This window comes from Zingiber officinale, chromosome 6B (assembly GCF_018446385.1).
Source record: "Zingiber officinale cultivar Zhangliang chromosome 6B, Zo_v1.1, whole genome shotgun sequence".
Classification (NCBI taxonomy): domain Eukaryota; kingdom Viridiplantae; phylum Streptophyta; class Magnoliopsida; order Zingiberales; family Zingiberaceae; genus Zingiber; species Zingiber officinale.
Genome location: NC_055996.1, coordinates 104,233,799 through 104,305,887, shown reverse-complemented (window position 1 = coordinate 104,305,887; position 72,089 = coordinate 104,233,799). Strand labels below are relative to the sequence as shown.

The 72,089-nt window shown below is 36.4% G+C and overlaps 3 protein-coding genes across 5 annotated transcripts; 1 reads left to right on the top strand and 2 right to left on the bottom strand.

Annotated features, from left to right (window-relative positions):
• Nucleotides 1-3,800: 3,800 nt before the first annotated feature.
• LOC121988628 (ADP-ribosylation factor GTPase-activating protein AGD5-like) lies at nt 3,801-11,184 on the bottom strand. Of its 3 annotated transcripts, none has more exons than XM_042542157.1 (11): nt 10,990-11,184; nt 9,572-9,630; nt 8,328-8,418; nt 8,010-8,064; nt 7,591-7,681; nt 7,292-7,472; nt 6,043-6,247; nt 5,427-5,788; nt 4,893-5,147; nt 4,745-4,803; nt 3,801-4,124 (listed from the first exon to the last, which is right to left on the bottom strand). In XM_042542157.1, exons 1-11 carry the CDS (start codon nt 11,038-11,040, stop codon nt 3,983-3,985), a joined length of 1,551 nt encoding a protein of 516 aa, XP_042398091.1. In that variant the 5' UTR covers nt 11,041-11,184; the 3' UTR covers nt 3,801-3,982. The 3 variants fall into 3 exon arrangements, with proteins under 3 accessions (XP_042398091.1, XP_042398092.1, XP_042398093.1); XM_042542158.1 differs by having other exon boundaries at nt 4,745-4,800; XM_042542159.1 differs by lacking the exons at nt 9,572-9,630; nt 10,990-11,184 and having other exon boundaries at nt 8,002-8,064; nt 8,328-8,407.
• A 21,791-nt stretch (nt 11,185-32,975) lies between these two features.
• LOC121991317 (NKAP family protein-like) lies at nt 32,976-33,436 on the top strand. Its single transcript, XM_042545329.1, has 2 exons — nt 32,976-33,055; nt 33,118-33,436. The coding sequence occupies exons 1-2, from the start codon at nt 32,976-32,978 to the stop codon at nt 33,434-33,436; spliced, it is 399 nt and encodes a 132-aa protein (XP_042401263.1).
• A 242-nt stretch (nt 33,437-33,678) lies between these two features.
• Nucleotides 33,679-50,737, bottom strand: LOC121988627 (isoleucine--tRNA ligase, cytoplasmic-like). The gene is made up of 27 exons (XM_042542156.1): nt 50,055-50,737; nt 49,817-49,960; nt 47,363-47,595; nt 46,368-46,530; nt 43,644-43,757; nt 42,992-43,089; nt 42,262-42,340; nt 42,013-42,171; nt 41,841-41,930; nt 41,143-41,276; nt 39,387-39,546; nt 39,193-39,276; nt 38,882-39,094; nt 38,666-38,791; nt 37,625-37,762; nt 37,420-37,523; nt 37,279-37,342; nt 36,663-36,751; nt 36,442-36,583; nt 36,058-36,121; nt 35,916-35,983; nt 35,174-35,296; nt 35,019-35,084; nt 34,563-34,586; nt 34,316-34,421; nt 34,147-34,238; nt 33,679-34,062 (listed from the first exon to the last, which is right to left on the bottom strand). The coding sequence occupies exons 1-27, from the start codon at nt 50,652-50,654 to the stop codon at nt 33,952-33,954; spliced, it is 3,588 nt and encodes a 1,195-aa protein (XP_042398090.1). The 5' UTR covers nt 50,655-50,737; the 3' UTR covers nt 33,679-33,951.
• Nucleotides 50,738-72,089: the final 21,352 nt, after the last annotated feature.

The following is a 72,089-nucleotide window of genomic DNA, read 5'->3' as shown; positions in this document are numbered from 1 at the left end:
CAGCTTGGTCAACCAGGTCAACCTTGACCTGAGGGATGTTGCACCAACAAGAAAGACTCGGCACTTTACTCCATCTGTATACTGATGGAGCGTAGCTGTGTTATCGAACTTACCCAGATGATCATCCGGGTCTGTTGTTCCATTGTACTCGCCGATCGTCGGAGCCACGTAGTGCTTGGACAGAGGGTCTCGTAGAATAGCCTCCGAAAATTGGCGATTGATCCGTTCGGGAGATGAGTCCGCTCGGGGAGCTTTCCCTTTTCTGTCATCCCGCCTTGACATTTCGTCTGAAGAAGATCCTCTATCTCTTCGAGCTGGTACAGCTTCAGGGGTGCGAAATAAGGCCCGGTGGAATGCGACGGTGGCTGGAGGTGCTTCCGCTCGGCCACCCGACGCAGATGTTGCTTGTTGCTCCGGCCGTTCGACTGCTGCTTTCTGTTTTTGTTCCACAAGTTTGGCGGCCCTTATCTCGACTAGAGCTTCAAGTTCTTCCGTCGAAAGCGCCACCGTGTGTTGTCGTCCAGCTTCGTCCATCGTTCTTGTTCGGATGCAGGTGCTTTCCCACAGACGGCGGCAATTTGATCCTGTCCGAACCAGAAGTCAACAGACGCTGGGCACGTAGCGCTCTTCGGCTCGCTGATGTAGATCTCCCACTGGTGGTGCGACGCTCCGGCTAGCCTGCACAGAAGTCGAGCCGGGAAGGGGTTCCCGGCGGCGACTCTCCGACGCTCAAGTCAGGTAAGCTACGATGAACAAAGTGGCTTCCAAAGTCTCCGAATACGTACCTCCCCGGCGAACCTGAGGTTCTTTATATAGAGCTTGTGAAGGGTTTGGGCACGCGTACCTAGGTGCATACGTGTCCTCTGTCCTTTCCCAGGTATGCGGCTGTCAGAAAGCTTACCTGACCCATATCGCTATAGTCAGAGCATGCCCTCGATGGGATAGCAGAATCCCCTGTCACAAGATTTGGAGCATGGCACACACGTGAAACCTACCGGTTGTCAGAGAAGAAATCCTCGGGTCTTTTCCCTTGTTCCAAACTTGTCGTCCGAGTGGACATCTCCCTCAACATCCGACCGGACATCCGCAGTGGTTTACTTGTGCTTTGTGGAGACTAATAAACAGGGGTGCTTTATGACTGTGGTCGGTCAAAAGGTCAGCTCGGTCCATGACCTTTTTAACTGAGCGTCGGAACCCCGATTTGACAGGGTGCCTTCCAACCATAAGTGCGAGCCGGCCAGACCCATCCGGGCATCCGATTCCATCGGCCCGGCCGGCAATCCGGTCGGACCGGCCGTCTATGGTCGTCCGTCCGGTCGGACCACACTCCTCCCGGATGGGTGGCTACTCCGGTGACTTCCACTTGGCGTTGACATTGCAAGAGGGGGGGGGCCCGCTCTTACCACCGGATCAAATGTATTAGAAATTTATATAAGGAAATGTTAATTTTTTTTAATTGATTTTTTTAATTTATTAAAAAAATTTTTTTAAAAAAAACAAAGCATCTCCTGCGCGACGCGCACAGTCGCGCACTGTGTGCGTTGCGCACGAGATGAGTATTCTCTCTCTATATATATATATAAATAGATTAAGCATTTATATAGTCTCCTACTAATATTAAAAAAAAATAGTAAGTTGATTTTAGAAAAAAAAATTCTTTAATATATATATATATATATTATTTAATCGGATATTCAGGTCGAGTATCGGATATTGATAATCCCTCCATACCCTCCTCCATTCGGATCGAATGTCAAATCCTCCATCAAATTCGGATGAAATTATTATCCCTATTCCCTCCTATGCCCTTAGCCCTTTCCACATCAACATACTTTACACTGGAGAAGATTTTTAAAAATTTAGTGGAAAAAAATATCAGATGGAGAAAATCACCTCTTGCCGTCATTGAGGAGGACAATACTTCTCTCCAGGGCCGTCTCAAGATTCCTTGAGGCCCTAGGCCAAAAAATTAAAAACAAATTTTTTTAATATATTTTTAATTTTCTTTAACATTTTTCATTTAGATTTGGGACCGAAAATAATAATTTAAAAAAATATTTTTAAAATTAGTTATTAAAAAGAATTAAATATTATTTTTTAAAAAAACTAATTTTTGATATAAAATTTAATTTTCTAACGGGTATTTTAATAATAATTTTATTTTTTATTAATAAAATTATTAAATTATTTAATCTTTTTAGTTAGAATATCAAATAGACTTTATTAATTTTAATTTTAAAAAATTTATTTTTGCTAATGCATTTTACTTTGTATTTTATGATAAAAAAATCTCTAATTCATATTATTATCGAGAAATAAAAAGAAAGAGCGAGGAAGAAATATTATCGACAAAGGAAGAGAAAGATGTTCTCTCCGAGTATCATCGGTGAGGAAGGATAAACATACAAAATCGTTGATGAAAAAAAGAAAAGAGCACAATACACGAGAGAACTATTAGGATTTTTAAGAAATATTGAGGAGAAAAAAATTCATTAGGTTTTATAAGAATAGTATTACTAATTATAAAATAAAATGGGAATCGGAGTAATAATAAAAAAAGAAAGAAATATGTCAATTTAAAAATGAATTATATTTAAGGCAGAATAAAATCTCATATAAAATTATGATAGATAATTAATGAGAAAATAAAGATAACTATGAATTAATTGATAAGATGTCATTATTAAATTAACCTTACATTTATAATTAATTAAAATTAATGATGTTAATTTATTTTTTTTAATATCTTTAATTAATTAATCAATAGATCTTAATAAAATTAGGGTCTACATATAGCCCTTAATGACTTACGCCTTAGACATAGCCTTTAATGACTTATGCCTTGAGCCGGGCCGGGCCTGCTTCTCTCCCTCCTCTCTGTGAATAAACGAACCAACTATCCCTTTGATGTGATTTACCTGGACGCTTTATAGGGAAAAGAATGGATATCACTTGCCCACTCCCTCGGCAACGTGGGCAACGTGTGACACTCACCTGGCACACGTCCAACAAGGCGGCCGCCGTCCGAATGATCAATGCAATGCCGGCGGCTCATCCTTCAGCTTCTCGTCCTTCAGTTTGAGGGCGGCCAGCATTTCCTCAAGCATGCTGCGGGCGGCGGTGGGGAGTGGCGGCAAAGCTGAAGACATGTCGCCGCGCCGCAAAGGGGACAAAACCCTAAATTTCGCGATCAGAAACAGCACCTCCTTGCAATCGATGATACCCTTATAAGCCAACAAGCTCGATTCCCGGAACCAAAATGAAGGTGAGCGACGGAAGCAGATTCATCCATGATCCAACAAGCACCCTCCTTTGTTGGTTCAGAAACCCGATCCAGGGTTTCACTCCAAAGAAATCTTGATAAAAATCGGAACTTTGGCGCGTCTTCTTGCGTCACGCAAAAGGCAGAAAGCTCCCGCAGAGGTTGCAGCTTTTCATCAACTTCACCAAATCACCGGAAAACAGAAGAGCAAACGGATTTCCAAAAAAACTTAGGGTTCTTGCTTCCTGAGCTGCGTCCGCCACAAAGAGGAAGTTTTTAAGAAGACAATGTCGATCTAAACACAGGAGAAAAGGAAAAAAAAAAAAACACAAACAAACAAACAAGAAGTGTCCCACTTCTTAAATTTGACATCCTACCTAATAAAACAATTCTTACACTGCACCGGTGCACTTTAAATTCGAATACGAGCTAACCGCTATAGCTCCGAATAAAACTATTTTAAATATGATTTTATTTGGTCATTGGAGAAAAAAATAATAAAAATTATCACATAACTATTTTGCTTTCATTTGGAGTGTTAATTTAATAATTTACTAAATTTATTTTATAATTAAATTTGTTCGATTTATTATCCTTCAAATATCTTTACACAGAAATGATCATCAAACTGAACAAAGAAAGGAGGCTGAGTCAAGGTAACAAGGAACGTATCGAAAGGAGATGACTGCAAGAGACCAAAATTGACGTTCGATATTCAGCTCAGCGTTTCGAGAACATTCCTTGAGTCAATGATGAGAAATCATAGTCGTTGGACGATTGACCAGAACTCATGGATGATGATGAAGCAGCATGAACTGGGTTTACGCCATCAGTTGATCTGGATAGTTCAAGAGCACTTAGACTGCATGGCAAAAAGTTTGGAATTAAAATGGCAGGTCTGCAATCAGGCGAGAAAGACAGCAAATTGAACATGGAACTCAAGTAAAATATGCATACCACATGCACAAGGGGATTTTTGTGCTAGAAAATCAAATATATCGACTAAGCAATATATAAACATCAGTTTTTAATAGATTTAACTAACATTTTCTTTGATCTTAATTCCTGTACCTCTCAACTCTTCTTAAGTTTTACGTGAGTTCTAAAAGAATCACAGTAAGAATATTATGTCAGGATTCTTGCAACAATAAAGCAAAGCATTTGATATGATCACATCGCTATATGTTATCATCAAGTTTCAATGACCATTTTTTGAAAACCAGTTTTTTTGGAATGGTTCAATGGTCTTTGTCACTTTCTCCTAAATCCTAATGCAATTGAATTGCCAATATACTATTCTATTCTTTTCCCTAGTGAATTGATCATCCATCTTTCTACAAGACATTTTCTGTGCCATTCTCCCAGCACAATGAGAAAGGATGCATGACTGAAAAAGTGAAGGTTCAAATGTTGGATTTCCTTGAACTTGATTTCAACTCCATTAAGATTTTATATCTAAAATCAGGCTTGAGGAATGCATACCTTGAAGCACGAACATGACCGACGTTCTCAGATAAAGTGTGTGAGATATTTCCCATCTGCTATTTCACAAGGGGAAGTCATCTTTCTAATCTAAGATATATATATATATATATATATATATATAACCAGATTAGACAGTTGGGCTTACTTGACCAAAGTTATTGGGATACTGACTGCCAAAAGGTACATTCCCTGGAAGCTGGTAGGTGAAGTTACCCCAACTTTGTGACGCAATGTTTCCTTTCATTGAGTTTGAATCACTCGTGTTGAGTTGATGAGTTCCGAAAGCAGATACAGTGGAAGGTGAATTGTCAGGTTTGTTGGCAGTCATGGCATGAGCCTGCTGATGGGCAAGGAATGCCAGCTGCTGTTGATGAAGTGCAAATGGAGACACCATATTTGACTGCAAATCGTCAAATTACAGATGTTAAAGAAATCAATAATCTCCCTTATTGAATTTTATTACCAAGTAATAACTATGTAGAGGAAGCAATTGCTTATTATATGCAACCAAGTGAAAAAACAATGCCAATAAATTAAATTATCATTCTGCAAAAACTACGAGAGCACATGATCCATTAACAATTAGTGTTGAAGCAATAAAATGTTTAAAAAAATAAGAGAGAGAGCTTAAGAATTCATGAGAACTTTTAGTTCATACAAAAAATAACATAGATTTTACCGTGTCAAAGAGGCTCATGATTTCATTTTTTAAATCTGGCTGAGTTTTCTTTTCTGCTGAAGGTTGCAATGAAGATGTTGGATCCTTAAATAGATCTTCAACTATAGATTTAGTTTCAGTATTGACATTAGTCTGACTATTTGTTTGTAATGGAGGTTCAAACAATGATTTTGAAACATTAAATAGATCCTCAGCTCCAGATGTTTCATTTTTGACAACTGGCTGAGTTTTCATTTGTGTTGAAGGTTGCGACACAGATACCGAATCCTTAAATAAATTCTCGACTTCAGATTTAATATTACTCTTGTCTTCAGCAGATTCAGTGGTGCTCTTATTGTCCAAAGAATTGGTTAGTTCTGCAGCTGCAAATTGCGAATGAGGAAGTGAGATCAACATGTCAATAATCAGTTAACAATATATAAATCTAATCCACAAAATAAAGTTTGCAGAAGACATCACAAAGAGTAAACTATAAAAACAAAAGAATCAGCATCAGTACTTGATGATGTGAATGTTTACCTAATGAGTTCCCTAAAGATTGAAAATTTTTAGACAATGGAGAGCAGAATAAAATTCTCATTTCTTTTCAATATTAGCAGAATATCAGAAAACATACACTGAAAATTTGCCCATGAATTGTCATCGACTGGAGACAATTCTTCTCCAATTTCATTTGGACCATCCAGAGAAAGCATGTCCAGTAGATCAGATGTAGAATTGACTTTTGGTGGTGTTGTTGTTATGGCATTAACCACAGCAACAGCTACCTCTGGAGGATATACCTGAGCTGTGCTTGTTTCCGCATTTAATGTGTAGGAAACCTGTTAAGTAATCTGGATATGAGAAACTTTTCTTACTACTATCAAATAAATAGAACTTAAGCGAGACAAGGAACAAGTTACGAATAGAATTACAAATGATCCAGAATTCATGAGAAAGCATTGTGCATTTGTTTCACAAAGTTATGCTAATTTTGAGATCCATCTTGTGTAACATGTCATGAGCTTCTGAATGCAAAATGGAGGCATGCAAATCCACTTTCTTAGTATCTGGGACCTCTAAGCAAAGAAAGTGATTTTCTTAGTATCTGGGACCTCTAAGCTTTCCAAGGAATTACGACATTCTCAACATCAAGAAAATGTGGAAAGGATTATCTCCAAGAAAGACGGATGGCAAAGAGAAACTATAGCTCAGTTATGATGAACATTTTTTATGAAAAGGGAAAAGATAATCAATCAGCCCAGAGTTTGGGATATTAGAGACTGGCATTTATTAGGGTGATATACAATATTTGAATATTAATAGTGATATAGATTTGTATAGAGTTCAAAGGAGGGATAAAATAAATATAACTAACACTAAATAGATGAGATTGACACAAATTGATGATGATGATGATAGTGGTGGTGGTTATAGCTTGTAAATAGTTCAATAAAGGGAGAAGATCTATCAAGAAATGGCGACTAACAAGGCTTCATCAGCATTTCTCATCAATTATGGGAAAATCTAGAGTCTTACAATGTAAAATTATATTCCTTGCTTAATTTTCAAAGATATATATCACTTTTTCACTTATTGGATCATGATTATCAAAGACAACAGTTTGTTGCTAGAAGTTGTATGGGCTAATTTCCACAAAAATCAAAACTATATCTTTGATGATGATTTAGTTCCATTAGCTGGTATAATCATAACCATAGACCGTGGTTATACTCCTATAGTTGCATGAATTCTCAGTCACGAACTGTATAAGATTCACTTAAAACTTCATTGATCTTTTAGACCAAACTTTGGTAGTAAAATAATGGAGACAAAGATACAGTACAATATCAGCTTTGCAGAAGTGGACGAAGTAAGAACATTACTGGACTAGGTAGCTTAGGAACCACGAGATTATCTTTTTTTATAGTTGGATTATCCTTCTTCTCTGAAGCTTTGTGATTGCTGGAATTCTCATGTTCATCTGCATGGCCAGTCTTAGCTTCTTGCTGCTTTGAAGGCGTTGTAAATCTTTTATCCCGAGGTACCCATCGTTTCTCTTCATATCTGGAAATTCAGTCCATTTAATTGTCAACTTAAACATGGTATGTGATTTCTATATACGAGGAATATAGAACACAACACAAGAATAAAGGAGTAAAAGAAAGATGATAAGTTCTGATACTTTGCACGAATGAAGTTTTCGATCCCAACTCTGTCATAATTAGGAGGCAATTCTGATTCCCAGTAGCTATTTGCCTTTTGATTGCCCATCGCTGTCCGTCCACAAGAATCAGAAACTTAAAAACCACAATCACTTTCATACTATAAATAAAAGTTCATTTTACTCAACTTTGGCAGGAGTGACCAGGATACAATTAAAGATATATGTAAAAAAAGGACAGCCCGGTGCACGAAGCTCCCGCCATGCGGAGTCCCGAGGAAGGATCCATTGTACGCAGCCTTACCCTGCCTTTTGCAAGAGGCTGTTTCCAGGATTCGAACCCGTGACCTTTTCGTCACATGGCAACAACTTTACCATTGCGCCAATGCTCCCCTTCAATTAAAGATATATGTAATGAAGCAAAAAAAAGACCTGCTCACTTTGGATAAAAGCAACTTGCTCTGGAAGCCATGTGTCCAATGCCGCAGATCTTACCTGTGGTGCAGTAAGAATTAATAAACTACAGTCAAAATTTGAACCAACTCTTGTTCCTAGATTTTCAGTAATGTTTATATATATATATATATCACAGTGTAGTAGTTAATGACATTAAAATATCTCAAATTGAAACTTGCTAATGGAGAATGAATGGAAATTGAAGTTCAAGTTAATTGATAATTTGAAGTTGCTAAGAAAATGTGAATACATTGACAATGAATATTCAAGTATGTTTGATGGCATAAGAAATGAACTTCGACCTTTGATATATGCACTCCTAAACTTCTATGAATTCCAGAGCATTGCATGCATAAGAAAATTCCCAGATTCACACTTGCCCATCGTGGACCTCTGAAAATTAACCACCAATATGTTAAAAATAAATGCTTAAATATAATATCAACAAAAATGAAGGTCAAAAGTTATGCTGTAGGATAAAGATATATACAGCAAGCAAGAAGGCTTAGATTTTGAAGAAAAGAAATTCGGAACTCTAAAAAAAAGTCAAATTTAAACCGAGGCTTCAGAATGCAGCAATAATGGTCATTTTTAGCAGGGGCCTAACCAGAAGTCCTGGAAACACTTCCCAGTTTCACCTCTGGATTATCTTATGGGAGAAATAATTAAGACAAGAAAATCCACACTATTCATGATAGAATAGAATAAATTCTTGGTGCCATCAAATGCATTACACTGACACAAGAGTGTTCTATCATTTCAGAAAATAAACTTTAGACAGGAATAAATTTAGTCTAAAATTGCAGTTGAAGTGTGGGCAAGAAGAAAGAAATTAAGTAGCACGAAGTTGGATGGAGAAAATTGCACACATTATCTTACTTTAAACTATGTGGATACAGCCCGTCGTAAAATTAGAACATCTCTAATGTAAGAATTTGTGTTATGCAACCATAGTGTCATCACAAAGCAACGAATAATGCAATTTGCAGATACAAGGAGGAATCAAATGGTAAACATAATGCTGATGGAAATTTATACGATTCAGTAGAGCTAATTATGAGGGCGTCGACAAGCAATAGCAAACCTCAAATATAAATAAACCATTATAACAAAATGTTCTCATCAAACCAGCAACCCTTTATCAAGGAGAACAACCAGGTGTTGTGGTCAAACTTCTGTTCTTATTTTCAAAATCATCTTGCAAACTAATACTCATTGACAAAAAATTTTAAAATGAAAGTACTACTAGTTATGCTTTAAACAAATGGGAGAACACCACTAAGTGTCATATCAACAGTTAAATATATACCCGGAAAGAATTGAAAACTAGTAAGAAGCTAACAATCACAAAACTAAAGCACTTTTAAGCATAAGACCAGAAAAGAACCATGTGAAAAATTCTAGATTCTGTACAAACAATATGCTGGTTTTATTTGCAAAATCCAATGCAAAGAGAAATAATCATTGCCATGAAAAGAAACACCAGAAATGACTGCACCAACAAGGATGTTATACAACATCTATCATAAGTAGCTTCAAAGCTTACTTCGACTTGCAATCAGCGCATTCTTTATTCTCTGAAAACTTGAGCAATCCTTCCAATATCTGCAAATAAATAAAACAGATACATAATTTTGCTTAGATAATCACAACAGGAAATGAAATAAGTTATATGAAAATATTTCTTTAAAAAAAAAGAGAATAAATCAAGGTGGAAAGAGAAGAAATCAGCTGAACTATTTGTGACCAAGTAAGCAACCAGGACAAGAAAATTATAAGGAGCACATAGTGGCCAAATTGCTCAAATAAATGAATTCCAGTGAATGGCAAGAAAAAATCTGCTAATGGCCTTAATGATGGAATGGAAAAAAAGAAAGTTCAGTGGCAATAGGACTGAAGATGAATTATACAGGAAAGAAGAAAAATAGCGTAAAGCTAAGCTATTTTATTACTCAAATTGTGGGGTCATAATGTCAAGTTAGCGGCCCTTCTAATTACTATATATCAATATGACTGGAAAAGGAAGGACAGAGTTCAGGGCTAGATATTAACAGTATGAATAAGATTTGACCTTATGTCCTCAAAGATGTGTCTGATAAATATATTTCAGCTAAAGCAAATAAACATAATTTACTTTGGAAGAGAAAATATCAAACAACACAAAATGAAGCAGTTAAAAAATTCGTCACACAAAGTAATTAGTTGAAGACTCATATGAGAATTAGAAGTTGGAGCATAACTGTGCCACGATCTATTTTGCATTCACTTTTAACATGGTCCTGAGATTGTGCCGTGTGTTGTCTTTGGACTTACAGTCAGAAACAAAAGGTCATCGACTATGTTGCTCAAAACTCAGAAGATCATGGACTAATCACAATATTTAAGAGAAGCACAAACTAGCAGCGCCAGATTAGTATGAGAATTCATAAATGCTGAGAAGCTTCACCAGGATAACATATTGGTAATATACATGGATATCTCCCAACAGAGTATATATTAATGAGCTAGCTCATGACCTAAAATTAAAAATTATGAATAACAAAATATGCTGATTATCCTATACCGATATCCGTAATCAGACTAAACTTCCAAATTCCTGAAGAAAACGAAGTCAATGTAAAAGATCTGAGCTGGGTAGATCCAGCCAACCCCTAGCTCTAATAGAAAAAAGACTGCGTTTTTCCCGTGTCTGGTCGAGGACGATCGATTGAAATTTACCGACGATCGACAACGGCAAACTAAAGTTTCAGATCCGCAATAATGAAACCACGATCCAACAGATGGCCGAAGATCACACACCAATAAAAAAATACCAAAAAGGATGGATCAGAATCGAAATGGATAGATTGCAATTTCTACATGCCCAAACACTGATCATCGAACCGACAGACAAACAAGCGCTACAAAAATTGAAATCTTTCTGTGCTAATAAGATAACAAAGGTTGAAATAAGGCAGGACGAACCTTTCTATGCTTCTCGTTGAGCTCCTTGGAGACGGTCGCCTTCTCGTTCATCTCGGCGCCTTTCTCAAACGATTCAGGAGGAAGAGAGCGAGCGAGAGACGAGAAGAGCCAGAAACCGAACTAATACTTTCGCTTCAGAGAGTTAATTTTACGCACTGTGCCTTCTCTACGTATTACTGGTTCCACCGCTGGTCCCATGATGGAAGGATGTAGAAATGGGTACGTGTTGGTGGATTCGTCTTAGGAGAGCCCATTGGGCCTTCATTGAAGGCCTTGAAGCAGCCCATCTACATTCCTTCAACTGTATAATTATTTATTAATAATATTAACTTACTTAAATTTTTATTATAATTTTATTTATTTACATTCTATTCAAATATATAACAAAAATATGCTACTTTATCATTTTTAATTGTTTATAATATATTAAAATTAAATATTAATATGCTTTTGATTAATAGATTAATATTTTAATTAAATTACGAGACAATAATGTACTTTTAGTTCTTTTATGTAGTATAGTAAATTGTTCCAGGAAAATCTTACCATTAAATAATTTTCAGCTCTCACTCAATGAAACCTTTAATGGTTTTTTAACTTTGTAATGAATAAAAAAAGTGAATTCATAGTGAAATTGACAATTGAATCAATTATGCCTTTTTTTTAATAAATGACTATTAAAATCAATTTACAAAAGATGAATGATTTCAATTTATTACTTATAGGAAACTTAATTCACGATAATGACTGACAAAGATAGTTTATAGTCAAGCATAAAGTAAGTTGGGGTGAGCAACATCGGTAATGAAAACTAAATTCCAATTGGTGAATCACCTAAGATGAGCAATCTGTTAATAACTAAATCGATCGAATCAATTAAATCGAAACAGAACTTTTTTTTAATTAATTGAACTGAACGAATTTCTTTTTACAAAAATTGAACTAAAAATTGATTAATTTGGTAAAAAAATGAAATAATATTAATGATGTACAAATCGAGTATGCTCTTAACTTCAACAATTAGTTTCTTTATTGATCAAAAGAGGTTGTAATGTGCTTCCAACTGTCTCCAATTTCAATCAGCTAGGTGCTTGTCTTAGTTAAAAGATCAACAGAGGATGAAATAGAATTAGAAAAAAATAAATATAAATAATATCTAATAAATCATAGTAAATCAAAATCCCTGATTTATAGTTAAATAATTCTAAATCAAATCATTCTTGATTTTAAGTTGATTGTGTGGGATTATTCATATAGTGAGTTAATTATGTGGAATTATCCTTAACACCCCCTTCCCCACGCCACAAGCCAGATAGTGAGGCATACATCGTAAGCTTGTCCCAAAGTAGAGCAAAACGATATGAAGACAAACCCTTGGTGAGAATATCAGCAACCTGACCCTGAGAAGAGAGATATTGAATAACAAGAGCTTTATGAGCAACCCGTTCTCGAACAAAATAAAAATTAATCTCAATGTGTTTGGTACGAGTATGAAAAACATGCTTTGCAAAGAGGAAAATCTCACCAATGTTGCCGCACCATAAGACTAGGAGTTGTTCCATAGGAACACACATCTCTCCTAGAAGTGACAGAAGCCAACAAAGTTTGACAGTTGTATGAGCTAGACCTCGATATTTAGTTTCAGTACTTGAACGGGCAATAACTTATTGCTTCTTTGAGTTCCACGAGATAAGATTATCTCTAAGGAAAATACAATAACTAGTGGTGCAATGGCGATCATGAAGACAATCGGCCCAGTCAGCATCGGAGTAGGTTGATAATTTGAGAGATAACGAAAGATGGATGACAGGTCCATGATGTGAAGTGTGGTGAAGATAGCGAGTATACGCTTAATGGTGGCCTAATGAGAGGTAGTAGGTGACTGCATGAATTGGCACGTGCGATTGTCTACAAAGGCCAGCTCAAGGCGCGTAAGAGTCAAGTACTGTAAGGCCTTGATAATGCTCTGGTAAGTGAATGGGTTAGAAAATGGATCACCATCATGGCGTGAGACAGACAATCCAGAACCAACTAGGGTGTGTAAAGGTATGGATTGACGCATGTTGGCTCAAGTCAAAATATCATCAATATACTTGAATTGGTAGAGAAATAACCCCTGATGTGTACAAATGACTTCCACTCCCAGAAAATTATGTATTTACCCTAGATCTTTGAGAAAAAAATTAGTACCAAGTGTGGCGATGATGGTAAAGATGTATTTTGGGGAGTTTCTAGTAAAGAGAATGTCATCCACATAGATTAAGATAAATAGAAACATGGGTTGAGTGGAATAAGAAGAGCGACGTATTTGATTTGCATTCAATAAACCCTAGTGAGAGTAATGAAGTACGTAGCATGGCATGTCATTTCTGAGGTGCTTATTTGAGGCCATAAATTGAGTTGTACAACTTACAGACATGAGTTAAGAAGTTTAGGTGGACAAACCTAGGTTGATGAGACATATAGACATCCTCGTGAAGAGTGTCATGTAAAAAGGCATTACTGACATCAAGTTAGTGGATAGGATCGTTCTTAGATATGGTAAGTGTGAGAATAGTCCAAATAGTAGTGGTTTGACCACGAGACTAAATGTCTCAACATAGTCAATATCGGGTTGTTAATGAAATTCCTTAGCAACCAATCGAGCTTTGTGTCTCTCAATAGAACTATCAACCTTGCATTTCAGTTTAAACACTTATTTAAAGCCAACAACATTGTTCATAATAGGGTGTGGTATGAGAAACCAGGTGTCATTGTGGATAAGAGCATTGAATTCAACATTTATGACTGCTTGCCAGGTGAGTTCTTTGCTAGCAAGAGTGTAGCAAGTGGGTTCTTGAGATCTAGTGGAGAATGTTGTGTGGGCACTCGGTATGGAGACCTAGTTTTAGCTCTGGTGGCTATTGGATGTGAAGAGCATGCAGGGGCTCTGAGAGGTCCATTGTCGACGGGAACAAAGACAAGAGTTGAAGGAGTCGACTAACCAGTCAGGGGTTCAATGTTATTCATATGTTGGGGGGATGTATCTGATATGCCTGATGTGACTGAGCTATCAACTATAGGAGTCGATATACACTTGTCAAGAGTAGAAAGTGCAAATAACATAGATGATGTAACCTGGGGAAGGTGAAGTGAGCTAAATTGGAGTTCAACGAATTGTTGAAAAGGGGAAAAAATATTCATTGTGAGAAGTCCTGTAGCCAATAGAAATACATTTACTCGACCGAAATTCTAGTTTATAATGATTGTAGGGCCTAGTCAATAGAAAATAGGCATAACCAAAAACTTTGAGTAACGATAGGCAAGAGATGGGGAAAGAGTACCTCAAACAGAAAATGTTGAGCCAGTATGTACCAAAGCATTTAATTAACAAGATACACAACTATAAAAAAAGCATCATCCCATTAGGTCAGAGGCATAGAGGCATGCACTAGTAGAGCTAGTACAATTTCAGTGATACAATGAATCTTCCGTTCAATAATACCATTATGTTCACTAGAATGAGGGCAAGAGAGATGGTTTTGAATGCAATAAGATTTAGTAATTGTATGAGCCGTGCAATATTCGCCTCCCCAGTCTTTTGTAGGGCTTTAATTTTCCTATTGAATTATAGTTCAACTGAGGCTTTAAAATGAATAAGCATGTTAAGCACATCAAATTTATGTTTGAGAGGATAAATCCAAGTGTATCAGTTATAATCATCAACAAACGGTACAAAGTATCAAAAATCATGAGAAGAAAACATAGGAGATGTCCCATACATCAAAATATATTAAATTGAGAGGAACATCAGTTATAGATTGAGATAACGGGAAGGGCAATTTATGTGTCTTTCCAAATTGACAAGCTTCACAAAAAATTGATAGTTTTATTTTCTAGAACAAGTAGCTAAAAATGAGAAATAATAGAAGATGTTGTTACTGAAGATGGATGCTCAAGTCTGTGATGCTAGGTATTAGTTTGCACATGTTCCCCAACAACAGAAGTTTGGTTGATAATAGGACTTACGATCTATTTTATGTACTATATGTTGGCGCACAGCGGACCGGCAAGCGGGCGCAGCGTCTGAAAAAAAAATCTTTCCCTATTTTTTCAACTCATATCAGTAGTAATATCACAATTTAATAAATTGGAATAAACAACTATTTAAAAATAAAAGAGGCAAACAGATTTGACTTGGTTACAACTTAAGCGGTTGATAATCCAAGGCGATTACAAAGTTCTACTAGAAATATCTTCTTCGTGTAGGCGAAGAAGCCTCTTACACTCTTTGAAAAGCTCAGAAATCTCTAGGAAATGATTACAGTAGTTGTTCTATATTTCCTAGGTGCAGGGGTCTTTTTATAGCCCCTAGAAAATCTCATCCGAAGCTTGAGGGCACCTCCAAAGAGCTTGGAAGGCGCCTCCAGCAAGGCAGCAGCGGATAAAGGTTTATCCGCTGCTAACGACCACTTTGGCCAGGTTGAGGGTACCCTCCATAGGCATGGAGGGCGCCTCCCATGCTTATGGAGAGCGCCCTCCGCTTGAAGATGGTGGAGGCGCATGTGGCGCCTCGGAGGCGCCTTCAACCTCTGTCAAGGGCACCTCTAGCAAGTGTGCTCAGCTCCTTTCGCTCTTCTGCTGATCCGATCACCTGGGTGATTGCGACCAACCGAAATAGGGCTCACCCGAATCTAATTTTCAGCATTCTCCTCAAACAGGCTTCCGCTCCGGTTTCTCATCCCTCGAACATTACATATGTTCTTCTCGTCCACCGGTGTACTCTTTCGTAGCCCTTTCGTCCCTCGGATGCATCAAACCCGTCGGCTCCCTTCCCGTGTCATCCCTTTTGCTAGCTGCATCTCCCGCTCGACTTCCTGTGCTCCTAAGCTCCTACACACTTAGACACAGTGATCAAAACCAAACAAGACCTGACCTAACTTTGTTGAACACATCAAAACAATCATAGAGTCCAACAATCTCCCCCTTTTTAATGTGCATCAATCCAAGTTCAAGTTAGGGTAATAACAAACAAGTAGTAATAAAAGAAATTACAAAAAAATATTTTAAGTATAAAGTTTGCAATAAAAGAAATTGCAACACTAAGTATGAAATAAACTAATTTATCAAAACATAGACTTATAAAATAGAGTTAGCAAAAATTCGCAAAAATTCAGAATTAAAATCCTAATTCCCCTTACTCCTCCTAAACTTGTACCTATTCCTCCCCCTTCGATCACATCAAAAAATAGGATAAAAATATGGAAATTTAAGTTTTAGAAAAAAACTTAATTTAATAAAACAAGTAAAAGAAATTTAAAACAATTTCTAAGTTATAGAGTTTTCCAAGAATTGGCAAACATTGAAAGCATTATCTTAATTAATTTCACAAGCTTATTAATTTATCAATTAAATATTTAATTTAATAATCGGCTTCCAAGCTGTGGCGAGGCAATAGACTTTCTTGGTTATTGGATCATCAACCACTTCTAGACAAAACCTTTTAAAAAAATTTAAACATTTAACTTTTCTGAAAGCCTTAGAAACAAAATATTTTAATCTAAGTATGATTTTGGAATCAAATATAGGTTCCTTCCTACTGGATTAATTAAAAATTTGGGGGTAGATGATTTTTTGGAACTCTCCTTATTTGTCTCTGGTGATGTTTAATATACTAATTTAGTCTACCATAAATTCTAAGTTTTGATTTATGAAAGTTATTTGGTTTCAAGCATGCATGGTCATTTTCTAATTTTTTAATTTCTATTTTTAATTTTTCATTTTCTAATTTTAGATTATCATACAATTTTAGAGGACATGTCTTTGCTAAATTCAATTTTAACTCAACATTTTCCTTTTCTAATTTCACTAGATCTTTAGTAAGAATTTTAATAAAATTAAAGGACTACTTAGGAGATAGAGCACATACCTCACTTACCTCAATTTCTGATGCTCCCCCTTCATCGTTGCTTTCTTCCGATGATCCTCCTCCTTCATCTATGCTCATCTCTGAGCTGGTCTCATCTTCTTTTTGATGGATTGTCGTTAGGGCTAGTCCGACGTATGTTTCGAGTTCAGATTCAGAGGATGATGACTCGTCCCACGTGACTTTGAGATTATGTTTGGGCCGAGCTGGCTTCTTAGTCTTTTCCTTATCTTTGTTCTTCAGTTTCAGGCAATCATCTTTGATGTACCCCTCTTTGTTACAATTGCAGCATCAGACGGTCCTTCTATTTTGAAGATGCTTTCTCATCTGCGATTTAAATTTATTAGATTTAATAAATTTATTGAACTTTCTTACGTATAAGAGCCGCTTCGACTTCATCGATGGATGCTTCGGAGCCTTGATCTTCCGTCTTTGCTTTTAGGACAACATTGAGATTTGTCTTTTCTATTTCTTTAGGAATTATAATTCTAGATTCGTGAAGTTCAAAAATGGAAAACAAATTCTCTAGCGTACTTACCTCAAGATCCTTAGAGATGTAGTATCATCAACTAAGGATGCTCATTCTGAAGTTCTCGGGAAGGCATTGAGCGCATACCAGATTGAATCTCTGTTTGTTACTGATTCTCCGAGATTGTTTAACTGAGTAATTAGTTCCTTGATTCGTGCTTAGAGTTGCACTACATTTTCTCCATTGTTCATCCTCAAGTTCGTTAGTTAGGTTCGGAGAATGTCTCACCTTGCTAACTTTGCTTCTGAGGTGCCTTCATGAAGTTCTAGAAACTTCTCCCAGAGATCTTTGGCGGAGTCGCAATTGCCAATTCGATTGACTTCCTGGGGCAGAAGAACGTTGAGCAGATGGAATTCTGCTTTATCGTTCGTCACAGAGTCGGCTTGTTCCTTTTTCGTCCATTGATATTCTTCTTTGTCTTTTGGAACTGTAAAACCATATTTCATTATTAATAGAATTTTGAAATCTATTTTGAAGAATCCCTCTATCCGACATTTCCATTGTGCGAAGTCTCCCTCAAACTTTAGTGGGTGAATGCTTGTACTGGCCATCATCTTGATCTTGATGCTTCAGTCGGCGGTTAGTCCTTCTGAAGCGGTTGGGCTCTGATACCACTTGTTGGCGCACAGCAGAGCCGACAAGAGGGCGCAGCGTCTGAAAAAAACCTTTCTCTATTTTTCCAACTCATATCAGTAGCAATATCACAATTGTAATAAACTGAAATGAATAACTATTTAAAAATAAAAGAGGTAAACACATTTAACTTGGTTACAACGTAGGTATGTTGGGATGTATACTATAAACCTAGCTTTTGTATGAACATCTGTCTTGAAATATTTTGAAATGAGAATCATTTTGGTCAAATATTTGTATTTTATATTTATATATATGTCAATGCAGTTGCCTATTTAATTTATATTGTAGATAACATGGTGTGTGGTGCCACACAAAAGATCATGTTATCGGTTCCTTATAAATTATAAATAGTGGCTCACAACCAAGATGGATTGGGATAAACCATTAAAACGGTTGTAGTGTAATTTGATATTAGTCTGTCTTAACTATAAAATTACACTAGTACACTATGTGTGTATTGAGCAGGACCATTTGAAGTTGTTTGATTTGTACTGAGTACTACATAAAAGAATAGAACCTCTGTTATTATGGATGTGCATCCTCTTAAGTCGAGTGCGCCTTCCATAGGCATGGAGGGTGTCTCCCATGGTTATGGAGGGCGCCCTCCATAAGCATGGAGGGTGCCCTCCGCCTGAAGATGGCAGAGGCGCATGTGGCGCCTCGGAGGCGCCTTCAACCTTTATTGAGGGCACCTCCAGTAGGTGTGCTCACTCATTTCGCTCTCCTACTGCTCCGATCGCCTGGGTGATTGCGGCCAACTGAAAATAGGGCTCACCCGAACCCAATTTCTGGAATTCTCCTCGAGCAGGCTTCTACTCCGGCTTCTCATTCCTCGAACATCGCGTACGTTCTTCTCGTCACCGGTGTACTCTTTCGCAGCCCTTTCGTCCCTCGAATGCACCGAGCCCGTCGGCTCTCTTCCCGTATCATCCTTCTCGCTAGTTGCGTCTTCCGCTCGACTTCCTGTGCTCCTAAACTCTTGCACCCTTAGACACAGGGATCAAAACTAAACATGACCTAACCTAACTTGGTTGAACACATCAAAATAATCACGGGGTCCAACAATATATGCCTTCTTTAATTGTACCTCAGAGTAGTTCCATCTTCGTAATATAATCCTTAACAACGCTGAATGTCAAGTGAAATTCAAAATAAACATTATTATTGATTGTAAAATGAGTAACACTAAGTAAATTTTTGGTATTAGCAAGAACATGCAGAATATTACATAATTGCAATACTCTGTCATTGCTGAAAATTGTAGAATTCCCCATGTTAGATATCGGAATAGTCTTTCCATTTCCAATAATAATATTTTTCATACCTTGATAAGGTGAGTGGATCTAAAGGTTCACAAGATAGCTGTAAGATGATATGTAGCACTTGAATTTGGATGTCAGATAAGATTAGAGATCATTTTCATTCAACTATTAGTGTCATTGGTGATATTGATAGATTCTAGTTTTGGTCAAAACGCCTATGACAATTGATCGTAGAATGTCTAATATCATAACAAATTTGACACTAATGGTTAGATATGTAGTTTGAAGCTACATGGTCAAATATATCGCATAGTTGGCATTTAGGATGACGATTACCTCCATTACGACCTCCTCGATAACCACATTGATTGTGGGCTACACTGTTTTGAAAATGATTTGGGTCTGAAGAATTCATTCCAACATGACTCATATTCTGGATTGCTGGATTATAACTCATGTGAGGCCCATTAGGGCTAGTTTTAGTGAGAGAGCTTCCTCCCAAAGGAGATGGTTGGTACAGGAGAAGTCCAGTGGAGGAGAAACGCGAGGTTGGTGTGTTGTGTCGGTGGGTTTGACCGATGGCAAGAAGAGTCGACGGGTGGCATTGGATGGAAAGATTGGTTGTTAGTGGGAAGATGCCCTAGTGGAGTTGCTCAAGTCATTGCTTGTGCGTAAGGATCATGTCAGAGAGATCATCAGTGGTAATGACTTCGGGTCTCATTGTAATGGAAACAATAAGGGCTTCGTATTCAGACCCTAAGCCACTGAGAATGTAATGGAGGATGTCTGAATAGAAAACTTTGTGTCTGGCAATGACAAGTCCATCAGTAATGGTTTTGATTTCTTGAAGGTAATCTGTCATCGTTGAGTCTCCCTTTTCATTGTTTGTAACTGCAACTATAGTTGCATAAGTCTTGCTTTAGATTCTGAGGCGAACCTTCTTTCGAGTGTAGTCCATAGGCTACAGAAGTTGTAAAGCATCTCCAACAACCTGTGCCAAAATTGGCTCAGTAAGGATTGACATCAACCACAAGAGAAGGAGTTGATCCAATTTTTCCCAAGCGGCAAAAGTGGGGTTTGGTTCAATGGTCACATTACTACAGTCATCAATTTAGGTGATTGTCTTAGGTGAGCAAGATCTTCACTGAAAATGAAATAAAAGAGATCATTCCCTTTAGGTATATGAGTGATATGTGATTGCCAGAAAATGAAATTCCTCTGGTTTAACTTGATCGGAATAAGTTGTGAGAGTTGGGCAGAGTGGCAGCAGTTGTTTGTTCAGCTTAAGGCTTTTATACCAAGTTAAAAGATCAGTAGAGGATGAAATAGAATTGGTGTTTTGTATTTCTTGATATTTCATTTTTGTACATTGGCAATGTTTATAGAGAAAGAAAATGAATATAAATAGTATCTTCAAATCACGCCAAATCAAAATATCTGATTTTATCTAGATAATATCAAATCAAATCATCCCTGATTTTAAACTGATTATGTGGGATTATCCACATATTGAACTGATTGTGTGGAATTATCCTTAACATCCTTAACAATCTTAGATCATGCTCACAAAATAACTCATGTTAAAGCAACAATTACTTCATCCTGCGCATGATCTCCTTGTTGCTTAAAAAATATTGATTTGAAAATGAACAAGTTCTATATTATCATCTATTCTTTTTTACAATGCTCCTATCTACTATTTCAACTTAAGCATAAAATTGCTAATACATCACACATGATCTCCCTTAGTTTGCAAGCATTGGATTGAAAGATTATGATGAATTTTTATATTCTCAAAATCATAATAATTTCATTGAGATATAAAACTTTTAAGAAAATGGAATGCTAGTATTGATGATGTTATCTTAGAGAAAGCTCTAGAAAATACCAAGTATGTCTTACTATGTCTTTTTTTCATATCTAAAAATAAAATATATGATACAATTGGAGATTCTAAAGTTTTATATTTTGGTGAATGAAGAGAAAGATGTATCTAACAAAGAACAAATGACTATAATTTTGAGATTTGTTAATGTCCATGGTTTTTTACGAGAGATTATGTTTATGACACCACAGGTTCACAATTGCAACACTTAAGAAATATATGATGTCCTCACTAGATAAAATCTAAAAATTCATAATATGCAAGATCAAGGGTATGAGAGTACTAGCAACATGTATGGTGCTTTTAATGGATTACAAACTCTATTTCTTAAAGATTATCCCTATGCGTATTATGTGTATTGTTTTGCCCACCAAATTCAGCTAGTGTTAGTTGCAGCTACTAAAAAGGAGATCTCTGTATGACTTTTCTTTTCGAATATGACCACTATGTCAATCTTGTGACATCTTTTTCCAAACACAATACCGAGTTATAATCTGCTCAAGTTAATGAAATTGCACATTCTGTTGTTGCTAGTGAACGTGAGACTAGACAAGTTATTAATTAGATTAGTACTTGCATTGAGCAGGAACTACTCATTGGAGCTCCCAATTTAATTCTATTTGCAACTTAATAGATATGTATGGTGGAATTATTAATGTGCTTGAAAGCATTATCACTAATGGTCCTCCATTTCGATGCGTGGGCAAGCTAGTGGTTTTTTAATAGTGATGAAGTCTTTTGATTGTATTTTTATTTTGCATTTGATTAGTAAAATTATGGGGATCACAAATTTATTTTGTCAAGCCTTGGAACAAATATCTCTTAATATTATAAATGCAATGGATTTGGTTTCTATGACTAAAACACTTTTCCTTGACATTAAGAAATGATAGTTTTGATATTCTTCTTTTGTGTGTCAAATCATTTTCGCACAAGATTAGATATTGATATACCGGGGATGAATGCTCGTTATAATCATTCTAATTATTCATGTCAACAAAAGGATATCATCATAGTTGAACATCACTTTCATTATGAAATATTTAATGTTGCAATAGATTTTTAGTTAGAAGAGTTAAAACTCTAGATTTAGTGATGAAATAGGAAAACTTTTTATGCTCAACTCTACTTTGATCCTGATAGAGCATATAACGGGTGGCCCCAAAGATAGCATAAGGTCAAGGATCAAGGTGATGTGGTAGTCAAAAGTCAAGGACATGCTGACGGTCAAAGTCGAGGTGTACGTGTCTAAATTGATCATGCCCAGCTGGCTCAAGACAGGTCAGACCCCAAGGGCTCAATCCCCTCACTGCTATCGAACATAGCTTTTTGTCTACTCTTGGTCGACTCTAGGCTGTTTGGACCCCAAGAGCTCAATCCCCTCACTGCTCTCGGGCACAGCTTTTCGTCTACTCTCGGCCGGCTCCAGACCAAACAGACTCCAAGGGCTCAATCCCCTCACTACTCTCAGTCACAACTTTCAGTCTATTCCCGGTTGACTCCAAGCTGGTCGGACCCCAAGGGCTCAGTCTCCTCATAGCTCTCTAGTATAGCTTTCCGTCTACTCTCAGCCAGCTCCAGGCCGGCCGGACCCCAAGGGCTCAGTCCCCTCACTACTCTCGAGCATAGCTTTCCATCTACTTTTAGGCATATCCAGGTCGGTCAAACCCTATTTCATTATGTAGTTTCCAATCTACCCCGTCTAGCATAGATACCGGGCGGACTATTGATAGGAGACAACATTATCATATAATTGTAACCACTTGTCAAAGTAACGAATGTTTATCAGGGAATATACAGAGGCTCTGTCATATGCATAAAGCAAACCCTTTGTTGGGATACAATCAAAGTCCCACATTAGAAAAATATGAAAAAGATCATGAGTTTAAAAGGATGTAAGATATCTCCATTGACATGAGACCTTTTAGGTAAAACTCAAAAGTAAAGACATGAGGGCTTAGCTCAAAGTAGACAGTATCATGTCATTGTGGAGATATGTGAATATCATTTAGTCATAACAAATGGTATCAGAGTCATGAGTCATGGTCCAGACCAAATGCCATGTGGGGTGTCCTTGAACGAAATTGCAGGAGGCCCGGAGCATGTCAGGATGATCAGATACAGATGCAAACGGGGGAGGTTCGGAGCAGGTTAAGGTGATCGGATGCTTGTGGAAAAGGCCCGGAACAGGTCAGATGACTGGATACTCACGGGGAAACTCGGAGCATGTCAAGAATGATTCTATCCGAATGCTTGTGGGTAGGCACAGAGTAGGTCTGAATGACCGGATGCTCACAGGGAGACCCGGAGCAGGTCAAGAGTGATCGGATGCTCGCGAAGAGGCTTGAACCATGAGAGTAATTGTGATCCTTCGTTTAAGGGGAGAATTGTTAGAATACAATCAAAGTCCCACATTGAAAAGATATGAAAAAGATCATGGGTTTAAAAATGATATAAAATATCTCCATTAGCATCAACCTTTTTGTGTAAAGCCCAAGAGCAAAGTCATGAATGCTTAGGTTCAAAGTGGACAATATCATGTTATTGTGGAAATAAGTGAATATCCTTTGGTCACAATAAATAGTATCAGAGTCATGGTCCATACCAGATACCATGTGGGACACCTTGAACGAAGTTACGGGAGGCCCAAAGCATGTCAGGATGACTGGATGCTCGCATAGAGGTCCGGAGCAGGTTAGGATAACTAGATATAGATGTTTGCGGGGAGGCTCAAAGCAGGTCAAAAGTGACCGAATGCTCGTATGAAGGCCCGAACTATGAGAGTAATTATGGTCCTTCGTTTGAGGGAAGGATTGTTAGAATAGAATTAAAGTCCCACATTGAAAATATATGAAAAAGATCATGAGTTTAAAAAGGATGTAAGATATCTCGATTGGCATAAGATCTTTTGGGTAGAGCCCAAGGGCAAAATCATAAGAGCTTAGGCCTAAAGTGGACAATATCATGTCATTGTAGAGATATGTGAATATCCTTTGGTCACAACAACCTTCCTTCACCCAATGGAAGTTTGTCGTACATTCATTATTACCAGACATATTCTGACACCTAGCATTCTCTAATGCATGATGATTACAAAAGTTACAAAGATAGTATAAAAAGGGGTATCCTCTTCATTGACCATGGGCGCTCTCATGCGCGCACACTCACTCATACACACTCATCTACTACAATCTCTTTCATACTTTTTTCTGCTCGGCCTCTTTCTGACTTGAGCATCGGAGAGTCTGCGCCAAGGACGACATCTTCCCTAGTTCTCGTTCTAACGCTCTGGGTGCTTGGTCAGTGGTGTTTGCAGGGTCGTGTGTATCATCGGCGATCACCCCCCTCCTTTCTCCGTTGGTCTCAGGCTCAGGTCTTCTCCATGTCAACGTTCTAGCTCCCGCCACGGGCATCTCCATCTAACTCAATTTTTAGACAAGATCAGATCCAAAAGATAATTTTAAATAGTTTGATATTGACAGGATTTGTACTCTCACTTAGAAAAGTGAGTATTATTCTGAGGACGTTACTAAATAAGAAATGCATCATTCAAGACATCAACCACAATATTATGAACTCAATGTAGTTATCATGAGAATTTTAGAAAATGCCCACTATCTCATAATTCTATCTAAGAGTTTTGAAAAAAAAAAAGTTACATTATTATTCTATGATCAATAAGTTCATCTGTTTAGTTATAGCTTTGCCTATTTCCACAACAACTACAAAACATGTAATTTTGATTATGAAGAATATTAAAAAAAAAAATTTATAATAGAATGGGAGAGAATTTTTTGACATATTCTATAATTATTTATATTGAGAAAGAGTATGCTTCAAGTCCTGACTAATTATCTATAGAGCTAGTATGCTTCAAGTATTGACTAAATTCAATAATTAATGAATATTATATTTTGAGGAACTGTAAATTTGGACCATATCTTTTAGTTAAGAAATGTTAATTTGATCGTAACATTAAATGATCAATTTTGGAGATATTCATTTTATTGAAAGTTCATTAATTTTGTATTGGATGATAGAGATATAAAAGATTATATTGTCTAATAAAAAATTATCGAAACTTTTCGAATGTTACAAGTTCCATAGCAAACATATTGAAAATCTTATTAATGATAAACTTTTTAATATTATAATAAACAGTGGATAGTTATAAGTAGATTTTAATTATTATATATTATTTTATTTTTTGTTTGAAAATTTTTGAGTAGATTATAATTCCCACCCTTGCTTGCTTACTCATAATGATACTACTAAAGTATATAATTGTTGGACACCAAATAATCTATAGCCGGAGATATATAGGGTATTTAGTTGAATTTAAAATTACACCGAATTCAAATTCAACTTACAATTGAGATGACCAGAGCTGATAATCTCAGGCTGCCAGCAGGGACTGGTTTCGAGCAAATCGTCCGAGCAGCAAGTTAGGTCAGCAGCTCGAGTCGGCAGACCAGCTCGGCGGGTCGGCAGCTCGGGTCGGCAGACCAGCTCGGCGGGTCGGCAGCGCAGCTCGGCGGGTCGGCAGACCAGCTCGGCGGGTCAGGATGGCAGCTCAACCGAACAGCAGGTCAGGTCGGCAGCTCAGTAGCTCAGTCGAACAGCGGGTCAGGTGGATTGATCGAGGCCTGCGAGTTCGCAGTTTCCTTGAAACAGATTCGCCCCCACCTCCGGTTGTACTTCGAGGCCTATTCGGGAGGTCTGTTTCCCAGGATACAACGATCTGACCGTGGACTCCACCAAGCACTGGTGGTCACGGCGAACTGACTGGCACCCGATCACTATCACGGGCGCTCTGCCGAGCAGGAGTTGCACGACAGAGGGGAACGAGGAGGAGGACCTTTGTTTTTGTTGCTCTCTCTTCTTTTCTGACTGTGATCACAGCCTCCTTATATAGGAGCTCAGATCAACGGCAGTGTTAATGACCTTAATGGTCATTATTAGCCGAACAGTGAAACGACTACCGTTTCACTCGTTATTATTCGGCCGGTTTTATTCTGCATTAATCTCGAATTAATGTATCCGTTTTACAGTAACAAAAAGTTCAACGTGGCAAAATGTTGGTTGTTCTGCTTGGGCAAATTTTTGCCCCGACCGGTCCGGCATTCGTGTGCGCAGGTCGCACTCGCGCACGAGTCAACTTGGTTCAATGCAATCCGGGCCCTGGATTTGCACCCCCCCTGCGCACCCACGCGTGAGAGAAAGCCTCTCCCCATGCACTTGTTCACATCCTCAAAGTATGTGAATCAATATAAACAAAAAAAAACCACTTGAAACTTCCAATGTGGGACTAAAGTCCCCATTCACAATGAAGCTTCTTCTCTTCCTCCTCTTCTCCATTCACACTTAATCAACAATCCCCCACATGAATGGAGATAGGGAATGTGATAACATTCAACAGTTGAGTCAAGTATAGGATAAGTAGGTTTTACCCTTTGAACCTTCCCTTGTGAAGATCTGGTTGCTTACTGGCTGATAGTAGACATGATGTCCTTGAACTATACTGCCGTCTGTGTAAGCAGTGACAAATCTCACCCAAGACTCTCCCTGATACAACTCAGTTCTCATGAGTGTGTTCGTTCTTGGCCATGAACACGCCTGGTTTTGTGAGAAGCTCTAAGAATTGTGCCTCCAATTCTCTTCGAAGCGGCCCCACTTCTTTCTTACATAGGTGATCCCTCAAGAGTTACCATCTACTCTTTTTGATCATTAAAAGCTCATTAGCTTATCCTGCTCTAATCACTGTTTCAATGGGCTACCCCCCACAGTGTGTCTAGTCAGTGCAGATTAGTTGTCCCTTTGAACCTAGTTTTTGGGATCTCCAGTCATCATAGGTTGGGTGTCCTCTGTACTGATCGCTGACAACGACATCAAGCCCATTCCCTGTGATGAGCTTGCAACTAACTCTCGATTTAACCCTTTGGTTAGCGGATCCGCTAGGTTATCCTTTGACTTCACATAGTCAACAGTGATAACTCCAGTTGAGAGTAGTTGTCTAATGGTATTATGTCTACGACGTATATGTCTAGACTTACCATTATACAGATGGCTCTGTGCCCGACCGATTGCTGATTGACTATCGCAATGTATGCAAATCGCCGGCACCGGTTTCGCCCATCGTGGAATATCTTCTATGAATTACCGTAGCCATTCAGCCTCTTCACCGCACTTGTCAAGAGCTACAAACTCAGATTCCATCGTGGATCTGTTTATTACGGTTTGCTTAGAAGATTTCCAGGAAATGGCTGCACCTGCTAGAGTGAAGACATACCCACTCGTAGACTTAGAGTCTTTTATATCGGATATCCAACTTGCATCGCTGTATCCTTCGATTACAGCAGGATATCTCGTATAGTGCAGTCCATATTCACGAGTATACCTCAAGTACCTCAGTACTCTTGTTATCCCTTTCCAGTGCTCAACACCGGGATTACTCGTGTATCTACTCAGTTTGCTTACTGCGTAAGCCAAGTCTGGTCGAGTACAACTTATCAAGTACATCAGACTTCCAATCACTCGAGAGTACTCTATCTGCGAAATACTTTCACCTCGATTTTTCGATAGATGTTGACTCGTATCTATCGGCGTTCGTGCCAAAGCAGTATCACCCTTGGTGAATTTTTCAAGAATTTTGTCCACGTAATGGGACTGACTAAGAACAAGTCCTTCTGTCGTTCTAAGAATTTTGATTCCCAGAATCACATCAGCTAGGCCCATGTCTTTCATGTCAAATCTTGAGTTCAACATATCTTTTGTGGATTTGATTATCTTATCATTACTCCCAATGATAAGTATGTCATCTACATAGAGGCACAAGATGACATAGTCACTCTCTGTGGCTCTCATGTAGACACATTTATCACATTCATTGATCTTGAATCCACATTCCTTCATGGCATTATCAAATTTCTCATGTCACTACTTTGGCGCTTGTTTCAAGCCATATAATGACTTCACCAATCTACATACCTTGTTTTTCTGTCCTAGCACAGAAAACCCCTCAGGTTGGTCCATGTAGATTTCCTCTTCTAAATCCCCTTTTAGAAAAGCTGTCTTTACATTCATTTGATGTATTTTGAGATTCCATAGAGCGGCTATAGCCAACAATACTCTAATGGAAGTTATTCTCGATACCGGAGAGTATGTATCGAAGTAATCAAGGCCTTCTCGTTGTCGGTATCCTTTGATTACCAATCTGGCCTTGTATTTATCGATCGTGCCATCTGACTTCATTTTCTTCTTGAAAATCCACTTGCAACCTAGTGGTTTACTTCCCGGAGGAAGATCCACAAGTTTCCAAGTGTGATTTTGCAAGATAGATTCTATCTCAGATGCAATTGCCTCTTTCCAGTGAGGTCCATCAGAAGAGCCTACATCTTCTGAGTAACTACGGGGCTCACTCTCCAACATGAAAGTGATAAAATCCGATCTATAGGATTTTTCTACCCGAGCTCTTTTGCTCCGTCTAGGCTCAACCTCCACTGGTTCCTCATTGTCATCATTTTCTTCTTCGCGTTGTGTTTCATTCGCCCGTTTTGAGGAGCTAGCATCCTCACGGGTCTTATATGGAAACACATGCTCGAAGAAAGAGGCATTTCTCGATTCGATGATCGAGTTCTTATGTATCTCCGGTATGTGTGACTCATACACACAAAATCGATAAGCACTGCTGTTATGTGCATATCCAATAAATATGCAATCAACAGTCTTTGGTCCTATCTTATTTCTTTTTGGATCAGGCACCAACACTTTGGCAAGACACCCCCACATTCGTTAATATTTGTAGGACGGTTGTCTTCCATTCCACAACTCATAAGGGCTCTTATCTATTTTCTTCCGGGGCACCTTATTTAAAAGGTAATTAGCTGTTAACACAGCTTCCCCCCACATGGACTCTGGCAATACAGAGCTTAATAGAAGAGCGTTCATCATCTCCTTAAGAGTTCGATTGTTTCGCTCAGCAACCCCATTTTGCTGAGGAGTATAAGGAGCTGTTGTTTCATGTCTGATCCCATGTTCAGCACACAACTCAGCGAACGGTGACACATATTCACCGCCTCGGTCACTTCGAACCACCTTAATCTTTCTATTAAGCTGGTTTTCAACCTCGTTCTTATAGAGAGTAAATTTCTCTATATCTTCATCCTTACTTTTGAGAAGATACACATAACAGTATTTTGTGTTATCATCTACAAAAGTGATGAAGTATTTATTTCCACCATGCGTTGGCGTACCTTTTAGATCGCACACGTCAGTGTGGATTAGATCAAGTGGTTCGTTACTTCTTTCAATATGTTGAAATGATGACCTTGTCATTTTCGCTTCAACACAAATCTCACACTTGTGTTTTGGGTCAAGGTGGAATGTAGGTATGCTTTGCATGTTTATTAATCTACGCAATACATCGTAGTTAACATGTCCTAGTCTACCATGCCACAAACATGAAGACTCAAGCATATAAGTGGAAGAGCTTTCAGTTTTATTTATCTTGGGCCTAATGGCCATTACATTGAACTTAAATAGCCCATCAGATACATAGCCTCTTCCTACAAACATCCCATTTTTGGACAATATAACTCTGTCCGACTCAAAAACAATGCGAAAGCCATGCTTGCTCAGAAGTGATCCGGACACTATATTCTTCCGAATCTCCGGAACATACAGCACATTGTTCAGAGTGAGGTCCTTGCCCGAGGTCATCTTCAGCACCACCTTTCCTTGGCCCGTGATGTCCGAGGTTGCTGAGTTCCCCATGAACAGTTTGTCTCTAGTGACTTCTTCGAAGTTGTGGAGCAGCTCCTTGTTGCAGCAGACATGTCGAGTGGCTCCAGTATCAATCCACCATTACCGCGGGTTTGAACCAATCAGGTTCAGCTCAGAGACCACAGCGCAGAGGTCGTCCATTTTTGGTCCCTCGTTCAGGTTGGCCTCTTGCTTCTTCTTCGGCTTTCTGCACTCCGAAGATTTGTGACCCACTTTATCACAGTTGAAGCACTTCCCAGAGAATTTCTTCTTGCTGATGCCTCCTTTGGGTCCCATCTTGGAAGACTTGGGGTTCTTCCGTTTCGAGCTTTGTCCGTGCTCGACCACGTTAGCTTTGACAGTAGCCGGAGAGAACAACTTTCTCTCTGAACTCTTGTTGTCTTCTTCGATGCGAAGTCGAACGATGAGTTCTTCCACATTCATCTCCTTCCGCTTATGCTTCAGGTAGTTCTTGAAGTCCTTCCAGCCGGGAGGCAGCTTCTCGATGATAGCAGCCACTTGGAAGGTTTCACTCAGAACCATCCCTTCTGAGTGGATCTCATGCAAGATCACTTGAAGCTCCTGGACTTGACTGATCATCGTCTTGGAGTCAACCATCTTGTAGTCCAGGAATCTGCCCACGATGAACTTCTTTGCCCCTGCATCCTCCGTCTTGTATTTCTTGTCTAGGGACTCCCACAGTTCCTTAGCCGTACTCTTCATGCTATACAGTGAGTCGGCAAGGCAGTTGAGGATGTAGTTTCGGCAAAGGAACTCGGAATGAGTCCATGCCTCCACTGTACTGATGGTTTGCGCATCAGCATCCTCAGTGCGCTTGGGAGGGTCCTCGGTTAAGAACCGAGCCAGATTGAGTGTGGTCAGGTAGAAGAGCATCTTTTGCTGCCACCTCTTGAAGTTCAGTCCACTGAACTTCTCTGGCCTTTCCCCATGACTGATTGGCGCAGTTCCAATCGGGGCGGAGGGGGCCTGAATGTGTTGAGTCTGTTGCACCTCAACAGTTGGTTCCGTGGCCATCTCAACAGAATCGAATCTGTTTCAAGATTGTTGGACACCAAACAATCTGTAGCCGAAGATATATAGGGTATTTAGCTGAATTTAAAATTACACCAAATTCAAATTCAACTTACAATTGAGATGACCTGAGCTGATAATCTCAGGCTGCCAGCAAGGGCTGGTTTTGAGCAAATCGTCCGAGCAGCAAGTCAGGTCAGCAGCTCGGGTCGGCAGCTCAGTAGCTCAGCCGAACAGCGGGTCAGGATGGCAGCTCAGCCGAACAGCGGGTCAGGACGGCAGCTCAGCCGAACAGCAGGTCAGGTCGGCAGCTCAGTAGCTCAGCCGAACAGCAGGTCAGGTGGATTGATCGAGGTCTGCGAGTTCGTAGTTTCCTTGAAACAGATTCGCCCCCACCTCCGGCTGTGCTTCGAGGCCTATTCGGGAGGTCTGTTTCCCAGGATACAACGATCTGACCGTGGACTCCACCAAGCACTGGTGGTCACGGCGAATTGAGTGGCACCCGATCACTATCACGGGCGCTCTGCCGAGTAGGAGTTGCACGACAGAGGGGAATGAGGAGGAGGACCTTTGCTTTTGTTGCTCTCTCTTCTTTTCTGCCTGTGATCACAGCCTCCTTATATAGGAGCTCAGATCAACGGCAGTGTTAATGACCTTAATGGTCATTATTAGCCGAACAGTGAAACGGTCACCGTTTCACTCGTTATTATTCGGTCGGTTTTATTCTGCATTAATCTCGAATTAATGTATCCTTTTTACAGCAACAAAAAGTTTAACGTGGCAAAATGTTGGTTGTTCTGCTTGGGCAAATTTTTACCCCGACTGGTCCGGCATTCGTGTGCGCAGGTCGCGCTCGAGTCAACTTGATTCAATGCAATCCGGGCCCTGGATTTGCACCCCCCCTGCGCACCCACGCATGAGAGAGAGTCTCTCCCCATGCACTTGTTCACATTCTCAAAGTATGTGAATCAATATAAACCAACAAAAACCACTTAAAACTTCCAATATGGGACTAAAGTCCCCATTCACAATGAAGCTTCTTCTCTTCCTCCTCTTCTCCACTCACACTTAATCAACAATAATTACTTACTTTATCTCACTTTATATAATTTGAAGATAAGTTATGAGGAACGTAATGAATGAGTGTAATCATCTTTACTATAATAATTAATTTTCTTTTATATAAATATGATATCAAAATCAAACCCTCTAGAATTTGAAATGAAATCAATAAAATAAAGAAACAAATAATCTCACACAGAGAAATAATTCCATTGAGAAGTTAAATTAAAAATTATATTAATTTTAAAATATTTAAAATACTAGGCTTTAAATTTTTTTTATAGATTATAAATATGAAATAGATATTTTAAATAAAAAATATTTTTGGATTATAATTATTTTTTATTTATTATTAAAATAAAAAATTAATTCTTATATAACAAAAATTAAATTTATAGATGAATAAACTTAAATACTTTTTAATTTATTTTCATTTATTACTATATAATTCATCTTCAATTTATTTTTGAAAATTATTTTCTTTTATGCACTATTTATTTTCTTTAGCATCACGTTGCTCGATAGAGAATATTCATTTATTATTATGAATTCACAAATCACAATCAAATTTAAAGTATTCTGGCTCAATCCAATTTGATCCCTATATAAATCAGTATATCCTTTAATTGAGTCACATATAGTATTTGTGTAAATAAAGTCTATATACCATTGTTTTAACAAAATATTATTATTTTAATAAAATATTATTATGTGATGTAAATTGACTATCCAACTAATATATTTATTTATATTTACAGATAAAAATAAAAAAAAATATTTACAGAAATGGAAGCCGCCGGAAGAGGAGGTACTCGGAGTCCGATGGCAGCACAAACTCGTCATTTGAGGAGTCTGATTCTAGCCCGAGACCTAAGAAGAAAGCAAGAAAGAACAAGAAACGGTCTAATAAGTCTCATGAATCTGTTTCAGAAGCAGTTACCTGAGGTTGATGCTGAGGCACTCAAGTTCAAGGAATTGATTGAATGTCAGAAGAAGTCAGCCTTGAACAATGAGCCTATGATTGGGCCTGCACCTCTCCCACTGATGATCATATAAGCTATGGTGGCACGCTGAGACCTGGTGAAGGTGATGCTATTGCCCAGTATGTGCAGCAAGGGAAGTGTATTCCAAGAAGAGGAGAAGTCGGCTTGTCAGCTGAGGAGATTCAGAAGTCCGAGGACTTAGGTTTTGTCATGAGTGGTAGCAGGTACCGGAGGATAAATGTCATCCGTATCAGAAAAGAAAACCAAGTTTACAGTGCTGAAGATAAGAGGGCACTTTCGATGATCAACTATGAAGATAAAGCAAAGGGAGAGCATAAGGTGATGGCTGATTTGGAGAGGCTGGTCCATCGTCACATTGGAGATTCATGGTAGTTCTAATAAAAATTTATATTTATGTGGTTGAAGTGTTCACAGAAGTTTGAATTCAATGGTTTTGCCTCAACAGAATTAGCCAACAAGACACCTCATCCGAACAGGCAGCAAAGATCTGTTTCCTGATTGAATAAAACTGTATTAGTAGACAACGTTACCAAATCCCGTTCTCAACGCAGATGACACGTAATAAGAAGAAAAAGTTGTTCGACTGCTGGAATTAAGAACACTGCAAAGATGTATTACAGAAAATCATTAAATTAAATTAACCAAAATTTTAAGAATACACCAAATTTGATTTGACTGTCTTTCTAATTATGCATTTATCAGACTACACAAACTTGCAATATCACACACGTGTAGCAAGTGATTACATATGGTTTATAAATTAAATTGTTGAAGTACCAATATGAATGTTGCTCAAGCGAAATGAGTTGTAAAATCTTCAGGAAGGAATCGATTGCAGGAACTGTGAGGCTAGAATCGAGGGAAATACAAGCAAAATAATCTGACATTTAGTCCGTCAGTTCCTTGTTTCTCAAGTAGTAATCTGCTGCACTGAGGAAGACATGCTTTTCTAACTCCAACTCAACTGGTAGCTGATTCTCAAAACAATCTACCTTAATCTGCAACGAAGTTGTAAATTCAACAACTTTCAAACCACAAATTATATGTACCCAATATCGATGAGATTAAATTAGCATGGATACCTTCCCATTTCCTCTTTGAAACTCTAATTTCAAATTCAAAAGATCTCTTGACAACAAATATGTCTGTAAACTTTCAGCAAGCTTCTTTTCACCTGAGGAATAAAATGCAGACGATCAAATCTCATGATTTGGCATGTTGTATAACAAAATCATAATTCCAGTGTAAAACCTGAATATAATGCAACAATAGCTCCGGTATCAAACATCAGAGCAGGCTTTGCTATGCTAACAACGAATGAGACACTAGGCAGTTGTTCCTCACGTGATAGCAAGACCTGCAACAAATTATAGAACAAAAGTAGAGAAAATTGTCAAGTTAACCTATATTGTAATATGGAGCCCTTTGCTAAAACTGAGGGACTTTAACAATAAAGAGCATAAAAGCTATCAACTATTAGAAATATAATGGCACATACCTGAAACTCCTGACACAAAATCACCTGCAAGTAATAGGACCATGAGGGCAAAGTACAACAACCAATCAGAAAGGGAAAATAACATGAGCAAAGGGGAAATATAGCAATAGGCACTGAAGCCCTTATAAAAAAACCAAAGGTGGACATTAAAACTCAATAGAAAATTAATGAATAAACAATAATTCCTTGAAAAATAAAAGTCAGTAAATTAGGATCAAAAGCTCCATAGAACTAGGGTTTGATAGGCATATTGCAGAATAAATAGAAACAAGATAGCATGGTGCTGCCTCAAAATATCGTACAAAAATGTTTGCTTTGGCAGAAAGCACAAAGAAAACGTTTGCTATTGCACATTGTATCTGAATCAAAAAAACTAAAATAACTTGGTCTCAAATCTGCTGAAGTATAAAATTGCAACTCATTCATCATAGTTTTGTTATATCGTTTAACACTTACAGCATGAGGGGGAGTGTTGCTTTGATGAAGTAAAGGAGACCCAAGAGCATCTTTGATGTATTCCTCCTGCAACAAAAGTACCAGAGAAAAAAACTATGAAGGTTAACAACTATAAGGGTGGTTAAAGCACATAGCCAAACAATATGAAGACATACCTGGGATTCCACAATTTTCTCCAAAACATTTTTACTTTTCCCAAGAGGTTCATAGTAAACCTCTACAACATCAGTGGGCTCCAGACCAGCTTTCTTACGTAATTTCTGAATCCGATTGACAACCTGACATAAAAAGTAGTAATCTCACAAACATAAAACTAGTACATTTGTGGCCTGTGAGAAAGAGGAAAGAGGTGCCCAATATTTTCTCTGCTCTCATTTCTCTCCAAGTGAAAGCATTCTCAATCTCAATTTCACAGGTTACAGCAATAAGAACAATTTACCAACAATTAGGGGCTTAAGATTGACACTGTTCTGAGAGATATTGAAGTAAGACAGATAGGTGCACATACATAACACACTATGTGAGCAGCACCACTTCCAGATAGATGGTGCTGGAAATGAAATTTGGCTGTTCGAAAGCATAATAAAAAAAGTAAAATATAGGCCAATCTATGTCATAGAAATATAGATTCCACATGCCCAAAAGTAGATTACCACAACTCTGAAAGTACTAGAATACTAAAACTTTGAGAGAGAAAACAAATAGCAGATTTTCCTGAAAAAATGGCAGTAGCAGTTTGAATATAGGGGCATATGATGCATTAACAATGAAACAATACACATTGTGAAACTAACATTCATCTCCATTGCTGTGTATAACATGATGAATATACAAGAAACATTATTCCCTTGTAATATCTCTACAGTCTAAAAAGAAAAATTCAGACACCATAATTACCTCTCGAGCAACTCCTGCATCAAACAATGATTCATCGGCTCTCAAATCCAATACCACCAAAACATCACCTGAGAAAAGATCTATGACATCACATGGGGAGGAAAAGTTTGACATTATAATCTAGAAACAAACTTTAGCTTACCATCTCCAGCAGCATCGATCTCCTTTTCTGTAGTACCAGAAGGCCGTTTGAACTCATGCAATATCTGAAAGCATTATTACTCAGAACCATGATAACTAGAGATTTTGACAAAGTTACAACAATGTGTGAAATTCCAAATTTTAAAGTCCTAATGTAAAAAAGAAAAGGTAACATTAAGTTATTTGATTTATATAGTAAAAGGATGCCTACCTACAGATTCATAACAATATTGTGTTACATAAAACTAATGGCGGGGATAAGAATATAAGAGTAGAAAGCAGTCCATTTGAAGTTTCCTAAAAAAACTAGCTCCAGGTGCTCTTAAGAAGATTGATCATATACATATTTCTTAGATTTTATAATACTTTCAAAATCATAATTAACCTTTATATCATTCAGCTTCAAGCAATGCCCGGAGAATGTGACTTCTCCAGATTGCTCAAAAGACGATATATCAGCCTCAGACATTGCCTTGACCTCCTTAGCCACAGCACCCATTGCCTTCCCTAATCTTTTACCTAATACACTAAGATAATAAGAAAAAGAAATCAGTTACCACCCACAACTAAAGGATTTTAATAAACTTAGTGAAAGTCATAGCATACCTAAAATCAGGCTCAGCTCGTAATGAAGCATAATTCAAAGGATCATTGCATGAAACCACTGATTTAACATTGAGCTCCTCCATCACATACTACAATGTCCAAAGAATATTTGCATTTGACTTGATTGATGGTATATTGGAAAATCAAAAACATTTAAACAATGGCAGGTATATTAAAACAAAGTTTACAGAAACTAGTGCAAGAAAGATGCTAAGTAGCTTGCAGACAAATATGAAAAGAAAAGAGTTTATGTTTTCTTTGTTCTCTTGGGAGTCAGGTTTCCTTCCAAAATTAACATTTAGCAAACCCTTTCTTATTGAGGTTCCCAAATTTCACTATTCTTAAATGGGAAGTTAAAACTGACTCAGTTTAATGCATTTAGGATTTTCTATGCTCTTGAACAATGACAAGCATAAACAGAGTTTTTTTTTTTATTGTCTTTCATCTTAACTCCAGTTCCAAAAGATGGGCTAAGCACCAGACGGGAACCTAAAATGATTCCTATAAATTTACTCTCCATATAAAATGGAATCAAATCATTATCTGAAGGTTGTAACAAATGCAAATATAAACTAAGCTCGTAAAAAATAAAAAGAAGATTCAATTGCTATCCGACCTCCCTCAACTTTCCAGTAATATCTTCCAGAAAATCTGAATCAGGATGAACAACTATCATTTCCCTGAAATAACAGAACATAAAAAAAAGTTTGATAAATAGAAAGGCATTACAATATACGGTAAAAGCAACTCCTCATACTTGAGTGGTGTTTTGAGAGGTTTACTATGACGCTCCCGAATGTTGCGTGCCAGGTCAATGACAGTCATCATCCTTGTGACACTCTGCTCAATGCGCTCCTCCCGCTAAGGATATCAGTAGAAGGAATAATTTAAGCATGTTAAATGGAACTGCAAAAAAATATACAGTGATGGACAGCATACTAAGAAATTGAAAATAATTATACCTTCCCTAATGCTGAAGGAAAGTTACAAAAATGAATGCTTTCCTCAGATCCACCAGAGACCTTCCGAAGGTTTAGATAAAGAACCTCTGTAAAGAAAGGTGTGAATGGAGCCATCACTTTACATGTAGTTAAAAGCACCTGCAATATGTAAAATCGAGCAAAGTATCCATCATATTATGAAGTTTTAAATAATAAATTTTAAGATATAAAATGAAGCTAGGCCTAGGTAATTGAGACCATAATCCAGATGATATTTGTGCCTAAAATTCATCTAAGTATTCATCATATTAAGCAGTTTGTAATAATATGTTTTAAGATATGAAAAAAAAGGGCAAGGCCCAAGTAACTAAAAAGAAATCATCTCTGAGCTCATATTTGCTCAAAAGGCCAAATAAATAAATATCGATTTTCTAAACCAAAATTAGTAATAGAAGTATTCATCTTATTCCGTTCAATATTGAATGACTAGCAATAATCAGTCTATAGTGATATCTACAAGGATTTAAAGATACACAAAAGGCAGTAAGACTCAAGCCAACATTAATAAAATAAATAGCAATATAGCAATAAACAAACAGTATGTTCCAACTATACAGTGTCGTGCAACCTGGAACTTGTTGAAATCTTTGTAAAGCATATTTACATTAATACTTATATCTTTAAGGCACTTACAACTGTGATAAGGAAAATTTTCTATATATATAGATAGATAGACAGACAGATCTCACACCTTCTATTCTAGTTGATTTAACTTGTCTAAAATCTTTGATCATGTTTCATATAATTATAATTGATTTTATAGTATTAAAAAAATTTCCAGTGTATGATGGTTTTATCTTAACTGGAAGTACTACCACAACAATGAAACTAAATAAAAAGAAATACTATCAATTGACACATACATCAAAAGATCTTATACAACACATTAAATGCAATAGAAACAAAAAGTATCATGCAATATATTGCACCAGAAACATAGGGGAAAAAGTGCAATGTAGGATGATAAATACCATGAGTAAAAAATATATACATAATACATACATGATATAAAGTTGAAAGAGAGATTCTGCAGTCGTCTTCTCCTGTGCGTCCCTTCAATCTCTTTCGATTAAAACGCACATATATGTTGGTAAGATTGTCAATGAACTTCAGAAGATACGGGACAACCTGCAAAAAGAAGACGCCTTAAGAACACAAAGGGTATAAATACATATTTCATGGTTTTAAAGTTTAGATGGAATGAACACAAAAAAATACCGAGTACAACCGATAAGCATCCATTTCTTGACGAACAAATTGAACTAAACTTTCAGTAGCAGAATTTATCCACTGGTCAAGCACATTCAAAGACTTTTGAAGGGCTTCATAATGCACTGGAACAAAAGGTGCAAGACCCTCAACCTCAAGCCTTTTTGCATTTTGAACAAGGAATCTATATGCGTTATACCATGGAAGGAAGACATCTTTGACCTGCTTAAGCAAAACAGAAAGAAGGCAACAGTAAAAATAAATTGAAACAAGCATACAGTCCACATACTTAAATAAATCATGACCCAAAAGAGCCTTACCACACTATATACACCATCCTTTTTGAACCGCAAAGGTTCAGCACGAACAACAGGAGAATTAACCAGATATAATCGCAAAGCATCCTGTAGGTTCCATGTTATGATTGTGACCATGAAAGTTATATAATTAAGGATAAAACAAATAATTATAACTCAATAAATAATGCTTCTTGCTAGTGAAACTAATTGCATACCGCTCCATAATCATCTATGACTTCGGTTGGCGATGGGTAGTTCTTCAATCTTTTACTCATTTTCTTCCCATCCTCAGCCAACACAAGACCATTGCAGATAAGGTTTCTAAATGCAGGCTTCCCAAACAATGCCGTAGATAGCACCATAAGTGTATAGAACCTAAAATGGTATAAAACATTAAAATAAGTACTGAGGGGTTGAGAGGAACTATTATATGAGAAAATAAGGAGGAAGCAACTTATACAAATAATACTCAGTAATGCTGAATATCATTGGAGCTATCAACAAAACAAAATCCATAAATTGCACATTTTTGAAGACACAAAAACAAATGAGAAACATAACCATAATGAGCAAAAAAATTCTGCATAAATTTTCTGAAAAAATTCAGTATGATAGTCAAAAGTAATTGTTAAAAATCAAAACTATTTCAAGGTCGCCAAGAGAATTGTTGAAAATCAAAACTATTTCAAGATCACCAAGAAACTAACAAATTGCCAGTTTATCAAGTGAACATGCTAATATAAGTACTCAATTCCCAGAAATACAGGAACAAATTTGTGCAAAAGTGGTTGAAATACAACCTAACTAGTATATTGAGCAAGGGCGTCAATATGTTTCAACATTAGGACAAAAATAAAACATGTAAATCAAATTCACACTTCTTACTAGAAGTTTTCAAACATAATTATGCCCAGTAGTTGTCAATGGATGGTCGTGAATGTATGCTTGAGTCATGAGTTATAGAAGCATCCTAGTCCATGTGACAAACCAAGAAAAAGGACAACACTTTTTGTTGAATGTTTAACCAAGACTAAAAAGTTAATTGGAGGCAGTGTTAACTGGAACAGGATTCCTTTGCATGGTAAAGAAAAAACGGATAATTTGCCTCCTATGCTTTATAACAAAGAGATGATAAATAATACGCACACTTCAAACTTTTTCTCTTCTATAATCTGAACATCATGTATAAGTTTTTGTGCTTTTTAAAACTTGGTTTCCATATAAACAATGGAAATAAAGAATGCATGAGTATAATGGTATTCAGATTTATGATGAAAAATGTAAAGACACATGGTTTTCCACCTGTCAAATGCAAATTTCTGAAACAACGAACCTTGGCATCGTTTTTCCTATTGTGCATACTTTTCCTCACTCCAAATACTTATCTTCCCATTAGCAGTCTCAATCATATCAACACACCAGTTCCATTAATGTAAGTACATGTCAGGTTTGCACCATCAACAAGGAAATATCAAGACTGTAAATCAAACCAATACATGAAATGGGAAACAAAACACTTGCCTTATCAGTCAAATTACATGTTAATGTCTCTAATCAGACTATCAACTAAAATAAATAAAGATGGTCTAGTCCAACTTAAACAAAACACGTTCAATATAGCGGTGATGAGGCTAACCTAAGGATAAAAAAGATGAAAATGGAAGAAGTAGAAAAAAAGCAGCCTATAGAAGTCATGATCACCGCAATTCAGATCTAGAATAGAATATATTCGACATGCAACAAAAAATGTTAAAAGGAGAAAAATTAGCCAATCAACTAAAATGAACAAAGATGATATAGGACTACTTAGTAAAAACACCTTCGAATCATTTCAGAGCTCACAAGGTTTATCTAAAGATAAGATGAAAATAAAGTAAAAAAGGGCGAGCACTTGTAGTAAACAGGATCTCATATCTCGAATAGAATATATTTGACATGCTTAAAAAAAAGAGATACAGTAGAAAAACCAACCATCCTCGCGTTTGGTCAAGGCCCTCGGCAACAAAGTGTCCCGGAAAGTTCTTTTCAAAGAGTTCCACATTCTCAAACGGGTAATGAATATAAGCATATGGCATTGACCCACTCTCAAACCAGCAGTCAAAGACCTGAAGGATGTATAGAATAATTTATTCTCCACTCATCAAAATAGGACCTGATTGATCAGAGAACCCATTTGCAGAGTATAAACTGTTGCAATGGAACAAGCCAATCAAGCATTATTTGGACAACTGTAAACTAACAGGGTTTTATTGATTAGTTAGCTGGCTCAATCCTACAAAGGATCCTTCTCTCAATTTTATGCCAACTTAAAGATTTGTGAGGTGCACAAACAGCTGTTGAGGTATGTGGACTGCACTCGCATCATATATTCGCCCACAATATATATTTTTTAAGTGTGGTTATTTATTTGAATCAATCCCGAGAAATCTAGATGATTCATTCAAGAAATGGCAACAACTACCATATATTTGAGTAATTAAACAAACAATAATCAAACTTAGTCATATCACTATAATATTTGGCAAATACTTGAATGGCAAACAATCTCAAAGTCCAAATTATTGTGGATCTTACACGAATTTCACATATAAACTACATGTGTATGAACCATATTCATTTATATATTAATAACCAATTACACATAGATTGATTGCCTTGAGAAAACTCACATCATCAATGCGATGAAGAACCCCAAACTCAGGACCACGTTCAGAAGGAATGGTTATGTGATCAATATAGTGACGATGCAGATCAGTAACCTTAAAATCCAATAAAAAAAAGTTAACTTAGTTAACAAATTAAAACAGGCCTGACAAAAACATTAATAATGCATGAATCCACCTTAGCACCAGATAGTTGCTCAAGTTCATCAATAGAACCAATAACTCTCTTCTCAATGCCATCCTCACTGACCCAAATAGGAAGAGGGGTACCCCAAAACCTACTTCGGCTAACAGCCCAATCCCTAGCATTTTCGAGCCAATTATGAAACCGTTTTTCCTGTGGTCAACAGTAGATTAACCATCACCACTCTGGTTCTGTGGGAATTATTCTTTCAAAAGAAACAATAAAAGAAGGAAAAGATCAAACCTTCACATAGTCGGGAACCCAATCTGTTTGTTTGTTACTTTCTAACAACTGCTCCTTAATCTTTTCAACAGAAACAAACCTGAACATACAAGCTAATTATAAAAACAAATAGAGGGAACTTTTTTATTTGAACAATCCAGAGTATTATGAATAACAGCTTTAGTATTCAAGATTGAGGAATGATTTAAATTGAAATTATTATGACTTCCAAGTATCAAAACACTCACAAAGACTGAAATGATTTGATAAGAACACAAAATACAGTTTATGCCGAACACGATATAGAAGCTGACATCAATAGTGCTAAAGTCAATCATGACTACTATTTGGTCAAAAGGCACATAACTAACTTTTATGGAGTTTCCAATAAATATTGTCCACCACTTAAGAGTCATCCAATCAACAATGAATCAATCAGTTCCATTTGGACCAACAAACGGTTAACCCTCATCAATGGGAATGTCTTGACCTAAAAAGTTAAATTGAACTATGATGACATAGTAGGATAGTCTGATAACACTAAATAATTTCTTCATAATAAGAGCAACAAAAAAGATAAGCTGCATGAAAGAAACCAAGATCTCCATAATCATGTGCATCGCCACAAAAAAAATATGGAAAAAAAAATAGTATAGCAGATATTATCAGATCAAACTTCTTGTTTAAAAGTGGCGGAACCAAAACTCAATGTATCAAAAAGTTCAATCAATAATATGATATAGTGATTTACCAACTAGGAACAGCCCGATATAGAAGGGGCGTGTCTGATCTCCAGCAGAAAGGATAAGAATGCATGACACTTCCATTATTTACAAGTCTTCCTTTCACCTGATACGAGATTCAAGATGTTCTTCTATGTATAAATACTGATTAATGAACCCACAACACCAAGATAAGATGAGCAATCAAAGAAAATCAAGAAAACTTGGTGAAGTATTAAAATTCTATCAAAAAAAGCCAGCATGAGAAAACATCTTCCAAGTTTGTAAGTTACTACATGGCAACAACAAACAAATGCGAGTCCCAAGTATTTGGGGTCAACTACATGTATCTCAAAAAGCCATTGACATCTATATAATGATATATCAAGGTTCATATAAGATTTTTCAAACAAGCACACTCAAATGAGAATATTTCGAGATCAGGATAAAGCATGAAAGAATCAAAATTATAGAACCACCTACAAGGATTACTTACTTCAAAAACTCACGACTTATTCTAAAAGTTCAATAAAAGCATATCTTATAAGATTTGTCATCATGCAAATTCCAAAGTCATATAAAAGTTCTATAAACGAGAGAATTAAGACACATTAGATTAATTAGTCATCAGTCAGACTAACACCTTAGACATTGACTAGAAATGTCAACAGAGATTCTTACCTTAACAGCATTTACAATGTCCTTATCAGCATCCTTCACATAGCGCCCATAGAAATCTGAGACTTCCTCAGTAAAGCAACCATCAGCATCAACCGCCACAAAAAGATCCACACCCTATTCAATTAGAATAAAGTAAAAGAATGATATTAGAAACATAAAAAAGTTAAGATTGAATTATCTAATTGTATTGTCAATACAATAATCATAAATCTGCTACATACAATAACATCAAAGTAAACAACTTAATGACTTCATGTCGCAGTTTTTTCTGTTGAGAATTGACTGTCATATACAGATATTACAAGAACAACTAAACAATGATTGAAAAAAAAAACAAACATTTACAGGCAACAAAGAACTAGCTGATTGTTAAAATAATAATAATAATAATAATAAAATTAAAAAAAAAACAACAGTCCGGTGCACAAAGCTCCCACTAATGCGGGTCTCGGTAAAGGTCTATTATATGCAACTTTAGCTTGTTTTGCAAGAGGTTATTTCAGATACTCAAACCCATGATCTTCATCCACATAAATAATTGAAGTTTACTATTAAAAAGAATACTAGTAGAATATAGTTGATTATTTGAACACAATGTTGATGCAAGATCAACCCAACATGACCCCTTGAACTTCAAACGGTCATAATTTTTGACTCGGAATCAGGCTCTATTGGTGGGCCACGCATGCAGAATTTAAAAATCTACATTTGTTTTGAGGTACCCGTAATTGCCAATTTTGGGGCCCACCCTCATCTGAGCTTCCGAAGATTTTATTACTATTTTTAGTAATTTTTATTTTTATGGTCTTTAGGGTATTTTTGATATTTCTGATAATTATGAGTCATAGAGCGTCTTGTTTTATTAATTTTAATTTCTGTCAAGATATTTCCTTTTCTAAAAAGATCTCTTTTCTTTCTCTACAAGATTGGAATTGAGATCCATATATTGTGATTTATTTCCTTGTCTGGAGTCTATAAACACATGTCTAGTTGTACGAGGATGATCCCTCAATTAATAATAAAGTTTTCTTTTTTAAGCAAACAACGGATTTTCTCCTTGTTTTCTTCGGGTTCTCTTCTTGCCTTCTCCTTAATTCCCCCTTCTCATCAGTCGGCAAGATAATTGCTATCCTGCCCGACGTCAATTGGTATCAGAGCAAGGTGCAGATCCAATGGAAGGTCATCGTGTTGTGGTCAAGGTAGGCAGGTTCCGACTGAGAAAGTCTCGCACCGTGGTCATAGCGTTTATGACATAATGGCGATGGAGAGGCAAGTCACTGACTTAACCCAACGAATAGCCCAAGCGACACAAATTATTGAGGCTCATGGGCTCTCAGATCATGGATCTGAGTCTTCCTTTGAAAACCATTATCACCAACAAGTTACATACTAGGAACATCGTGATCGAGAGGAGTCCTATAGAGACCTCGATTTTCGAGTTGAATTACCCAAATACTCTGGTACATTGCAAGCAAAGGGCTTCGTCGATTGGATCAACGAAGTTGAGCGGATCTTCGACTATAAGCAAGTTCCAAATCAGATGAAGGTAAAATTAATTGTCATCATACTCAAGGGGCGAGCATTGGCGTGGTGGGAACAGATGCGCAGCCTAAACTAATGACTAGGCGAAGATGAAGAAGAAACTGAGGGAACACTTCTTTCCTTTCGGCTGCCAAACTCTGTTCCAGCACGCTCCGCTCGTTGAGACAAGGCGCGAGATCGATCAATTGAGAAACAAGACTACATGTTTGAGTCCTTTCGAGATTGTCTATAGGTAGAACCCATCGGGGGTTTTGGACTTAGCCCCTGTTCCATGTATGGGACGATTTAATCTTAAAGCAGATTAGCAGGTGAAACTTGCAATTCTATATAGCAATACCAAGTATAAAACTCGGGTTGATGGTCATCGTCGTTAGGTACTTTTTGAGGTCGGTGATTTTTGTCTGAGTTGTTTTAACTCGTGATCGTTTCCCTATTGGTGAATACAATAAGCTGAAGGATCGAAAGATTGGACCGTGTGAGATACTGTTAAAGATCAATGATAATGCCTACATGTTGTGCTTTCCTAGTCATCTTAAGATGTCTGATGTCTTCAATGTAAAGCACTTGACTTCTTATTCGGTGGATGCTAATGAGGCTACTATGAACTCGAGGGCAAGTTCTTTTCAACCCGACTGATGCAGGATCAACCCAACACGACCCTTGAACTTCAAACGATTATAACTTTTGACTCAGGAGTCGAAATCAGGCTTTATCAGTGGCCCTCATTCGAACCTCCGAAGATTTTATTACTATTTTTAGTCATTTCCGTTTTTATGTTATTTAGGGTATTTTTATATTCCTGGTACTTATGAGTCATAATTAGTCTATAACAACGTCCTGTTTTATTAATTTTAATTTTTGTCAAGAGATTTCCTTTTCTTTCTCTATAAGATTAGAATTGAAGTCCATATATTATGATTTCTTTCCTTTCTTTGTCCCAAAATCTAAAGTTTATATAAACACCTGTCTAGTTGTATGAGGATGATCCCTCAATTAATAATAAAATTTTCTTTTTTTAGCAAACAACGAGTTTTCTCCTTGTTTTCTTCGGATTCTCTTTTTGCCCTCTCCTCAATTCCCTCTCTCGTCGGCCCACAAGATAATTGTTATCCTGTCCGACGTCAAATGTGATCCAAAATGACAATGGTATTGAACAACAAGAAACAATATATAAATACTGACCTTGATTATACCAGAAGCAACACAAACACGGTAATCATCTTCACCAAAAGCAGGAGCACAGTGAACGACACCAGTTCCACTATCATCAGTTACATAATTGTCTGCAACTACCCTAAAGGCTGTATCCGAATACTTCAAGAAATAATCAAACAGAGGAACATATCTGCACAAACAAAGTAATCAAATCTTGTTCTATCACCAAAACAGAAGTGCAGAAGATAATTGTTGTCTGAATGTCCAAAAGAAAATTGGAATTATTTACACAAACACACAAATTTATAATAGATGAGCAAAAAAAAACAACAAAGCATGTGACTATGCTACTCAAGCAAGAAAAATCAGCCCCCATACAAAAAAAATATATAGTTTTATAAATAGTCCATGGTAGATGCAATTGATAACTTTTTCAAGAACTGAAACTTAAATAATTCAAACTCTTGAAGTAGTAGTTAAAAAAAATAGAAGATTGTTATTTCTTATTGTGTCTCCATAGCCTCAATCACCTAAAATTCCTTTCTGTATTTGTATCATTTGTAGATTTCATCTGTAGCATCAAATAAATTTTATTATATAACTAAAACCTTACATCAACTCTAGCTCTAATCAAGATTAAACATACTAAACCTTTTGGAGAGCTGGCTTGTTCAAAAAGCCATAATATTAAATTTCTAAACACCACACCCTTCACCCCCTTGCTTTTCCTCATTGTTTCTTATCATAGATACTCATTTAATCAAAATTGATGATGCTTATTTTGTCAAACCATTCTTTTTAACTGTATGCTTTGAATGCACAACATGTTCAACCCACATAATTACCCACCTACTCCTAGACCATATGCTGGTTGCATATAGTGTGTGTGTGTGTGTGTGTGTGTGTGTCATTGCATAAGCTTATGCAGCTGCAAAGAAGCATATTTTAAAACAATGATCATGACCATGGATAACTACAAATAGGTAGAACAAAATATTTGGCATAGGGAAATTTTTATTCACCTCAATCCAACTAAAGAAGCGCCTGTTAATTTCTCCACTAACTCATATGATTTGGCATCAACTCCACTCTTAGTTTTAGTGCTCGAGGTTCCCTTGCTCTTAGAGTTGGCTGATGATATATCTTGTGGAGGCACGACAGCTCCAGCTAATTCTGATTTTGACTTCTTGCTAGGCAGCTGGGGCAACCTAGATTCTGCAACAATATAAGTCACACCTGATGTTTTTTCTCGAACCTGTCATTGGTTGCATGAGTCAGAAAAGCTGAAGAAGCTTATAAAAGAGCTCAAAACGATAATAAGAATGATCAGTGTAATGCTTATAGTATCCAACAAGATATATCTGAGCTTGACAACTTGCAAATTTCAGAAATCATTTAAAGCTGGTTATTCACTATCTCCATTTACAATGGAAAAAAAATCAGTCTTCATTCTAAATTTATTTGTATGTTAATTGACATGAGAAATTTTATCTGTGTAAGCAACTTAAGGCACACTTGTGACCAAAACTTTAACTCATCATTGTCCACAAATTGGAGTTAAACAGTACATCCATTCATAAAATAACAACTGGACATATTCACCTTTCTAAAAGAATTGTAATGACACTCAAGGTTTTAAAAAGGAGACACAGAATATATATTGATCGCGGTGGCAAACACAATCCTTATTAAAAATAATTTATTATATAAAATGTTTTATTTATACTTATTTATTTATATTTATTTATTTATATAATAAATATAAAATAATGTAGATTATTCAACTTATGAATTGATAATTCCACCAAGAAAATATGTAACAATCAATGTAAAGTGCATATTATATAACAGCTAATGTTAAATAACAAGTAATAATTCAGAGCATATTTTATTAATGAAATGCATGTAACAAACAATGTAAAGTGCATACTATATAACAGCTAATGTTAAATAACAATTAATAATTCAGAGCATATTTTATAAGAGAAATGCATATATATACTTTAACATTTGCAAAGAAGTGGTTAAACAAACACTAAGTTCCCATATCAAAACCAAGCTGGTAAAAGAGTAATCACAAAAGCCTTGTTATTTGAAAAGATAAGGGCAGGTGATAATTAGGGCCTTATTTGATTTGGTTCAACTCAAACTGGTTATGTGGATCATATAGACCCGCTAAATCAACCATATATCATCATCATCCTCATTATCACAAAGCCAAATGTATGTACTACATGTAATATGGTTCCCTACTGCGTTTAAAGACAATGCAAGAGAACTAGTGATGAATTGTGCTCTACAATAATAATTTTCACATACCTAACTGCATACTTAATAAATTGCACGTGATTGTAGAAACTAATTCAAAAGGTTGTCAAAATAAATAAAGAACTCCTGTGTAGAAACTAATTCAAAAGGTTGTCTAAATAAATAAAGAACTCCTGCTTAGATTGAGAGAACTATAGTTTGACTTGTTTTAATTTTCGAAGATTGAAATTTTCCTAATTGGTAAGAATTATTTTCTCTCTTAAACTGGAGAAATTTGAGTCAGAAGGTGACCAAATCCTAATAAAATTAATGTGATACAAGATCTTCTTTTAGCCAAAGTTCAATAAACCAATGCAAAATGACAACCAATTGTTTTCAATGGAGAACAAATGCAACGGCTGAATAAATTTTGCACTTCATGTTGTGTTGACATAATGTATCATGAGCAAGTTGAGCCATTCATGACAATATAAAAATACTACTTGAAATATATATATATATATATATATATATATATAATATATATATATTATTCTAAAACAAATTGGATAGGTCAACTCACCCATAAATCATTTTGATAGAACTGATAAGAAATGTACATAAGAAAACTTATTTGATAGATGGATCATGTCAATCCATTTATCGTAACCATGTCATGTCGCTTTCAGATTTGTCTCTATAGATAGTATTTTGAATTTGGTCAATTGTGTCAAATATTGTTATCAAGCCCTATCAACAAATGCAAAATGGCAAGGACCTCAGCTGTTGAGAATAAATTGCAAGAGATGATAACGCAAGGAATCTATGAAATGTTTAATATAAGCAAGAGTAAATTGCAAGTGCATTCCATGTAAGCATGGAAGATTTTGGATTAATACTAAATTCCAAAATATGAGGAAAACTATGAGAATTAATGCTACAATCAGAACATAAAGAACAACAAACCATCAACAAAATGCAATTGGTTATTTGTATGGTGCAGATAGTGCTAGGCACATAACAAAGTAATGCTATCATACAATATAGCTATGAACTGATATTAACTGTGCCTTAAAACTCATAAAGAACATTTTAACTGGCAGGGATAACTCCATTAGTAAAAGTACTGATAGCAAATGCCTCGAAGATGTCAAAACAAAATGTACATATAAGAAGTTCATAAACCAAGGCTGAATAAACTAACACTCTATCAAGCAGGCAAGACTGACCTTTACATACACCAAATCAGCATTTACGCACAGAGCAAGATTGCTCGGAAGTGTCCATGGAGTAGTTGTCCATGCTACTAACGCTGCATTATGAGGATCGCCAACGACTGGAAATGACACCATGATTGCAGGGTCCGACACATCCTGCAATTACCAAATTGGTAAACAATTAGACTACAGACCCTCACACAAATTTTTTTTTAACAGTGAAGATTGAAACAAACGAGATGAACAGAACCTTATAATTTTGCCCAGCCTCAAAGTTTGAGATCGGTGTCCTGCATCCCGTGCTGTAAGGCATGACCTTGAAGCCTCGATATACAAGCTCCTTCTTCCACAGCTGGGCGAACACCCACCACACCGACTCCATGAACTTGAGGTCCATCGTCTTGTAATCGTTCTTAAAATCGATCCAGCGGCCCGTGCGCGTGATCGTCTCCTCCCACTCGTTCACGTAGCGCGTGACGATGGCGCGGCACTCCTCGTTGTACGCCGCGATGCCCATAGCGAGGACGTCCTCCCGGCTCCGTATGCCGAGCTTGGTGTCAATCTCGAACTCGACGGGCAGGCCGTGGCAGTCCCAGCCGAAACGGCGGGTGACATGGCGGCCGTTCATAGACTGGTAGCGGGTGACAACGTCCTTGATGGTGCCGGCTAGGATGTGACCGTAGTGCGGGAGTCCGGTAGCGAAGGGCGGCCCGTCGTAGAAGATGTACTCCGGCATGGACTCGGTCCGCTTGAGCTGGGTCTCGAAGGCCCGGATGGATGACCAGAAGCGGAGGATGGACTCCTCCTGCTTCGGGAACGAGAAGTCCTTGCCCTCGCAAACGTCCTCCATCGCCGGCGAGAGAGGTGGCAAGACGGGGGTTTCCAAACTGAGAGCAGAGACGGCGACCACCCTACTTTTAGGGTTTTTAGTCAAACGAACGGGTCAGAGGCCGGTCCACAGCCGGTCCGTGACCGGCCCGATTTATCCGTGCGTTGAAATCAAGCATGAAGCATCAGTATCTTGAGTAGGGGTGAGCAGTCAATCCGTCAAATCGACCAACTTACTTATATTAACCCGAACTGAACCAAAAAAATAATCCGCCGGATATAGGACCGGATGTAGGGTCCTAATATTGCATTATCTGATCTAGTAGGGCCAGATAATTTTTTATCCCAGTAACCGAACCAACCCGATCCGATCACCCCTACTTGTAGCAACTAATATTGATAAGCTGTTACACGTTGTAACAACTATTGCCGATAAGTTACAACACGTTATAATAGTTATTTCTGATTAGCTGCTATAACGTGTAATGAGTAATGTCTATTATCATTTTAAAAAAATTTATTTTTTTTTTGTTATATTTATATTTATATTTTATATTTCATTGGATATAGGGTCGGATATCCAAATAACTGATAACCCGTCGGATATCTGAAACATAAGAACCGCCGGATATAGGGCCGGATGTAGGTCCCGATTTTATATTATCTGATCTAGTAGGGCCGGATAGTTTTTTATCCCAATAATCGAATCAATTTGATCCGTGATCACCCCTAATCTTGAGTTACAAGTTCACGATTAATTAAGAATTAGAAATTTTTCATTTTGCTACTCTACCGTTTGTTACTTTTGACATAGCCCCTGTATGATGCTTTTGTTAAATTACGTCATAATGTTTCTGTCATAAGCTGTAGTCAGTTACAAAGTCTGATGATGATTTTAATGATCTGAAAAAACTAAATCAAACCTTTTTTTAACTGCGAAATTAATTTGGTAGTTGAGGAAAAGTTAAAATATTTATCATCAATTGATATTATGGTGATAAAAGATACTATGTTTTTTCCCAGTACTCCCGTCAATTTATCTTAGGATCAATATGGAGGAGGTAAATTACGGACGACTATTAATCTTTGGAATAATAATTAATACATAAGAAAAATCATCAATTGATATGATGAATATTGAGATAGATAATATCAACTTTTACTTTCGTAGCATTTATAATTTATTATACAGAACTACAATACCACGGTAACATTGATCCAGTAATTCTCAGTACTTATAGTTTAAGTCTCAACTATAACATGCTACAAAGTGATTTTTTTCTAATGGTATAAAAATATGAGATAAAATAAACATTCGCCTAGTAATTTTTAGGCTAGGGATGATAAGATTAAGATTATATTTTCAAAAAATTATTAATGTATCGTTTGATAGGATTGATTAGAGGTAGAATTTATAATACTTAAGCATGAGGAATAATTATAAATCCTACCCATAATCCAATCATATCACTCCTACTAATGGAGCCTTATAATTTAATTATCAAAATATATCATTCATAAATATACAAAATACTTCAACTTCAAGCATATTCCAAAATTCATCACGTTAAACTAATAAAATATTTTAATAATAATGTACTTTTGAGCAATGAACGTAAATAGATAAATAGATACGTTATCTACAGATAGATAAATAAATAATTAATTAATGATTCAATTCCTAAACTTAACTAAAAGCATAAATAAATTCCAACATTAAATCTTAGATATACAAAAATGATTCAACTCCAAGAATAAAAAAATTTCTAACAATCATAGTAAATAATAGTCGCCAATAACTTGGTTCACTTATAGCAGCATCAAATGTCAATGATTATATTGTCGAATCAATTCCAAATTTTGTTAACTCTACAAAAATAATAAGAACCAATGATCAAATATAAGTCAATTCTCATAAAAATAGAATCTTTAAGAAAATAAGCAAAAGTCAAGAAAATTGAAATTTTGATACCATTATCGAGCATTTCAATCTCGTCTTCCTCAACCTTTACTAATTGGTTTTGAATCCATTTGAAGTCGATTTTGAGTGCAAATCAATAACTATTTTTGGAGATAAAGAATGGCTAATACATCTCGAGCCACTTTGGAAAGAATTGAAAACTTGTGAGAATTTACTTTTTACCATAATAATATATCAAACTTCTCATTGTTCTCACCCAAACATTTCTCCAACTCAGATTTTACATGCTCAGTTCTTCCCCCAACTTGTACAATTCTTAAATTAATGTTTCAAGTAAATTCTCGATGCCAACTGAGAATTTTCAACACCAAGGGAAAATGATCGTTGGTTAAACGAATGTGTTGGACTTCGAGGACTCTCGTACCTAAATTTGTAATCCAAAAACAATTCTAACAAGCCATCCTTCTCCCGTTTCTTTCATCATTACACTTTTTACAATATCTTACAGGATCATATCAAAATGTCCCCTCCCAGCTGTCCAATTTATTTATCTATATTTTATCATGAGATCGGCAATACTAACTATTTAAAGTAAGTGATATTTTATTTTCACTTCAATATTCATTTTATCAATCGATCCCCAAATTTATCAAACTTCTTTTTCATTTTTCTTTGGGCATCTCAGCCAACTCCTCATCGTCACCATTCAACCATTGTCTAAGAAATATATCTACACTTATTTTGTGGAACATTGTATTATATTCTACAAAAAGTGAAATATGCCCTTTGGTGGCCTCCCACGACTGCTCTACACTATTAGAAATGAGTAAATTAGGAAACCGAAGCAAGTCACTGGAAGGGTATTTCCACAGCTTCATTGAGAATCAACCCTTATTCAATTCTATAAATCTACCATGTGGTGACCGGCTATGCTATGTCGGGGGCAGGATATTGTGTTCAAAGGTGTAGAAATTAAAAGAGAGAAAACTAAGATTTGCTTTGTTATAAACATCAAATTTGATGAAAAACTACACATGTTTATATAGTTAAGTTAAATACCAAGAAAAAGATTAATGTATCTTTAATAGCTAATAAATAGAACAACCTAATAATAATAATAATAATAACATAATCTAACATCCCCTCTCAAACTCATGATACTACAACTAGAAGTATTGAAAGTTTATCAAACAAAAAAGAAAAGTGTGAAGCGAAATGTGTTTTGGTAAATATATCAGCAATCTGTAGATTAGAATGAATAAATTACTATGTGATAGTGACAAGCCGAAGATGATGACGAGTAATATGACAATCAATTTCAATATGTTTCTATTGGGATATGTCCGATACGGGTGCGTGCTAGAACACATTTCGTAAACATACATAGCGGAAAATAAAGCAATAATAATTCATAATTATTACATCACACACCACCACATGCATACTGTTGGAATATATACTAAAAGTCTAGCTTTTGTATAAACATTACTTAGAAATAAGAATCATATTGGTCAAATATCTACATTTATAAGCTAAGTGCAGTTGTTCAATTAATTTATATTGTACATAACATGATGTGTGGTGTCACACACAGAAGATCATGTTATTAGTTCTTTATAAATTATAAACAATTACTCACGACTAAGATGGATAGGAACAAACCATTGGGATAGTCGTAGTGTAATTTGTATTAGTTTATCTTGATTATAAAATTACACTAGTACACTCAGAGTGTATTGAGCTAGACTATTTAAGGTAAGTTCTTTTTATACTGACTGAATAAAAGAACAAGACCATTGTTATTATGGAAGTATGTGCTCTTAATCATGATATAATAACAAGCACATATACTTAATATTTATTTCTTTGATTTATCAAAGGGTGTGATTTAGTTCAATAAATCAATAGCTCCGATAAGTTGGGAAATGATATTATTTATATGGTGTGTTGTTGATTATAGAATGAAATTGTGTCATAGTAATTTAGGTTGATAATGTCCCCAAGAGGAGCACATAAAAATTGTCATATTAAACCCTGCAGGTGGACTTAGTCCGACATGACAATAAGGTTGAGTGGTACTACTCTTGGAATTAGATATTAATTAAATGAGTTGTCAGTAACTCATTTAATTAGTGGGCATTCGATATCTTAAACACAGGGAGACTTACACACTCATGATAAGAAGGAGCCCATATAGTAATATGAGATTGGTGTGGTAGTTCAATAATAACTCTTTAGTGGAATGAGTTATTATTGATGAACTTGAGTTGGGTGTTCGGGGCGAACACGGGAAGCTCAAGTTCATCGGGAGACCAAAATCAATTCCTCCTCTCGGTCCCTGTCGTAGACTCTTATTTATAAAGTATTATACCCACCTATACCCACCTTCTTACCCACCTTAAGGTGGTCGACCAAGCCTAGCTTGGAGCCCAAGCTAGGGTCGGCCAAACTAAGATGAGTTGGTTTCAAGAGGTGGCCGGCCTTAGCTTGAACCCAAGCTTAGGTGGTCGGCCACAACACAATAAAAGGATTTTAATTTTTAAAATCTTTTCTTATGTAGAAGCCATGGTTTCAAAAGAGAGTTTAAAATTTAAATCTTTCCTTTTATAGATTTCTACAAAAGATTAAGAGAAAGGTTTGATAGCTTTCCTTATTTGTAGTTAAAATGAAGATTTTATAAAACTTTTCTTTTTTATAACCATCCTCATGGTTTTAAAAGAGAGTTTTAAAATTATAAATCTTTCCTTTTATAGCTTTCTACAAAAGATTAAAAGAAAGATTTGATATCTTTCCTTATTTGTAGATTGAAAAGGAAGATTTTAATTTTAAGAAAACTTTCCTTTTTGTAATCATCCACATGTTTTAAAAGAGGGATTTTAATTTATAAAAGTTTCCTTTTATAACCAACCATGAAGGGAATTTTTTAAAGAGAAATTTTTATTTTAAAATTTCCGGAAACAAATTAGGAAGTTTTAATTTTATGATTAAAACTTTCCTTATTTGGAGGGAATAAGGTGGCTGACCATTGGAGGTTTGATAAGGAAATTTTAATTAAATTTTCTTTCTTAAACATTGGCAAGGAATGTAAGGGAATTTTATTTATAAAACTTTCCTTATTTGCCAAGACCAATAATATAAAAGAGAGGGTAGAGGTGTCTTACCTCATAACACATAATTTAGTATTCCTCTCTTCTATTCCTTGGTGGTGTGGTCGGCCCTCTCATCCTTCATCTTCTCCTATTCTTCTTCCTTGGTGGGTGGCGGCATCTCATCTCAATGAGCTTGGTGGTGGCCGGATCTTCACTAAGGGGGTCGCTAAGGTAGCGGATCTACCTTTGGTGGTGGCTGGATATTGTTAGAGGAAGAAGGAGAGATAGGAGGCTTTGTTTCTTAGCATCCCTTGGAGCTTGGTTGGTGGCCAAAGTTCTTCAACTCAAGGAGTTTGTTGTTGGCCGAAACTTGCTTGGAGAAGAAGGAAGCTTGGGTGGATTCACGTCTCAATAGATCGTCGCTCACACGACGTCCGAGATAAGAAGAGGAATACGGCAGAAGATCGTGAGGTCTATAAGCTATAAAAGGTATAACTAGTTATTAGTTTCCGCATCATAACTAGTTCATCCTTTTATTTAGATCTTGAAATACCAAACACAAGAGGTTAATGAATCTAGGTTATCGAATTTATGTTTTCGATTTTGTTTTTCAAATTTGTGATTTGATTGTTCTTTTTGGTTAAACCTAGGGTTACTATAAGGAGATTAAATATCGGTTTTCTTTGTAAGGTTTTGTCTAGGCAGTGGTGGATGATCTCATACCCAAGAAGGCATAGTGTCTCGCCACGTTTGACCTGGAAATCGAACTTTGAAATAAATATTTAATCAAATTTGTAACATAGGTGGATTTCGATTAATAATAGTAAGCATCGTTTGCGATCCAAGTCTAAACCTCTAAGAACAGATAAGTTGAATTTGGAATCAATAATGTTAAGTTCTGTTTGTGATTCCAAATTTAATTTCCAAATAACACAATAGGTTGATAGGAATGGTTCAGGACTTGTACAAAAATTTTGTACAGGGGAACCGATACGATATTTCCGGTAGCAACCAACACATACGAGGATACAACATGCCAAACATGATCGCATAATTAAAATTTTACAGGAAGTAAATTCATGTTAGATATACCTTACGGATGACCTGTAACGAGAAGAGCATCAACTGTAGCAATGTTATCGAACCTCACCTCTATTTGTATCCACGCCAAGTTCCTTAAGACAACTCCTTGAATACAAGCCTCTCCTTCAGAAGTTATTAGCCATGAGCGAAGAAGAGGGATCAAGAGGAAGAAGAAGAAAAGCACACAAGGGAGAGTTTTTTTCCCTTGCGGTGGTCACGGCAACAAGAGGGAGCACCCTCTTGTTAGCAGCGGGAGAAAGAGGGGAGGGAGAGGAGGATTGGGTTTTCAAAAGTCAATCAACCAAATAATTAAACTTGTATCTAATTTGTTGGTTGGTCCTAGGAAGATCGTACCGGTTCCACTGTATAAAAATTTTGTACAAGTGTCGAACCTTTCCTAAACAACCTATTGTGTTCTTTAGAAGTTAAATTAGGAATCGCAAATGGAACTTAACATTATTGATTCCAAATTTAACTTATTTATTCTTAATGGTTTAGATTTGGATCGTAAGCGAAACGTAACACTATTGATCCAAATCAACCTATGTTATAAAGTTAATTAAATATTTATTTCTAAAATCGGCTCCCAGGTCAAACATGGCGAGGCACTAGGCCTTCTTGGGTATGGGATTATCCACCACCTCCTAGACAAAGCCTTTTAAGGAAAGCTAATATTTAATTTCCTTATATAACTCTAGGTTTAACAAAAAAGAACAATCGAATCACAAATTTGAAAACAAAGAAAAACACAAACTCGAATTACAATTCGAAAAACTAGAATCTAATGCCTCTTGTGTTTGGAATTCATACAAAAGAAAAACTAGTATGATGTGGAAAATAATTACTAGTTATACCTTCCTTTGTATGCAACGACCTCTTGATCTTCTACCGTATTCCTCTTCTTATCTCGGACGTTGTGTGGGCAACGATCTACTGAGATGAGAACCACCCAAGCCCTTCTCCTTCCTCCTTACAAGTTTCGGCCAAACCAAGAATCCACCAAGGATGTAGAATTTCGGCCACCACCACCAAGCTCCAAGGGATGCAAGAAACAAAACCTCCTTTCTCTCCTTCTTCTCCTAGCTCTAGGGTCGGCCACACCAAGGAGGAAAATAGAGGAAGAAATAGAATAGAGACGTTCCACCTGAAGGCACCTCTACCCCCTCTTTTATAATCCTTGGTCTTGGTAAATAAGGAAATAAAAACTTCCTTAATTCTTTTGCCATGAAAAGGAAAATTTATTTAAAAAAAAACAATTTCCTTTTCATTATTAACATGGCTGGCCACCTATTATCTCTAATCAAGGAAAGTTTAATTCACACATGAATTAAAACTTCCTAATTTGTTTCTAGAAATTTATAAAAAAATTCTCTAATAAATTTTCCCTTCATGGTGGGTTATAAAAGGAAATTTTATAAATTAAAATCTTTCTTTTAAACATGTGGATGATTTCCAAAAAGGAAAGTTTTCTCTAAAAATTTAAATCTTCTTTCAATCCACAAATAAGGAAAGATATCAAATCTTCTCTTAATCTTTTGTAGAAACTTATAAAAGGAAATTTTAAATTTTAAAACTCACTTTTTTAAATCATGAACATGGTTACAAAAAAGGAAAGTTTTATCAAAATTAAAATCTTCTTTCAATCTACAAATAAGGAAAGATTTCAAATCTTTTCTTAATATTTTGTAGACACTATAAAAGGAAAGATTTAAATTTTAAACTCTCTTTTATAAAACCATGTTATTCACATAAAAAAATATTTTAAATAAAATCTTTTTAATTTTATTAGGGTCGGCCACATCATGCTTGGGCTCCAAGCATTGGTCGACCCCTCCATCTTTGCTCAACCCTTTGCTTGGTCGACCCAAACTTAGTCTCCAAGCTTGCTTGGCCGGCCCCTTTGGGTTGGGTAAGGAGTGGGTATGCGGTGGATATAAATCTCTATATACAAGAGGCTACGATAGGGACCAAGAGGAGGAATTGGTTTTGGTCTCCCGATGAAATTAAGCTTCCCGTGTTCGCCCCGAACACTCAACTTAATTTCATCAATAATAATTCATATCATTAAAGAATTATTATTGAACTACCGCACCAATCCCAAATTACGTTTTGGGCTCCTTCTTATTATGAGTGTGTTAGTCTCCCTGTGTTTAAGATGTCGAATGTCCACTAATTAAATGAGTTACTGACAACTCACTTAATTAATATCTTAGTCCAAGAGTAGTACCACTCAACCTCATCGTCATGTCGGACTAAGTCCACCTACAGGGTTTAACATGACAATCCTTATGAGCTCCTCTTGGGGACATTCCCAACCTAGATTACTAGGACACAGTTTTCTTATATAATCAACAACACACACTATAAGTAATATCATTTCCCAACTTATCGGGCTTATTGATTTATCGAGCTAAATCTCACCCATTGATAAGTCAAAGAAATAAATACTAAATATATGTGTTTGTTATTATATTAGGATTAAGAGCACACACTTCCATAATAACTAAAGTCTTGTTCTTTTATTAAATCAGTATAAAAAGAACTTACCTTAAATGGTCCTACTCAATACACTTGGAGTGTACTTAGTGTAATTTATTAGTCAAGATAAACTAATACCTAATTACACTACGACTATTCCAATGGTTTGTTTCTTTCCATCTTAGTCGTGAGCTACTGTTTATAATTTACAAAGATCCGATAACACGATCTTCTATGTGTGACACCACACACCATGTTATCTACAATATAAATTAATTGAACAACTACACTTAGCAGTAAATGTAGATAATTTGACCAATGTGATTCTTAAATGTTTATACAAAAAGTTAGACTTTTAGTATACACTCTAGCATAATTATCTCCAAATTACTTATATATATAATCTTCTTTAATGAATTGGATTAGAAAGCTCAAATCCAACTTATTATTCATTAACCAAAAATTAATTTATTAACCCTTTGGTTTGGTTCACAATGAAACCAAGTTAGTTTATAACTAATTCATGATTAAACCAAATATAGTTCAACTCTACCATAAGAGGTGTAGCTCATCCGCGCTTCCATTATGACAAATATTTCCATATTTGTCTTATGTATTGTCCAATCAAATATTTATTTCTTGATCTAAAAATTATTCTTTAACTTATTTTACATCTTTCAGAGACTCATTAGTATATGTGACCCAATAGGTTCTCAATTTATCTTGGTCATCAATAATTAACTACTTAATTATAGAATGATCATGAGTGACACCTAATAGTACATCATGATATCCAATTAGCTGAAAAATCATAGTTGATCTTAGAACTAATTCTAAACCCTTCAACAACTACAATGAGTTGTGTCATGTTCCTTTCACTCGTCATATACCCACTGTTAGAACTGGTTGAGCTAGAGGGGGTGAATAGCTCGTCACGCTTCATTGTCTTGCTTTGATGATGATGATATGCAGCGAAAATACACACAAAGCACACTCATAATGCTAACGCTAGGATTTACTTGGTATCCACCTCAAGAAAAGGTGACTAATCCAAAGATCCGACTCTCACTCAATCATCCACTAATAAAACACTCCTTCTCGGTAAGTACCAAAGGTGGAGAAACCTTGTACAATCTTTCAACACAGGAAGAAAGAAAAACAAGCTTATATGATATAAATCTTACAAGATTTACAAAACCCTAGCTTGCTTCTCCTCCTTGTGGAACACCTCTTGACCTTGGAAGTGCAACAACACTTTGCTCCAAGAAGCTTCAAGAACTGGCGAAGAGTTGTGGAGAAGCTCGTAAGAAGTGGAGAGGAAGAACTACAGAGGAAGACGCTCGCAACAACTTTATCCTGCCCAACGGTCGTCTCCCAATCGATCGGCTTATCGATTTAGTCTTTTTCTGTGCTCTCGCGTATGCGCAAGAAAACTTACCCCAATCGATTGACCAATCTATTGGGGAGCCCAATCGATTGGGGAGCATTCTGTGCTCGCGATTTCACTTCCCAATCGATCGATCGATCGATTGGGCCAGCCTTCTTCGCAGCACACCTTCAATCGATCGGCTGATCAATTGAACCATAGTTTAATCGATCGGTTGATTGATTGACTTCCCTTTGACTTGCTTAACTCAAGTCTAGGGTCCCCAATTCCAACATTCGGTCAACCATGACCTGTTGAAACTCCTCGTGCCTAGCATCCGGTCAACCTTGACATTATGGGACTTCTTCACCAAGTGTCTAGTCAATCCTTTGACTCACTTGGACTTTTCAACACCAGGTGTCCAGTCAACCTTTGACGCCAAGCAGAATATAGATTATTCTGGGGTGTGAAGTTACAGAGGGATCAAGAAGAAACAAGAGAGAATAATGAAATAATAAGTAGCTCAAGATAGGTTTAAAAAAAACCTTCTTGAGAAAATAAGAGCGGAAAATAAAGAACAAAAGAAATGTAGCCGTAATGTGGCTTAAGCGAAACCAATTGATTCAATATCGAAATAACTTCTCCCTAAACATCATCTAAGCATAGGTTTATATAACTCTCAAAACTCTAAAAAAATCTAAATAAAAAAATAACTAACTAAACTTATTCCCTAAGATTTAGGATAAATTAACTATCAAGACTCGGTTTCTAAGATATAAAAAATAAACTAAACTTAATTAATGGATAACTACTTAAAAAAATTCAATTTTGGATTCTCTCCTGCACCAGTCACCTAGAGTTGAAGAGAACTCATCCTCGAGTTTAAGGTGGGTGTATCCAGCTCGAGAGCACAATGACTTAGGTGTTTTACATTAAAACATCAGAAGTTTTTAAATGGCTAGGAAGTCACAACCTGTAGGCATTGTCATTAATCTTTTCTAATATCTCGGAAAGTCTAATCTTTCAATTTTTGAGCTTGTTGTATTCATCAACAGGGAAACGATCACGAGTTAATACAGCCTAAACCATATCACCAATGTCAAAAAGAACCTGACGTCGATGCCGATCTACCCTGATCTTGTATTCGGTGTTGCTTTCTTGAATAGCTTGCTTAACTTGCTCATGAATAACTCGAAGATACTCGGACATCTCCTCATCCTTGCGGTTAGTTTGTTTGAGATGCGAAATAGTACCCCAGATGGGTTTCGTCCATAAACAACTTCGAAAGGACTCAAACCAGTGGTCCTGTTCTTTGATCTATTGTGTGTGAGTTCTACTTGACGTAAAACTAGATCCCATTTCTTCGGTTTGGTTCCCGTGAGACATCTCAGATGATTTCCTAAGTTCCAATTCACTACCTCAGTCCGACCATATGTATGAGGGTGATAGGCGCTATTGAAGTTTAGCTTTGTCCCTAGCTTTTCCCATAAATTGTTCTAAAATTGACTAACAAATTTAGTATCACGATCCAAAGTAATAGTTTGAGGAATACCGTGTAAATGACAATCTCTTTAAAGAAGAGGGTGGCAATCCGAACAATATCTATGGTTTTTCTACACGCCACAAAGTGAGTCATCTTGGAGAATCGGTTCACTACAACTAGAATAGAATCAACATTGATGAGGGTTCCCTTAGATTGCTGACAAACAAAGCAACGACCCACGAAATGAGCTACGTCACTGGTTATCTTGGTCCAATAGAAGTCGGAAGAGATGAGGGCTAATGTCTTGTCTCGGCCAAAGTGTCCTTCGTTATGTAATTCACTGATAATATGATGCCTTAAGGAACAGTCTAGAATGCACAATCGTAGTCTATGAAATAGATAACCATTGTGCAAAATAAAGTCGTTGCAAAGTCTATTAGTTACCTCCTGAAATATCTTGCCAAAGGAGGAATCATCAACATACATATCTGAGAAAGATCCAAAGTTGGTAACCTTAATACTCATGGTAGTAAGTAGGGAAGAGATTGTACAAGGGCTCATGCTCTCATGAGTATAACCTTATCTTAATAGCTCCACAACTTGTCGTTGTAGTTTTTCAGCATCCTTAGGGCTAACACGGTATGTCGGCCAATTACGTAAGATTGACCCCAGAACGAAGTCAATTTGGTGTTGAATGTCTCTCCTAAAGGAAAGTCCCGGAGGAAGGTTTTCAGCCATCAAATTAGCAAAGTCTGATAGGAGTTGTTGCACCTCAGCTAGTAGATCCAAATCTAGGTCTATTTTATCGCTTTTGTAAGGAAGCAACGTATAGACCATGTCTTCATGCTTCATCTTGTTCAAAAATCTGGATATAGAAAGTAGTGTAGAGTTATTAGTTACCAAATCTGAAGGGATTTCATCTCGTCCAAACTCTGAATAGAGTGCAATCACGTCAGAAGACCATGAACTCATCATCTTCCTTGTAAGTAGCCTCGATCGTCCTTCTTCTAGATTCAAAAGGAAAGTTGGTAGCTTTATTTTCTTCTCGTAACAACTTCAAGGGGACAATAGCCATGTTGGATGGTACGAGATGATTGTGTCACTGGATGCTCCTGCATCAGACGCCCTAAGTTGAAAAGAACTCGTCCACGAGTTCAAGATAATGTCTTCAACATCCATAGTCTCCCTTTTCTTTGCATTATCTTCTGATATGATACAAACTGCATCCTCAAATAAGACTAAAATCTCATGGTCATCACCATAGAGTACCTCATCAACTTCATCATCAAATATCGGTTCACCTAGTGTTTCGATCTTTATATTCAGCCTCAATGTTATGTTTTAATCGATTAAAAATTGACGCAGTCACTAATTTAAGGCTGTTAATCGATTGTCCTAATTGATTAATGATATCAATCAATTAAGCTAATCAATTTCAATTGATTTATCATGATTTTAGTTGTTAATCGATTGACACAATCGATTGGTAACATTGAATTGATTGACCTAATCGATTAGAATTGATCCCACATTCGATTGGTCGTCCCAATTGATTACCAAATTAACGGAATCGATTAGAGCCAATTGATCAATTGAATCAATCAATTGCAGATGATTCTGTTCACAATTTTACACTTGGTAATCGTTTGACCGACCAAGCCAATCGATTCAGCCATCGTGATTTGAGTTAAACGCAGTGGTTCTTCCGCCGTTCTTCGTGTCCTTCACAGAAACACAAAAAACTCAGAAAACAAGACTATCTTAGTTTTTTCTTACATATTTTTCGACAATTAAAAATTGTGTTATAGTAGGACAACTTGATCTAGCATACAAAAAATAAAAGATTGGCGCAAAACTCAATATTTACTACCATGAAAACGATGAAATAGAGTCTTAGCTCTAATATCAATTGATCGAACTTGTAAAACCTAAGTCGTATGAATTCTATGGATCGTGTAAGAATTTGTATATAGGAAATACAAAAATATATGAGCATGAATCTAGTTTCAACAATTAATCATGGCACAACAACATAAAGAATAACTAAAAACAAAGAAACTTGATTGAAATAAACCAGCAAAAAAAAACTCTAGGTCTAATGAGGAACTATGAGTTATGCCCAGATGATACCTTAAATTCTTGGGACCAATCTTATATATAGTGGATATTTATTATCAGCCTATAAATGATAATAGATATGAGATTATATATTCTACATCTATAAGATTTATATTTAATCATCGAAATCAAATAAACTTAAGTTAAACCATTTTAATGAATTTAATTTGCACTTATATGTACCATTTAAAATTAAACCCATAAATTAGAGATAATAACAACAGTCTATACTAGTTTGTTCCATTGACTTGTAGAGAAACAAAGATGGAGTCTATGGCGGTGAAGTTGGTGCTAGAGAAGCTAGGCGAGCTTGTTTCCAATGACGTCGTCGACATCCTCAACGTGGATGTAGAGGTCAAGTCGCTGACGGAAACACTAGCACTAATTCAATCCTTTCTCAGGGATGCTGACCAAAAACCCAAATACGCGTAAAGCTACTCTTTGCAGGAGTGGATAAGGCAGATCCAAAACTTGGCATTCGAGATGGAAGACCTGGTGCACGAATATGCTGTGCAGCTAGGTCGGGCGTCAGTCGTCGACGGCCGGATGAGCAGTCTCCAATGCATCGGCGCCTTCCCCTCCTAGATCCTCACTCGTCGTCTGCTCACGAGCCGCCTGCAGGACATCCGCGCCAGATTTCAATATGTCTGCAAACAAGCGTCACAACTTGGCATCCAACGCCCATCCTCCTTGCCCACCTCCTCCTCCTCATCTTCCTCTACTACTGACGCTAGGCTTGCTCTATTAGACGTTGCATCAGTTGCAACGTCAGGAATATGACGGGGTGCCCATTCACCTTCATCTTCCTCCATTGAAAGTCAGGCATCAAAGCATCGGTTGGTAACCAATGTTTTACTTGATATTTATGATGGCATCCAAGAGCAATCGAGGGATAAGGGAAGAGGCGACGGTAATCAGTGTTGGTTGAGCAAAGGAGAACGTCCGAGAGGCTGGGGATTTGGTTCATGAACCTTGAAGCACTTTCCGGTTATTCGTGATCGTGTTTCCGACAGCAGTGATGTCCGACGGTTCTTCTTCAATTTCATCGGGAGATCACTGTGAGTGGTTACAACTTTTTCCTATGTTTGATTCATGCTGACAAAGAACCAACAATGATATCAGAGCCATTTTTTTTAAAGAAAAAACATGGAGAAATCACGGCGTTGCTATTTCAGTGATTTCTGCAAGAATCGACATCCCGAAGTCGCGATTACCACCCGGCTACATGGAAATCGTGTAGTCCTCGGTGGCATAAATCATGGCAGAGGAGCGTTGGCAACCATGTTCAAACATCGATGAAAGTCAGTCACGGAAAACTTACGTTTATCGCGAGAAAAAGATTAACAGTGCATTTTTTTTTGTTTTAATCGATTGCTCAATCGATTCAATTATTTGAATCGATTGATGAGGAATTGAATTGATTCAATTCACGGCATAGTACATCCTATGTTTAATCGATTCTTCAATCAACTGAAAAAAATGTAATGAATAGTGTTTTGACAAAGCACAGTAAAAAATAAATAAATAAAATCCTGTTCGTTACCTGCATGAACAGTGCACTGTTTAAGATTTAATTGAATATATTTATTAATTAATTAAATACATAGGAAAATGTATTATTAATTAATAAATGTATATTTAATTAATTTGGGGTTCACTTAGTTGAAAATTGAACGAAACCAACTTGTTCAATCAAATCCAGGTATGACTTAAACTATTAGTTGATTTAAGCAGACCAGATTGATTTAATAATACTTAGATCTGGTTTAAATTATTTGTTGGTTTAAAACAGTTCGGTTTATTATTGAATTAATTGGGGTGGTTTTGATTACACAAGTTGTACTGATTAAATATGACCAGATTAGTTCTATTGTGTCAGAATTGATAAAAAAGATTAGATATGTTCTAATAGATCAAACTTAATCTGATGGGCATTGAATGAATTAAATGGACCTAACTTTGATCAATAAGTCTGAGAATGACTCAAATGAGTTTAAACAATAACAGAACATAAGTTTGAAATCTATGTCAAATTAGATTAATTCTAATGAGGATGATAGACTAAGCTTAAGATCCGGATTTCTGATCGACCGATACAATGTGTCAGTCACATAAGATTCCCCAAATAAAGAAAATTTATTTTTCTTAATTGCTTGTGTATTATGTATATATTTGTTCTATATGTGGGAATTGAAGATGATCGATTTTTGTTACTGGTCTATCAGTTTTGTACTGACATCATGATTTTCAATTCTAGAACAATATACACGATGAATGATCGCTATGAACGACAACATGAGCTATGGGAGGAGATCAAGAAGCTGGAATATGACTTGGATCACAGAGTCGGTAGGCTTATTAGTCGGCTCGATTGGTTGTTCTGAAATCTAGAGCAAGAAGAATATCCAGTCCATGACAAAGAAAGAAGATGGACTCTAGTTTATTCATTGTCAGAACATCTTAGGCAGATAACATTCCAACTTTGGGATGATTCTGAAGGGCACATCTCATATTTAGAGATGTGCAGATAATTACTTCATTTGGAATGGGGTCCTGAAGAAATTGAAGAGGATCATGATCCAGAAGAAATGGACCTCGAAGAATCTGAGAAGGATCCAAAAATAGATCCTCAAGATTTTGAGGAGGATCCAAATCCCGCAGAATCTGAGGAGGATCCAGAAATGGATTCTAAAGATTTTGAGGAGGATCCAGAGATAGATCCCGAGGAGGATATAGAGATGGATCCCGAAGAATCAGAGGAGGATCCTCAACAGTGTGTAGAAGATCCAGAAATGGATCTGATGGATACATCTAAGGCTGATCCACCCATCATAGAGTCCGGGATAAATGAGATACAATTGCCCACTGCTCTAGCATTTATCCTAGTGGGAGTAGTGTTAACTTATCTATGTTACTAGTGTTCTGTTTACTGTCGTTATGTACGAACAGTGTTAGCTCATTTAGTTTTTGAGTCATGTAATAATTTTTGTCGTTTTGTATGAACAGAATTATATAATGAAAAGTTATGTTATATGTTAACAAACTTGAAAATGATTAGTTCATTTCATGATATGATTAGTTCATATATACATGATTCATTCATGTTCAATAAAATGATTAGTTCATTTTAATTATGATTCGTTCATTAAATGGGATATGTGTAATATAATTGATCAATGTTGATTAGATTAGAACATACAAATGATGAGTGAAAACAAAGTTATCACTTGATTTTGTAAACTAATTCTAATTTACACTGAGTCAATCATTAATTGCACATGTATGAATTACACTGAAATAATAAATAATGTGTTTATTTATGTGGACCATGACAACTAAAAACATCATAACTGAACTCAATAAGGGAGAGAAATTATATAGGGATAACTACAACATCTGGCACCTCAAGATACAATATGTTCTTGAGGAACAAGAAGTTCTAGAGGTTGTAAATCAATTTATGGAAGAACCAACTGATGGTTTTATAGCATAGCACAGTTGTGACCTTGATGCCTATAAGGCATGGAAAAGGAAGGACTCCATTGCTAAAGAAATATTGATTAGTTCAATGGTGGATGACCTGGTATTTGAGTATGAGTCATTACCATTGACTCATGTTATCTGGGTATCCCTTAGAGAAAAGTACAGTGGAGTTAGTCTTAGTAAGCTTCGTTAGCTAACAATTAAATTTAATAGCTATAAAAAATGCTCGAATGTTACCATGGCCCAACATCTCAGGGAGATGGGTAACATGATTCGAGAGTTTAAGACTGCTGGTCATGTGTTGACCGATGAACAACAAGTTTAAGCAGTTATCCGTTCCCTTCCAGTCTAAGGGGTATGGAGTCAAAGATATATTGAAATTGGTTCATTCTGATTTGTGTGATCCTATGACTATCCAGACAAGAGGTAGTATTGAATATTTCATCTAGACAACTATTCAAGATACAAATAAATTTACTTAATGTACCACAAGACTAAGTACTTTGATTAGTTCAAAGAGTACTAGGCTGATGTGGAGAAACAACAAAGTAAAAAGACACTATGGTAAGATCATAGTGACAAGTACCTCTTGGGAGAATTTAGGAGTCACTTATCAGAAGTAGGGATTCAATCCCAACTAACTGCATCTGGTACACCCCAACAGAATGGTGTAGTAGAAAGAAGGTAAAGGACTCTTATGGAATAATTAGATAGATGATGAGTTATTCAGAGAATTACCAAGTTTGTTTTAAGGATAAAACTCTGAAAACGAAAGTGAACATAGTACCTTCCAAGTTAGAACTCTCTACTCATATAGAATTGCTGAATAGGCGTAAGCCTATTTTGAAGCATATTCGGATTCGGGTAATCCAACACATATGTTAAAGAGAGATAATGATAAATTGGATAGGAGTTCACTTGTTTGTAAGTTATCCTAGATAAACAAAAGTAGGTTTATAGTCTTAAAAATCAGAAGGTCATTATTAGCATCAATGACTGATTTTAAAAGGACTATATAATGAACCACGTGCTCATAAATAAATTTGTTCTTAAGGAAATAATAAAAGACATGTCTAATCTAGTACCAACTGTACAAGATGAGATACCACAAGAAAACTGCAACACGTATCACAAATGATACACAATTGCAGAAAATGTCTTGTCATAGTGGGAGGGTTGTTAAGCAACCTTAAAAGATTCATGTTTTGGGAGAGTTTTTGAACTCGATCCCTGAAGGACATGAACCTGATCTCCGGACATATGACAAAGCACTCCAAGATAAATATGCAGCATCTTGGCAAAGAGTAATGAATAATAGAATTAGAATATATGTATTCTAATAAAATCTGGAAGCTTGTAGAACCACCAAGTGGTGTAAAAGCCTTTGGGTGTAAAAGGTCTATAATAGGAAAAGAGGGATAGACAGGGAGGTAGAAACCTTCAAAGCAAGGCTTGATGAAAAAGGAATTTTTTTTTTCACTGGTAGTCATGCTTAAGTCTATCCGGATTCTTTTATCTAGTGGATGTCAAGACAGCATTCCTTAATGGAAGTCTTGAAGAAAGCATCCATATATAGCAACCAGAAGGGTTCATTGCAAAGGGCTAAGAGCATCTTGTGTACTCAATCAGTCTATGGACTGAGGCAAAGCTTCAAGTCTTGGAACATCCGGTTTATCAAAGTAATTCAGACCTATGGATTTATTTAGTAACCGGATAAGTCTTGTGTATACAAAAGGTGTGATGGAAGCGCGGTGGTATTTCTTATACTATACGTAGATAATATTTTTGGTAGTTGGAAACAATATCAAAATGTTATCAGAAGTAAGGGTATGGTTGTCCAAACAATTCGATATAAAGGACTTGGGAGAATGAATATATTCTTGAGATCAAAGTAATAAGGGATCGCAAGAAAAGAATATTTTACTTATTTCAAGGTTCATACATCGGAAAAATCCTTGCTCGTTTTAAGCATGCAAAACTCCAAGAAAGGTTTCTTACTTTTTAGGATGGAGTAACTTTATCTAAAGATATGTCTCTGTAGACATCAAAGGAGATAAAGGAAATAAAGGCAGTTCTTTATGCTTCGGCTATCGGAAGCCTAATGTATGCTATGCACGAGATCAGAAATCTGTTTTACCAAGGGCATAGTTAGCAGATATCAAAGTAACCCTAGACAAGGACATTGGACTGCAGTAAAGCATATATTAAAGTACCTTAGAGGCGCTAGAGATTATATGCTAGCTTACAAGGCAGTTAATTTGGTCCCTGTGGGTTACACGGATTTTGACTTCCAATCGGATAGGGACAATAATAAGTCGACCTCGGGGTTTTGTGTTTACTTTAGGAGGAAAAGTCATAACTATGGAAGAGTGATAAACATAGGTGTTTTTTCTGGACTCCACCATAGAAGCTGAGTATATGGCAAGCCTCTGAGGTAGCCATAAAAGCTGAATGACTTAATTACCTCAAGATAGACTTAGATATGATTTCTAATTTGTCCAAAGATTATTACAATTTATTGTAATAATAATGGTGCAGTAACAAACTCGAAGAAACCATGAGTCTATAAGGCAAGAAAACACAATAGAGCGCAAGTACTACCCAATACAAGAAATTGTATAACGAGGAGAAGTTGTTGCCGCCTAGATTGCATCAGATGATAACCTAAGGTCCTTAAGGCAAGAGCTTTTTGAAAGGCTTGGGAATCAGATGTATGACAACAGATATGGCAGCTTAGTCTTTTAGTATAAGTGGGAGATTGTTAGAGTGTATACTAAAAGTCTAGCTTTTGGTATGAACATTTATCTAGAAATAAGAATCACATTGGTCAAATGTCTACATTTATGATAAATGTAGTTGCTCAATTAATTTATATTGTAGATAACATGGTGTGTGGTGTCACACACAGAAGATCATGTTATCGGTTCCTTATAAATTATAAACAGTGGCTCACGACCATGATGGAAAGGAACAAACCATTGGAAGGTCGTAGTGTAATTAGGTGTTAGTTTATCTTAACTATATAATTACACTAGTACACTTAGAGTGTATTGAGTAGGATCATTTGAGGTCGTTTCTTTTATACTGACTTTATAAAGAAACAAAGACCTCGGTTATTATGGAAGTGTGTGCTCTTAATCCTAATATAATAACAAGCACATATATTTGATATTTATTTCTTTAATTTATCAATGGGTGAGATTTAGTTCGATGAATCAATAAGCTCGATAAGTTGGGAAATGATATCACTTATAGTGTGTGCTGTTGATTATAGAAGGAAACTGTGTCCTAGTAATCTAGGTTGAGAATGTCCCCAAGAGGAGCTCATAAGGATTGTCATGTTAAATCCTGCAGGTGGACTTAGTCCGACATGACGATGAAGTTGAGTGGTACTACTCTTGGAGCTAGATATTAATTAAGTGAGTTGTCAGTAACTTACTTAATTAGTGGACATTTGTTATCTTAAATACAGGGAGACTAACACACTCATAATAAAAAGGAGCCCAAAATGTAATTTGGGATTGATGCGGTAGTTCAATAATAGTTCTCTAGTGGAATGAATTATTATTGATAAAATTAAGGTGTGTGTTCGGGGCGAGTACGGGATGCTTAATTTTATCGGGAGACCAAAACCAATTTCTCCTCTCGGTCCCTATCGTAGCCTCTTAATTATAGAGTATTATACCCACCTATACCCACCTTCTTACCCATCCTATAGGGGCCGGCCAAGCTAGCTTGGAGACCAAGCTAGGGCCGGCCATGGGTATGTTCATGGGTGAATTCATGTGGTCGTCCCTATTAAAATAAAAAGGAATTTTAATTTTAAAATTTTTCTTATGTGGATAATATAATTTAAAAAGATAGTTTAAAAATTTAAATCCTTCCTTTTATAAGATTCTACAAAAGATTAAGAGAAGAGTTAAAATATCTTTCCTTATTTATAGATTAAAAGGTTGATTTTAATTTTGGTAACAACTTTCCTTTTAATTATATTCATGATTTAAAAGAAAGTTTAAAAATTAAAAATTCTCTTTTATTAGTTTCTACAAAAGATTAAGAAAAAATTTAATATCTTTCCTTATTTGTAGATTGAAAGGAGATTTTAATTTTTAGAGATAACTTTCCTTTTTGGAAATTATCCACATGTTTAAAAGAAAGATTTTAATTTATAAAATTTCTTTTTATTAACCAATCATGAAGGGATTAAAATTATTGGAGAAATTTTTATAAATTTCTAGAAACAAATTAGGAAGTTTTAATTTTTGTTTTAATTAAAACTCTCCTTGTTTTGGGGAGAAGAGTGGCCGGCCATTATAATTTGAAAAGAGAAAATTATTTTAATTAAATAAATTTTCCTTTTCAATGGCAAAAGAATTAAGGAAGTTTTTATTAAATTTTCCTTATTTGCCAAGACCAAGGATTATAAAAGAGGGGGT

Bases quoted from the DNA above. Each gene is read 5' to 3' on its own strand.
- LOC121988628 (XM_042542157.1), bottom strand. From the start codon at position 11,040: ATGAACGAGAAGGCGACCGTCTCCAAGGAGCTCAACGAGAAGCATAGA. The intron at 8,419-9,571 runs GTAAGCTTTGAA...GTTAATTTTCAG, and splicing joins TGCGCTGATTGCAAGTCGAA to AGGTCCACGATGGGCAAGTG. The intron at 5,789-6,042 runs GTATGTTTTCTG...CGCAATTTGCAG, and splicing joins TTCATGGGCAAATTTTCAGT to CTGCAGAACTAACCAATTCT.
- LOC121988627 (XM_042542156.1), bottom strand. From the start codon at position 50,654: ATGGAGGACGTTTGCGAGGGCAAGGACTTCTCGTTCCCGAAGCAGGAG. The intron at 42,172-42,261 runs GTTTGATCTTTT...TGTTGACCACAG, and splicing joins GGGTTCCCGACTATGTGAAG to GAAAAACGGTTTCATAATTG. The intron at 39,277-39,386 runs GTATGCAATTAG...TGGAACCTACAG, and splicing joins TCATAGATGATTATGGAGCG to GATGCTTTGCGATTATATCT.
- LOC121991317 (XM_042545329.1), top strand. From the start codon at position 32,976: ATGAATCTGTTTCAGAAGCAGTTACCTGAGGTTGATGCTGAGGCACTC. The intron at 33,056-33,117 runs GTCAGCCTTGAA...TGATCATATAAG, and splicing joins TTGATTGAATGTCAGAAGAA to CTATGGTGGCACGCTGAGAC.